Raw genomic sequence first — 72,089 nt, forward strand, 5'->3', positions numbered from 1 at the left:
TATCAATATGCTTACATATTCACCAAATTAAGGCCTCCCCACATCTCTTTTTACACACTACAAGAAATAACACCTGAGGAGACAGATTCTTTTTGCATTGACATGGTGTCATCGCTAAAGAAACACTACTAAACAACAAATTAAAGTTATTAAACTCCTGCTCGAACTGCATCTGGGTTGTATTGACACGTAAATTAATTAGTTACATATCAGTTAGGCCCATTTGTTTTAGCTTGGGTCGGGACAGGTTGTATACATATTATCTATGACTGAATCAATTACTAAGATCTAGAAGCTTAGATTTGATCTATAATGGTAAAAATAGGTAGATGTGCATTTACATGTGTAGGTGAAATGGAAATTAATAGAGAGAATAAGAGTGACAAACTATATATAAACAAACTTTTACAAACTAACGGTCTACCAATGAAAAATAGGAAGAGATTGGTCCATTTTATTTGGCATGTCAGTTTGTAATATTATATATGTAAATTGTTTGTATATATAGCATTCTTTCCTTTTTGTCCGTCCTAACATTCTTTCCTTTTGTAGTGATTGTGCCAAGTATTCAGTATTGAGATTAATTTTCTTGAACGAAGTGGATGTAGTGTACTGCCATTATGTGTTTTCTAGTTTTAGTATTCGATATATGAGAATACGATTTTACAGAAAAAAACAGAAAAAAGAGAGTTGTCTATGATAACTACGCACAAACAAGACTTATATAGGTCTACCTATAGAATGGTTACATGGAGGACCACTTCTCCACCCATGCTTTTCTTATGACTTGGTCAAACAAATCACCTAATTACTAAACAAACGTGTAGAAATTTCTAAAGTATTAACTGACCATTTTATATCTTATGGATACAAAACGGCTAGACTCATTCACTAACTAAGACATTGACTTAACATACTAAGTACACTAATTAAAGATAAACTCATAAAACAACTTAAATTATGTCAAGATTATTCAACAATCACCCCGATAATCTTGACATTAACCCTTGATTCCTTCAAAACAAAGCTGGTCATCATCCATCTCGATCAAGTTGGTCTCTTTTTCCTTCACCTTCCACTTTGTACACTCATTTGCAAAATCGCCCAAATCTCCACCCTTGTCGCACATGGACTTGCTTTTGTCAAACCGACCTCTACCATGTCCACTTCCACGAAATCTAACTTGTACATAGTGCCTACCACTATTCTCTCCATTAGTTATGAAAAGTTGGTTACGATTTTCTCTTTTTTGTTCAAAACCGTCAAGCCTATCTTCATATGCTTTTAGTCTCTCCACGACATCAGCAAGTCGCATATTTTCAATATCACCATATTGTTCGATAGAAAAAACAATTGGTAAATACTTCTTTGTAATTTAATTGAGAAACTTTCTCACGGTTTCTTCTTCATCAACACGCATGCTAGACACTTGAACCTTTCAATTACACTACCCATCTTGCCCTCGAAATCATTGTTTGTCTCACCCTTCTTCATCTCTAGTTTTTCCATTTCACCCTTCATGTATGTAGTCTTGCTGTTTGCACCCCTTCGGTTCCCAAACACCGAGTTTTGATAGATTTCCAAACAGCTTGTGCATTCTTGTATTTAGCAACTTGCAAAAGAACATTTGCAGGATAAGTGTTATAGATTATGGCTTAAATGGTGTAGTTTCTCTTCTCATCTTTATCTTCTCCGGTCACCGTCTTTCAAAGGCGTTTTGCTCTCAACACCGTTTCAACCAAAATCGACCACGAAGTGTAGTTCGTTTCGGTCAGACACTTAAATGGAAAACTTCCTCGTTTATTTTCACGTACAATCAAACTCTTATCACTTTTCGATATTCTTGTTGTTCTTGCTGTCTTTCTCTCTTCTATTGTGCATGCGCTTTTCTTTCTTTCTGTCTGCTGTAACTTGCTCTTACTAACCAATTATTCTTCTTGCTATGTTGCTGTTCTAATTGCTGATTTGCTGCTATTCATGCTCTTAAAGGCAACGAACCATTAGGCTCCGATTCAACGTATAGCATACAACATGCCTTTATATGTATTCTGGTTTTAATTAATGAAAAAGAGAGAGACTTGTTTACGAAAACTACTTTGTGAAGATTTTCAATCAAAAGCAAAAGAAAACCTTATATAGGTATACATACCCATCACATGTGATCCTTAAAAGACTCTAAATAACTTTCAAGTATGCCTTAGGAATAGGTACATGGAGGACACTTCTCCACCCATACCTCTTTTATGACTTGGTTAAAAAAACTATCTAATTACTAAACAAACGTGTAGATAATTCTAATGGACTCACACTCACTGACCATTTTATCTTATGGATATAAAACGCTAGACTCATTCACTTACTAAGACACTGACTTAACAAACTAAATACACTAATTAAAGACAAACTCATAGAACAACTTAAATTATGTCAAAATTATCCGAACACTGGAAACTTTAAGAAGTTATTTGGTTCCATGTTGAATTGCTTTGTCAGCAATTCTAATAAAAATCCAGGTGCCAACATAATATAGGGCTACTGCATATAGGCTGCTTAATGAAATAAAAATTATAACATCCCAAACTTTTCAAGTTTGACTATTTGACTATTCCATTAGTTAACGTCAGGTTCACTAAGTTTATGTACCCTAAATGAGATTATGTAATTAATTGCTTATGCGTTTAAAATCATATGATTAAAGTATGTTAAATGAAAGTAATTAAAGTAAAGTCTTGAAAGTTAAGTGCTCGTTAAGTCGTTAAGTGTTCCGGTGAGAAAGTTAAGCCAAGAAAGTAACGTTTAGAAGTCGATGAGCTTAACTGTAACGTTGGGAGTTGTTGGCCAGGGTTTAATGGGTAATTAGGTATCCCTAATTGTCACAAAATCTGATCTTATATGTGTGCGTATGAGCCCTAGCCGATCCCCCTCCCTCTCCAAGCAAGTTTCCCTAAAGATTTAATCGTTTCGTGCCGTTTCAATCAAGTTTTGTCTAGATTTTGAATCCTCTAAGCCATCTACCGGTATTTGTGGTATTATTACATTGATTTCATGTCCTTTCAATCCCTTGATTCATTTCATAACTAATGTAGATCTTTAGAGGGTTGATTGGAGTCAAAATCATGAGTTTTAATCGATTCGGTAACCTAAAACGATTGGTATTGTGTTGCAAATCAATTGGATGTTAAAGGTTGTTTTCATGGCATCATTAGAGTTTTAAAATGATGAATTTTGAGGGTTAAAAGTCATTCATGGGGTTTGGGATCGTTTGGTTTTGATTGGCTATTGTTTTGGGTGAAAAACTAATGAGGGTTGCTGATAGGTGCGGCGCATCTCTAAAGAGGGTGCGGCACACCTAGTGTTTTGAGGGGATGTAACACCCCAACAAGGCGGAATCATGAGGGTTACATACTGTAACACCCATCATTTAAAAACATGGATTTCCAAAAACTTTCGCCTAACGGCGTCAAAAGAAAGCGGAAGTAAACTTTAAAAGTCCAAACCAACAAAATCTGTTTGGTTTATTCATTAAATGGTGTTACTAGCCATATCATTAAAATAAGTTCAAATGGAAACCCATCGGTTGCCCAACATTAAACAACCGACTACATTATCAATACAAGTCATTTTTATCTAAACATAAAGAAAATGTCTAAAGCGAGAAGCCACTATGGGTAAACTATAGCCAACTTCAAGATCATCTACCCATGCCTCACGTGTTCTCACATCTACCTGCTCCCTAATGTTGGACCCGAGGGACCAACACATTTTAAAAGAGCAAGTGTTAGCTAACGAATTAGCTAAGTAAGATAATACAAAGTTTATAAAACGTTTGTCCATTTAAAACATTATATAAAGGTCGTATTAAATCGTTAAGGCACATATAACATCAAGGCATCACATCATCTACAACATATCATCGCATTAAACATCATCATAATAGGTTGGATCACCCTAGATGTGCCTAGTCATCTTTTACTTCACATATATCATATAAGCATCATCGTATAGTGTGACATAAGTCACTTACATTAGGCATGACATAAGTCACTCATCACATATAAGGTGTAAGTTTGTGTGTAGGCGGTCATAGGACCTAACACGAAACCTCACACCTGACTGGATGGATAAGCTTTTCAGCGGTCCATCAATGTCGTTAAGGAATGACAAGCCAATCCAAGAGTAGTCCGTATGTTCAAAGACATTGGTGGGTAATCACTCCACCCGGAGATACTCAAACCACGTAATTACGTTGCAAGGAGCCACCCAAGCAACCATATACGCACTCACCGGGCAAGTACGGGTTAAGCTTAACACTTTCATATCATATACGGGCTGGTTTTCATCACATATAGTTTAGGTGTCCACGTTACCTAAACATTTCACATATCATCAACATATATCACATTTCAATTCATCTCAAGACATTACATATCATTTCATAGCATATTATTACATCTCATATCATTGCATGACATTTCATAACATATCGTTACATATCATCTTTCATTGCATAACATAGTTCATTTCATTATGTATTTCATAACAACTCTATATCATATCATAACGTCACATATCTATGGGGTAGCATTTCAGGCTTCAATATGCATCAGCATAGCCCATATCACCTCTCGTATAATCCCGAATACCCATAAGCAAACAAGATACCATTTGGGGAAGTTATTATATGAAAACTATGTTTTTGTTGAACCCCAGCGTGTCAAAGTAGTGTATCTTACCTGATGACGAGCACAACGATCAATAAGCAACATTAAAGTGTCTTGTATGTGTTCCCGACTACCTATAATCATTAAATGATCATTAACAATCTAATCACCTTCTTACTTATGATCATAACCAAGCTTTAAATACTTGACCCATGTCAATGCTTGATTCAACAAAGACCCGACCATTAGATTAGAGTTCACTAAACTCGACAAAACTTGACCTTCGCTTACTATATTAACCATCTGAACAATTTTAGGTTTGATTCATCTTTAAAGGAAATTACCATTGGAAAATAGACTCTCCCACGATTTCGTGGATAGCTTATTCGTCAAAAACGGAGTTACGGTTCAAAAGTTATGGTCGTTTAAAAATGTTAACAAAAATGAATCCTTAACGGGAGTTACGAATATTTGTAACGGGAGTTATGAAAATTTGTAACGGGAATTACAGTGGAGGTGTTATTGCAATTACCCAGCTAACGGGAGTTACACAACCGTAACGGCAGTTACGACGACCAGTCGTGAAAAACAACCCCAAAACCTAACCAAACACATCTCAAATGACTTTAACACATCTCCAGGTCTTATGAACATCAAATACACTTAAAATAAGACCAAAATCACTCATTGAAAACACCAATTAATCCTTGAATCATTTACCATCATTATACAACCGATTAATCACCCGAATGACTCGAAATCAATTAACGGATTGCAATTAAACCAACCCAACCCTCACAACCAGATATGGGTGGATAAAAGCTATTAATGACCAGTACCCTAAGATCTTGCAATGATGAATTACCTGAATGGATGATTAATGGATCGAAAACTAGAAGAAATCTCCATCAAATTGCTTCCGAATTACATAGAACTTGAGGAGATGCTCTAGGGTTTGTGTGTGAACTTTCTCAGGAGTTTTGGATCTGATTTTAGGGCATATGGGACGTGACTTAAGTCTCCTATCAGCTGGAGCATGTTTCAAGATTTAACATCTAGGCCCTTGTACTTTCTTATAGCTCGTTTCCTGACCTAATTGCTCGTTTAACACATACGGGAACTCTTAACGACTCACCAATCCTATCGGAAACACTTTTAACTTTATTAATCATCTTTGACATCTTAAGCACATTAATATATACATTATTAAGGCATTGAAGCCTCACACATATAGCACATTGTCCACATATAAACATTAAATTTTCCTAAAGATTTAACGGATACAAGGTGTTGACTTAACGATTCAAGTCAACCGTTAATTAAAAAGTTCGGGATGTTACACAGACCTAGCACAACACAACATGGAAATTAAGTAGAGGCAAGTCTAGATGCATTGAAAGGATTGGAAATCCATACAAGTCATTTAATTTCAAAAACCGAATCATACAAAAATGCATAAGGAGCACGCCCATCAAACGTTTACAAAATAATAGTTCAAAAGATGGTAAATGATCCTAAGCATAACCCATAATCAGGAACTATGAATCGTGGATCCATGAAGTCAAAGTCCAATCCTAGCTCAAACAAGCAATTAATCATCCAATACGTCTTTGGTTAACCTGTTCACCTGAAAAGTGTACTAAAACGTGTCAACATAAAGTTTGCGAGTTCGTAGGTTTAAAGAGTTAAAATCATAGTGTCGGGATAACAACCGTTATTGATATACGAGGATTAATAACGTTCAATAACGTGGGCTCAACAACCCATAACGTGGATATAGAAATACCCATAACATGGATATAGAAATACCCATAACGTGGATTCAACAATCCATAACGCGGATATATAGATACCCATAACGTGTATATATCGATAACCATAACGTGGATTTAACAATCCATAACGTGGATATAGAGATACCCATAACGTGGATTTAACAACCCATAATGAGAACATGTATGCATAATAAACGTTTCAATGCACAACCACATAACGTTATTCATCACATATAAACATTCAATAACACGCAACACAAGCAAACAATTAGGTTACTAATATCTTGTTTCATATCATAATCAATCATATCAACCGACAAGCATTTAACAAACGAGTACACTTTCCACCCCAAATAAAGTAAATGTAGGGGCTACGAAACTCACCTTTGCCTTAAGCGTTTGTAGTAGGTGACTAAGCGGGTAAGCGAGGAGCACAACGATCACGAGCATCAAGTCAACACGAGTACCCTAAACAATAAGGCCTAGCTAGTTTACGTCATGCCATAACCCCTAAGAAAGTTTGAGTGAGTTCCCGTAACCCATAGGCTACCAACAAATCAAGTACGGAAGTTAAACAAAGCAAAAAGGTAGACTTCAGTTAGTGAGCCTCACCAAAAACTTGGTGGGGCGCACCAAAATGACTCTTTGATCAGAACAGCAGGTAGTGGGCCTCACCATGAATTTGGTGGGGAGCACTGGAATTCCACTGATCACAAAAACTAAAGCAGTGGGTAGCACCAGAAGTGAGTGGGCCTCACTAGCCCAGATTTTCTGAAAACGGGTTTTGACATCAAATTCGACCCCAACTCATTTTCAAGCTTCATTAGACGAAACTGAACATAAACAACAATAAGCCACTAAATAATTTCGATTCCTAACATTATTTCTTGTCCAAAATCGATCATGATCCATTTGGCATCAAAACCCTACTTTTGGTGTACCATTCGGTTTACAAGGATTCCATACATGAAGCTATGCATTCGTAATCACAATGAGCATGATTTGGTGTATTCAATCTCCCCAAAAACTGCTTCTTAATCGAAATCTACCCGTTCTAATTCTAATTGACAAAGTTCATGGCACAGTTGACTTTGGAAAGTCGACGCTGACCAAAACAACAAAAACTCTAATTTTTTGGTTATTAATCGATTTGAGATGTTTTAAAACATGTTGTTGTGCTTTGATAACTTAAGGAATGTTAACAAATCCAACCTTCCATCAAAATCGATCCATAATCATAATTTTTATACTTAAATTCATTTTTAACCTAATTTACCATTCAAGAACCCTAATTTTAGTTAAATCGCGTTTTGGAGAATCTTGGTCAGGAGCTGTTTGTTTTAGATTACAAACAAGTTTTGAAACACAACCCACACCAAGAAATCGACCCATTACATCCTATAAGTGGAAAAACCCGGATTTTGACCCGTTTAGTCATTTGAAACCCTAATTCGACCCATATTTAAATTGACTTGGAAAAATGACTCAATAATGATTGTATATGATTAGAAATATGTTTATAAATATGAAATGATGAATTCAAGACAAGTTTATTTACCAAAAACTTCCACCAAAGGGTTAAATCCGAAATTTAGCTATAAATCAAGAATTCTTCCACCAAAAATTTAGTGATATGATGGTTGAATGATGATGAAGATGATTATTCTAGCATTAAATTATCTTGAAAAACATTTAATGAAACAATAAATTTAGTGAGAGAGAGAAGGGAGGCCTTAGATTGAATGTAGTGAAATAAAGGAAAGAAATTGGGTGAATGAGAGATGTCTTGGATTGGGTGTTGGGGTAGGGTTGGGTCATGGGTGGTTCATGGGTCGACCCATGGATCACCCGATTACGTTTCTAGTTTAATTAAACGTCACATTACGTCCTTGAACCGATAAACACGTTCACGTAGCTTCGACTAGCATAATACACGTTTCTAGTTCATAATAAATAAATAAATTATTTAAATTAACTGGAAGAATAAATCATTTAACACGTTCGGGTCAATGGTCCAAAAATCAAATATGCACGTTTAATTCACGTTTATTAAAAGTCAAACGAGTCAAAATTCACGAATGTTACAGGGGATGTGTGGCAAGTGTCATCAGTAGGTGCGGCGCACCTCTCAATAAGTGCGGCACACTCATTGATACCGAGAAGGGTGCGATAGAAGGTGCGTTATAGGGTGCAACACACCTTTATGTTCCTGTTAACTTTCTTTCAGTTGGTGCGGTGCATCATGGTTAGGGGTGCGGTGCACCTAGCCTATTTTGTGCTTAAAATTATTGTTTAATGCTTAGCTCGTTCATGTTTCGTTATAGGTTTGTCGGTAGTACGTTACAAGCACGGTAAAGTGGTACATAACCTATTCTGAGTTGTTCTAAGGTAAGATAACTTATTTTGTCACGCTGGGAATACAATAAACGTGGGATTTATTAATAAATCAATTTCACGAAAATGTAGACATCTCATACATATGTAGGGGTGTGGGAATTAAATGGGGGACAATATGGGTGCTTTAGGAGGTTACCTTTACTATGCTTATTATGTGGGACAGGAACGGGATTCTATATGATATATGAATTCATAGAAAGTAGTATTTCATCACTTAATTACTGTTGTAAAGTTGTAATGTGTGAATGTTGATTATGCAATGGCCATGATGCTTAGTATGACGAATGCCTTGTAGCAAATAGTATTCCTTATCATAGGGATAAAATGTAATGTTACTTGGTATATGTGTTGATTATGTCGATGGTTAGTTGAATGTAATGTTTCTTGGTTCACACGTTGATTATGTCTTTGATGATGTTGTTTGCTATCGAATGACCTATTACATCTAGTTCACTAGACTTAAATAGGAATGTTATGTCACGATGCACGATAGGACCTTAATGGCAAATGATGTTGATGACGAATCAATGATATGCACTGAGATAGTCTAAATGTTGAGTTAATGATGTCTAATGAGATAAAACTAATGACGATATAATGATATAAGATGCAATAGAGATTAACGTGTTGTGTCGATTTGAGATGACATGAGTTGATATATGACGATATGTGTCATTAGGTGATGATATGTGATAATATGTGACAATATGTGATGATTGTGACAAACTAAGACGAACTCGAGTATAAACTGAGACGAAAAGTGTTAAGCTTAACCCATGCTAGTCCCTTGGGCTAGTGCGCTGACTTGATCATGAGGGGGTAGTCATGATATCTCTCGAGTGACCCATATTTGTCGATTGAGTATTCCATCTGGTAAGATCAACCAACCTGTGACGAATGGATACTTAACCATATTCTTGTGACGATTAAGTAGCGTAAGCTACTTAACCTCATGTGACGATCACGTAGTGTAAACTTCTTGACTTTATGTGTAAGTATGATTTAACGATGACATAATAAGTTGATGTGTGACGATTAAGTGGTCTAAGCAACTTAACTTTATGTTACGATCAGGTAACATAAGTTACTTGATTATATGAGTAGATAAGATGTCATGATGCGATGTTAATGATAATAAAGTTGATATGTGACGACTAAGTAGTCATAAATACTTAGCTATTTATGATGCTTTAATGGTGTGACCTACACGACTATACGACATGTATATAGATGATGCAATGCGGTTAATGCTCATAACATAAATAATGATAATAGTTGATGATAAACGAGGCGATTATGTTATAGGCACAATAAAGAATTTGACATCCTTTTAGACGATGCTTGAGACGATAATGATGACTTAGCTTGATATGTACATCATAGGATTTGATATCCCTTATGTTGATTATTATGTAGATGTTTGTGATTCTGACGTGCCTTATATATGATGAGACGAATTTGATGAAATGTTTTAAGTGGTGAACTTTTGTCGAACTAACCTATTATCTTACTCAGCTTTAATTAGCTGACACTTGTTTCGTTGAAATGTATTGTGTTTCCCAGGTTAGTGTTTGAAGATTGGTGAGATGCATGTAAGGCTGGGTAGATGATAAAAGATGCTTAGCTACCTATTAGTGACCTCACCTATTTAGAAGATATTTATGAACCTCTATTATGATTATCGTAATGTCTTGGGTTTTACAAGACAAGACCATATGTTGACTTGTTTGTCATTTTAGTAGCTGATGACATTTGTGGATTTCTTTTATTGTTGCTATGATATGGATTCGTAACACCAGTTTTATTAATTAACAATTCCGGTAGAAACTGTAAACGTTTTGTTAAATGCTTCCGCTTATTTTTACGCCTCAAAGAATCCATTAAAAACATATTTTATAAACAACGGGTGTTACAAAAGTTAGGGCAAATTGTTTTGAAAGTATTTCAAGTTGACCCAAAGAGCTTTATGAGGGTCGGAACAAAAACCTCGTCTTTTATAAGCTAAAACTTGAAAAGAACATATATTATGGGGTTTTCGTTATCTTTTAGACGGAATGTTCCGTCTGTTCAGTCTAAAAGTTAACGAAGGCTCCCAATATATGTTTTTGCCAATTTTTAGCCCATAATTGACGTAGTTTACAATTTATAGAACCAAAAACTTTCGAACAGATGGTTGATTTTATCTGTATATGTGACAATAGACGTAAACATTTACATCAACGTTATCTTACTTATAATATGGTATAACCAATATATCAACTTATGTATACTCTTTAATCTTAGATATTATTTTTTAAACCATTTTGTGTTATGGATACTAACAAAAGTAGTAACTTTTAATCATTTTTTTCTTTTGGTTTGTAATTTAGTTAACTTAACTTGGATATGATATGACATAACGTAAGTTAAGTTCTAAATATATGATCATATAAGAATGCTCGATAATGCAAACAAGAGTTAAATAACCCAAAATCATACTCCATATTAATATCCTAAACTAATTACGTCACATCACATATCTTGTAGGAAGATTATCCAAAAGAAAAACATAAACCATCTCTTCCAAAGTTTTTTTGTTTTATAAATCGCAAACTACGTCCTCTGTGGGCTAAATAAAACTTGGCAAAAACATCTGTTGGGGTTCATCCTTTAACTTTTAACGGAATAGACGAACCATTCTGTCTAACAGATAACGGAGACCTCACAATAGATGTTTTTACGAAGTTTTAGCCCACAAAAAACGCGTTTTTTGTTTCAACCCATAAAGTTATTTAGTACAAGTTGGAGTACCAGACAAATTAATGGGGTAAATATCTTCTTTCACATGGTTCTAACAAATTTTGTAATAGTTAGTTATACAAATCGAGACCGTGCTGCGATGCTTTTTGTAATGTGCCACGTTAGGTGAAAGTTAGGTATTTAACAGAATTTTCCATCATATCCTTGCAGAACATATGGACAAAAACAAATTAGTTGTGACTTTGATAAAATCAAAATTCTATCTAGTTTTAATCAAGGGTTAATCCTTTTTAAACTTTGTGGGCCGCCATGCTATATATAATTTGAAAGGAAGTTGAATATCTTTGCATTGTATATGAAGATAGTTTCATGTGATTTGGATCATAATCTACATATAATTAACAAGCAATTCATTCGTGCCATATATTATAACGATTACAAAATTTCATATCGTATAGGTTCACGTGTAAACTTTAATTAAAGTATTAGATTTGTACACGGTTTCATAAATATAATTAGCATTACAAGACAAGCTACACGTGGGCATACACTAATTTAATAGTCTTGTTTCTCACGTTAGTTTCTTTACTTGATTTCTTACCAAATTGCCATCGAAGATATCAGAAATTTGTAGGCCTAATTGGATGCAAGTTCAGCGGTTTGAAAGGATTCCACATGCGCTTTCACATGTTTTTGTAAGATATTTGTGATTATTTTACGCCAACTTGGGGTTGTATATATAGCAAGGGATAGAAATGTTTTAGTTATCAACCCAAATAAATTTGGTCTTTTTTTTGGCAAACTTTTAGCTAAAGAATGGCTTTCTCTTCATCATTTTCTTCTTCTTCATTATCCACGACTCGTCAAGCCGTTCGATCTATTAGTTTACCAACCCGATCACACCCAAGCACTCTTCAAGTCGAAGAAGAGCTAACCAGCTTCCGAACATGGGAAACATCTTTTTCATGTAGTATTCGTGATGACGAAAAAGTTTTTAGTGGGCTTACAAGTTTGGATAGATTGTACACATGTGTTGACAATCTTCTAGATTTGCCATTGACCCAACAAGCGCTTTTTCGTCGTGAACACGAGAAACTAGTTGACGAATTATGTGATCAGTCTATGAGGCTGTTGGACATCTGTGGCTCGGTTAGAGATGCTGTTTCACTAGTCAAGGAACATGTAAGAGATGTTCAATCAGCTATAAGAAGAGGAAAGGATGATTTCATCGTAGACGGCTCATTTTTAAAAAAATTAATGAAGGACGCCAAAAGAGGTGTCGCGGATTTGAAACTAATCGATCACACATACATTAGTAACGGCTCTAATCTTGATCCCCATATAACTTCAGTGTTTAAAGTATTAAGTGAAGTTAGTGAAGTCAGCATATCTGTATTTGGGATGCTGATGTCTTTTTTGTCCGCAACGACTATTTCAAAGCAAAAATCGGCTACTAAATGGTCCAGAGTCTCAAAGTTTATTCACAAAGCAACAGCAGGAAGCAAAGATAATCAACCACAAATTTGTATTGATGTTTTAGAACATAGTATTGAAAGCATAGAAAATGCTTTGGATTCAATGTTTAGGAGGTTGATCAGAACAAGGTCTGCCCTCTTAAATATAATATCTCAGTAATGAGATTTTTTGCAACACGTATGTGTTGTTATGTTTGTAGAAGCAAGTTTTTGAGTATATATGTAAAGTGTATAGCTATATATAAGTAGAAATGTATATTTTAGTATGTAACCGATATACAAGACAGTTGATATACTGGTATATTTTTTAACTTTTTAGACACTTTCGTAATCAACGGTGTTAATAACCAGCAATTAACTATGAGCAAAACATTGATAATGGCATATATATTGGGATTCTTTAAAGTTGAAATCCTTACATTTGGTAAAGTTTAACCAATACAAAGCCTTTTTAATGTTTTTTTTTTTCTTTCTAAATTTATATTTCATTTCACAATTTATCAAATTACATCATGATAACAGGCCGGCAACAAGCTGCCCCGCCACCCTTTCCTAAATTAGTAAAACCCCTTTCTACCTATAGAGATTCTAACTAATCTCAATTCATAATTCACTCATCTGTTGCATTTTGGACCTTTTCTCTCTGGAACCAGTTAAAAATTCATACGGATTTTTATACGTACATCTCCAATGGTTTGGTTATCTTTGAGGACCATATGTAGGAAAATTTTGTGTGCATAAGAACGGATGGTCATATATAGCTTGCTATTAGAATGGGAAAAACATGCCATGAAGTTAATCTAGAACAAGGATTTGACAGACCTTAATATTCATGATGATGTTGATTTAGTAAGTAACCGAAGCAATGGCTATTAATTATCTTTTAACCACGTTATCTCTGTACTTCTAATTTCTCGCAACTATTTTTTCTCGCATAACTTCCATTTCACCTATTACTCTCTATTGATTTATCTAATTTGAGGTTAGTTCTAATATAACTTTTTGTTAACGCATATGGACTGTTTAATTGGATCAGAAATGTTATTACTTGACATGATAGGATAGGTAATTTCTTGTGGTTGCATTGACCCCTGTTTTTGGTGTTACTAATTTGTTGTTCTAAATTTTTGAACTCATTCACCTATCGATAATATATGGTACTAATCAATTATGAAAGCCGAAATTGCATGCGGAATATAGAAAAAAGAGCGAGGTGTAGTGACAAAACTGACATTTTAAGATGTCATTTCAGGTTAGGCCACAAGGATGGCTTCTAAAAACCAGGAAGAAGAGGTTTGATCTGTGCCCCTAAAGATGAAAGAAGGGGTGAGTGGCTGGCAAACATCACCAAGACACATGAAAAATTAGTAATGCATCTCACTGCTGAATTAATTGATCCTAAACAATTGCCATTTAAGTGTTGTATCCTAACCAGGAAACAGTGCCAGTAATATTATATTGAGCTGCACACGTACGCTTCTTCATCATTATATATATGATAGATTCTTAATTACAATCATCAATGTATTCATGTTCTCATATTTATATATATACACACATGACACATGGCTAGACACCTCTTATTGTCATTACAATCGGGATCCCCATTTCGATAATAAGAAACTTTTATTTGATAAAGCTGGATGCACAAATAGATATACACTAGATGCATGCCCAATGCGGCGATGTACGTGGCAATGGCATCCGCGGTAGTGGCCGCAACAGGTGGTGGGATGACGAATAATGCTAGATGAGGGTGGTGGTGATTGCAGATCGTAGTGGTTAATGTAAATATAATTAATGTAAAAAAGGTAGTATAGTTATTTTTTGGGTGATTTATGTTGTAAACACTTTCATTAGGAGTATTATATTCATATTAGGTGAAGTGTGAACAGTAGATCGGTACCCGCGTAATGCGACTCCTATGACGGCGCCAATGACGGATGTAGATGGTGGTGGTGGTGTCAAATGGTATATGTAGTTGATGTAAATGTGTTTGATTTAAAAGAGGTAGTAGAGATATTTATAATACAAGGGACTCAGTGTAATGTATTATTAAGAGTTTTGACGTGATTCAATTCATTAAGGGTAGTTTGGTCAATTCACATGTTTTATTATTTCTTAACTTTCAATACGGAGGCTATAATAATTTTTTATATAATGATATAGATATAGATATTTAAAGTAGTGAACAAAAGGAGAGAGACATTTTGACGTTATAACTTTTTATAGTTTGAAAAAAAATAAAAAGATAAATGCTTTATAATGTAATATAAATATAAATAAAGTTTTATAGCTACATGTATTTGATCCGTTACCCTTTGACCTTAATTCATGCCATCTAATTATGCCGGATGTATGTCGCCTAATTATACATTAACTAGGAGTGTTCGAATTATCATAATCAGAATTCACCCACAAAAATCCAAAAACCAAATCCAAGATTATCTAGATATTCAAATTTTCAGGTATCCGATTTTTCAGGTTTCTAATATTGGACTTTTAAAGGAAGGAAAATCAGATGTTGGGATATCCAAAATATCAAAAACTATCCGACTTGGGCAGCTGGGCTTGGGCCAAGTTGCTGCTGGGCTTCGTTATTTAGAATATGTATCCATAGACTATACTTTTGTTTAGTTCTCACTACTTTCTTTTGGAGTTTGGGTTATTGGGTAGTTTGTTCAATTCCTTTGCCCGATGTTACAGTAATTTAATACTCCTAAGATTTACGTACCTACCCTGCTTTCTCTTATACAAATGAAGAAACACATGCTAGAATCAGGTGGGCATAGTTAATAAGAATTTACAGCAAGCAAAGCACAGTATTGACAGGCAGGCCACACGGTTGTAGAGGGAGATCCTTATTGTTTAAATCTAGAAAAAATTGGTAGTTTTATATTGAAAATTTAATTGATTAGGTACCCTTACAACAGCTCTAAGAAAACTGATGCAGCCAACACATGAGAGAAACATATATCTTAGTTTTAGAAATAACCAGAGCCAATATTAATGACAATAAATGAGTTGATCTAGAGTACTCAACCTCGATCATTAACGTCAGTCTTTAGCTTAGGGCATCTGTATTTTTTTAACATTTCGTTTGTACGATATTAAATAATGTTGATATAGCCACTTAAATTATAATGGGCTACTCAATAAGTACGAGTATTAATGATGATTTGTTTTTATTGTGCGTTGTTTTGATTGTACCCGGTTTATATTGTGTTAGATATTCGCTTATCAACAAGAATGAACAAAACACAGAATATCCAGATTTATTCAATCAAACCAGAAAATCAATCAATCTAAATTTAAAGAATAAAACTATTTTAGATCACAAAATTCACCACTGCTAATCAAGTGTGAATCACTCAACTTCAGTGTTGAATGTTCTATTACAATCTCAATTGTAATTAAAAAATTACAAGGATAATTTCAAGAGAATCGAACAGATTGATTGAAAGAGAATACAGAGAGAATGAATGAATATTATGAGAATTAATCAATAAAAATGAAAAATAAGGCTTATATAATTTCCAGCCACCGACTCTCTCTTTATATTACACTTCTAATCCCTCATCTTCAGAAAACTTCAATCCAGTCCCTCTTGTTTGTAGAAAACCAACAAGCAACCTTTTTCTCTTATCAAATGTCACCAATAGTCCTGCAAATACTTAACCAATAATAAAAAGAGAATAAAACTACATTATAACTATAATTTTAACATCCCTTTAGTTTTATTCTCAAATAAATCTATAAGTCTCAACTTTGAACACAAAAGATTCTGAGTGAACTTGTCCAACCCTTTCGTAAAGATATCTGCAATTTGATTTGCAAATTCTATTTTCTTTGTTGAACAACTCCAGCAACTTGTTTTTCTCTAACAAAATGTAAGTTAATCTCAAGATGCTTTGTTCTCTCATGAAAAACAGGGTTAGCTGCAATCTTAATTGCAGATTTATTGTCATAGAAGATATCAACAGGAAGAACATTATCAATATGCAAATCCTTAAGAATTTTTAAAACCCAGATAATTTCACAAGTTACAACAGCCACAGCTCTGTACTCAGACTCAGTAGATAACTTAGAAAAAATAGGTTGCTTCTTACTTTTCCAGGAAATGAGAGAATTACATAAAAAAAAAGACAATAATTAGTTACAGATCTTCTGTTTACACCACACTTAGCCCAGTCTGCATCTATATAAGCATTAAAAGTGAAAACTAGAAGTTCTGAAAATAAGAATACCTCTCCCAGGATTACCTTTTAGGTACCTCAAAATTCTGAAAGCCATCTTAAGATGAGAAGTGAGAGGTTTATGCATGAATTGACTTAAGCATTGCACAGAATAATATATATCAAGTCTAGTATGAGTCAAATAAATCAACTTACCAATTAACCTTTGATAATCACTGATATTATCAAGTATAGGATATGTATCAGATTCTACATTGGTAATATTATCATTAGAATCAAGAGGTGTATTCATAGGTTTGCTAGCAAGAAGACCATAGTTTGACAAAAGATCAATTTGATTTAAGCATGACCCTTGTTCAGTATCTAAGACCTCAATACCAAGAAAGTATTTAAGCTTTCCTAAGTCTTTAATCTGAAATTTAGTTTTTAGGAAGGCTTTAAAACTTTCTATTTCATGTTCATTACTTCCAGTAATTATAATATCATCTACATAAACAAGTAATGCAATAAACAAGTCACCATCAGACTTGGTAAAAAAAGAATAATCACTAACACTTTGAACAAATCCATTTTCACACAAAGTAGTGGTAAGCTTTGCTTTCCACTGTCTAGGAGCTTGCTTAAGCCCATACAATGACTTATTTAACTTGCATACTCTAATATCATTTTAAACAAAATATCCTTCAGGAAGTTTCATATAAACAGTCTCATCTAAGTCACCATACTAAAAAGAATTATTAATGTCAAGTTGGTATAAAGCCCAGTTTTTTTGAACTGCTAAAGTAAGCACACATCTTACAGTAACAATCTTCACAACAGGTGAAAAAGTCTCATCAAAATCTATACCTGCCTTTTGACTATAACCCTTAGCCACAAGTCTAGCCTTATATCTTTCTATTTCTTCATTAGACTTATATTTAATTTTATAGACCCACTTACGTCCAATTGGATTTCTATCTTTAGGTAAATCACATAAATCCCAAGTATTGTTTCTATATAAGGCCTCCATCTCTTTATTCATGGCCTCAATACAACAACTATTTTTACTTGCTTGAAAATAAGATTAAGGTTCAAAACTTTTATTTAATTCAGATACAAAACTCAAACTGCAAGTATCAATATTTGAATGATTAACATATCTTTCAAGACCATATTTAACTTTACTATCAACTACATAGTCATTATATTTTCTAGGAAAAACAGAATTTCCATTTGACCTTCTCAAATCTTGATCAACATTAACTTGTTGATCATTTTAAAAAACTTCATTTTGTTGCTCATTTGCAACTAATTCATCATTTATAACATCCTCAATCATGTCCTCGTTATTAATAATGAGGTTTTCCTCAGACCTATTATCATTCTCATCATGAGTTGCAGCATCCAGATTCTCATTCATACTGTTCCTATGAACATTATCAACATGAGAATGGTTGCTGCCATCTCCAATATCAGTAGTCTCTCTCACTTCATCATTGGAAGACTGAGGATGCTCAAATGATTCATAAAAATTCAACTGATCCTCATTACTTACCAATTCAACTTGAGAACCAGAGGTTTTATTTAAAAACTTTGCATTTAAAGGAAATACATTTTCAAAAAACTTAACATCTCTTGCAAAAAATATTTTAATATCTTCAAGAGATAACAATTTATAACCTTTCTTTGTACTTAAATACCTAATTAAAACAGATTTAGTAGATCTACTAGCAAATTTGTCAAACGTATTTAAGTTTTTTGAATAACATAAGCATCCAAAAGATCTAAGGTGAGAGAGATCAGGTTTTTTATTAGAAAACATTTCATAAGGAGACTTTCCATTTAGCACCGTAGAAGGTAATCTGTTAATCAAATAACATGCAGTCAATACACATTCAGTCTACAAATTAAGAGGGAGTCCCCCCTAAAATAAAAGAGATGTAACAACATTGAGAATGTGTCTATGCTTTCTTTCTACAATTCCATTTTGTTGTGGACTATGTACAATAGAAGTGTGATGAATAATACCATTTGTTTCAACAAAGTTATTAAATGAATGATTAACAAATTTTGTTCCATTATCACTTCTCAAAGTTTTAATAGAAGTACCAAATTGATTTTTTAACAAATTGTAGAAAACAATCACATTTTCTAGAACTTCTTCTTTGGTTTTTAAAAGATAAACCCATACTGCTCTTGTAAAGTCATCAACAACAGTCAGGAAGTACCTAAAACCACCTCTTAAAGTGATTCTATATGGACCCCACACATCAAGATGAACAAGTTCACCAATCTTTTTAGAATGATGATCACTTTTATAAAAAATATTTCTGGTTCGTTTAGCATGAAAGCAGTTATCACAAGCAAACTTTGAGTCATGTTTAATTTGAAGTTCAAAATGTAACTTATTCATAACAGATTCTGCAGGATGTCCTAATCTATTATGCCAAGTTAGTTGAGACACATTACAAGTAACAAGCCTATTTATACCTTCAACACATTCATCAATATAATAGAGACCACCACTTTGTTTACCAGTTCCTAGAACTTTCATTGCTTTCAAACCCTGAGTCATTACATAACATAATAGTTCATCAAAAGCAATTAACAATTTACTATGGATTGCAACTTTATGTACAGAAAGCAATTGAACACAATACTCAGGAACAACAAGAACATCAAACAAGGTTAAATAGTCAGTTACTTGAAGATTGCCAATCTTTTTAATATAAGCAGAAGTACCATTTGGATGACCAACCTTAATTTTTAAAGCAGAAATATCTAAAACATCTACTAAATTATCTTCTGAAAAAGTTATATGATGGTTGGCTCCAGAATCAGAAATCCATCCAGATTTGGTAAGTTTTTTAAAGCATTTGTCTATAGTATAACCATTAAAACCACAGTTTTCACAAATAATAGGATTTTTGGAACTATTTTGAAATGCAGTCTTAACATTTGTTATTAAAAGTGTTCCCAGAAGAAACTTTTCTAGTTTGATTAACTGTAGAAAGAAAGGCAGAAGACTGAGATTTTTGAGAAGGAGCAGAAGATAGACCCCTATGTGATTCATCTCTAGATAAGATAGAGTAAGCAGTTTTAAGATCAGGTAAAGGTTTTTTAGTCAAGATAGTACTTCTCACATTAACATACATATCATCTAGTCCCATTAAAAATTGCATAAATTTCATTAACTGAGTATGTTTAGCAAAGTCAGAAGCAGCATGACAAGTACATCTAGGCAGTTGCACCAAAGCATCAAACTGTTTCCAAAGAGCATTTAACTTGTGATAATAATCAGATAATGGCATACCATTTTGACACAAAGAATTAATTTTATGATGCAAGTTAAAGATCACATAACCATCTACTTTGTCATAAGTTTCTTTTAATTCTTTCCAAACAAGACTGGCTTTCCTACTAAAGATTTGCCCTAAATACAATTCTTCATTAATAGAGTTAAGAATCCAAAAAAGCACAACTGCATTACACCTATCCCATTGTTTTCCTAACACTTCATTAGTATTAGACCTCCTACAAGTTCCCTCAACAAAACCTATCTTATTTTTTGCTTCTAAAGCCAGAATCATAGCACAACTCCAGATTTGATAATTTTCAGTTCCTTTTAGCTTTATAGAAACAACAGAAAGAGTAGAAGAATCATTAGGATGCAAATGTAAAGGACTGCTAAGGTTAAGTTTACTACTCTGAGTAACATTACTTTCAGAATCATTATTTAACACATAACCATATTCTTCATAACCATTCAAATTATCGTCATCCATTTTAACACAAACAACAGATTACCAGAAGTAGTTAATCTCAATTAACAATCTCAAACAAATAACAAGAACAAGTAGATAAGCACTTAATCTCAATTAACAATCACAATATTTCAAGAACAATAAAAGAAAATATGTATATATATATATATATGAAAATAAAACTTATCCTCCCAAAGGTGTCAGGGAGAGGATTCCTTGCCTTTCAAAAGGTAGGTCAAGTTTAACACCGATGTTTTGAATGAGAATAAGATAGAAAATGGTTTTATAACAGAAAAATTAATAAAGAAATAAGGGAATAGAAGACAAACAGTGCTATCGGATCAAATAAAGAAAGAACAACTCTATTACTCAATCGATTCACTTAGTCGATGAATAATAGAATCACGAAGAAGAAGCCGAACTATTCAATCGATTCTCTTAGTCGATGAACAATGGAAATCCTAACCCTAATTTCTTCAAATTAGGTTTTTCAATCACAGTTGGATATAAATAACCAGATCTGGTTATTGTTAACAGAGATCACAATAGCCAGATCTAAACACAAAATCCCCAAAATAAGTGAAACCCTAAATCGGAGATCTCAAAACCCTAAGTTTATTATTATAACAAAATTAATTCGATTAATCGATGTAATCTTCTAACGAACCTGGCTCTGATACCATGAACAAAACACAAAATCCCCAGATTTATTCAATCAAACCAGAAAATCAATCAATCTAAATTGAAAGAATAAAACTACTTTAGATCACAAAATTCACCACTGCTAATCAGGTGTGAATCACTCAGCTTCAGTGTTGAATGTTCTATTACAATCTCATTTGTAATTAAAAAGTTCCAAGGATAATTTCGAGAGAATCGAACAGATTGATTGAAAGAGAATACAGAGCGAATGAATGAATATTATGAGAATTAATCAAAAAAATGAAAAATAAGGCTTATATAATTTCCAGACACCGACGCTCTCTTTATATTACACTTTTAATCCCTCATCTTCAGAAAACTTCAATCCAGTCCCTCTTGTTTGTAGAAAACCAACAAGCAACCTTTTCCTCTTATCAAATGTCACTAATAGTCCTGCAAATACTTAACCCATAATAAGAAGAGAATAAAACTACATTATAACTATAACTTTAACAAAGAATTTGATACTTCTGGGTCAGGTTCGGGATGGCTGGTAGGAAACTCAAACTTGAACCCAATAACAAACCAGCTACCCGAACCCGACCTGATCCTACTTATCAGGTACCACATTGTAAATAAAATATTGTCCAAACCTGATCGATATCCGATCCCTAATGATATGCTTGAGGTAAGCGTATCAGCATACCACATAGTAAATAAAATATTGTCCAAACCTTATCGATATCCAAACCCAATAACAAGTAATACGTTAATTTTATATAAATATATTTTGGTTTGGGTCAAGTCAGGGTAAGAATGCCCCCATCCCTGCCCCGAACCCGATAAAAGGCTGAAAATAGACCCATTACCCGATAAGCTGGCCCCAGCCCGACCCGAATTTTCAGTTATCGGGTTTCGCAAATGGGCTCGGAGTTTTTTGCCATCCTAGTGAAGCCTTGATAAGTTCAAAGAACATATTTGACCTCCATACAATAAATATTTTGTTCATAACTGCTGCACTATACAGATTTGCTGAAAATATATCTTCAAATTTATTAATAGTTTTCAATATGGCTATAAAATGATGTTGGGAGAATATTTCAAATGTTGAGAGGAGGAGTATGTACAATGGATCTTTGATCATATAACTAAACCATCTGATCCTCTATTGATGACCATAGATGATGTGATCTTTTTATGTACACCCTTATATCTAGATATTACGGATTGGTAGCTGCCCTAGTTATTGAAGCCAAATCTGTCATCAAGGCTCTCTCCTTTTGTATGCTTCCAACATATATCTTTGAACGAAAAACCCTTGTCCATGAATGAACCCTATGTCATTTTCAAGTGTTTTTGCTAAATAAGCCAGCAACGCTATATTGTATGAGTGTCCTTACCTTTTCGATTCGAGGAGAAAACACACATTTTACAAATCCAAACCTGGGTTGCCAGTTTGGACCAGTTTACATGTGAACATGGTATACCTTCTCATTCTTCCCATGAAGATTGATTTACGACACACATATATTAGTGTAGGCAAAAGGATAGGTGGTTGAGAAGGCTGAAGGCATATGAATGATCAATATTCTTCAGCATGATTGTGTGCACTGATATCATAAGTATGTTATGGTGATTAGTAGGTATTAACTTTTGTAGATTGAACTTGATAATTCGAGACAAAAACATCATTGGCAGTGAAATTAATATAGAAATGCAACCAGTGAAACTGTAAAAACATTGTTTCATATAGTCATATAATGAGACTTCTTAATCTAATTCACAATTTATAGGCTCATCGAAGAACCAATTCAATACACAATTCAATATGGTTAGAAAGCTTAATACGTTATATTAGTTGTTTGAGAAAATTATATTTTTGGTCCCTCAAGTTGGCAGGATTTTCAGTTATTGAGATAATGTGTTTATTGGTTTCCTTTACATGGAGTTCTTTTTTTGGTATATTTTTATTCTCTGTTGTAGTCTTTTCTTTTGTTCTCTTTACTTTTTCTCTGTAGTACGTTCTACTTTGCCCGTTGTTCTTAGATGCTAATTAATACTCTGTAAAACTTACGTACCCTGCCTTTTTGTTGTTGTAGCATATCTTTATACTTCATATCTTCAACAAATTGACACTTTTGTTGTTGGCTCAACCTCATATACAAATCATACAACAATACCTTATACCTACCAATCTCGATTTCAGGATCGACCCAGAAGAACTTCTCACATCTCAATTGTGGATTCTGAAAAAAGGTAAAAACTTTGTAAAATATAAACATTAAAAGAGATAAAAGGCAGAGATTACATACCATTGAGTTACGACAAACTAGAAATCTTCTTGCCGGGTTATTGGAGGTCCACGAAGTACGTAATTTCAGGGGCGGATTACAATCACAATGTGAAGGGGGTGGATATTAGAAGAAGAAGAAGAAGCCATTAGAACTTTTAGGGTTTATGCAATTTGGGGGAGAAAAAACGCAAAAAACAACTATATATAGAGATATTTATTTTTGTTTAATCCACGTGGTTGCCACTGCATTAAAAAATTTATTATCGGTAATATTGGTCATTTGTGTACAAAATTTTTTTTGTTGGTGATACTCATCAGTAAAAAAGTTTAATGGGTAACCGTGTACAAATGGAAAAGTACGTTAGTCTTCCCGTGATTAATTCCTTTTAAATAATGTTGATATAGCCACTTAAATTATAATGTGCTACTTGTTGGGGAAAAAAATGCGTTTTTTCACCATTTTGGACATCAATAAATATATGGTCATGTGACATATATCGAAAACCGTTTAGTGTGTTTTGTAGTCCCTGGCCAAGGCTACGCAACAAACTAAGATGTGTCCAAATTGGGTTAAAAGTGAATAGGATATCGAGTCTCAAAGTGGTGTGTTTGGTACATAAGTTGGAGTTGGAAAACATTTGTCCCACACACTAGTTTATAAGTGGAAGTTTCTAAGCTATGTCAAGATCTTGTGTTGTGTTTTACTCTAGCTCCTACCCGCGCGCAGGGGGGTGCAGAAAATGGGTTTCTGGGTCAAAATTTTCTGAACCAATGCGTGTACGCGCGACCTACGGACACGAATGCAGCTTGAAAAATTGAGGCCCGCGCGGGGCTTTTTTTTGCTGCGACCCGGGAAGTGATCAACATCCGACAGTACGCTACTTTCGGCCAGTCAGAAAAACGAAGTTAGATCACCTCTATCATAGTTAGAAAGAGGGTGTTGCTTTACAGATAAACGTAGATCTCTCATTAGATCCGAAATAGGTAAACCACTTTGATGTGAAAGCGGGGGTGTGACTTCGATGCGAGGTCTTCTAGAAAATATAGGAGGTATAGTTCTAGGTGTTTAAGAGAATTGTGTCAAACACAAGCCCAGTTATATTTTGTTTTGTTATGTTTCTTTGTTTTGCAGGAACTATTCATGTTGCCAATTTTATTTACATATGTTTTTCTTTTCTATTCTTGTTTAATTGCTTCATCATTATCTATCGTTTTGTAATATATATTTAAGGAATTACATATTATCATTATACTGTGATTCCAACACTTATTATTGATGGTTTGTTTTCATTGTGCGTTGTTTTGATTGTACCCGGTTTATATTTTGTTAGATATTCGCTTATCAACAAGAATTTGATATTCGCTTACCATAGACAATGTGATCTTTTTATGTACATCCTTATATCTAGATATTACGGATTGGTAGCTGCCCTAGTTATTGAAGCCAAATCTGCCATCAAGGCTCTCTCCCTTTGTATGCTTCCAACATATATCTTTGAACGAAAAACCCTTGTCCATGAATGAACCCTATGTCATTTTCAAGTGTTTTTGCTAAATAAGCCAGCAACGGTCTATTGTATGAGTGTCCTTACCTTTTCGATTCGAGGAGAAAACACACATTTTACAAATCCAAACCTGGGTTGCCAGTTTGGACCAGTTTACATGTGAACATGGTATACCTTCTCATTCTTCCCATGAAGATTGATTTACGACACACATATATTTGTGTAGGCAAAAGGATAGGTGGTTGAGAAGGCTGAAGGCATATGAATGATCAAGATTCTTCAGCATGATTGTGTCATTGTGTGCACTCATATCACAAGTATGTTATTGTGATTAGTAGGTATTAACTTTTGCATATTGAACTTGATAATTCGAGACAAAAACATCATTGGCAGTGAAATTTATATAGAAATGCAACCAGTGAAACTGTAAAAGCATTGTTTCATATAGTCATATAAAGAGATTTATTTATATAATTCACAATTTATAGGCTCATCGAAGAACCAATTCAATACACAGTTCAATATGGTTAGAAAGCTTAATACGTTATATTAGTCGTTTGAGAAAATTACATTTTTGGTCTCTCAAGTTGGCAGGATTTTCAGTTATTTAGATAATGTGTTTATTGGTTTCCCTTACATGGAGTTCTCTTTTTTGGTATATTTTTATTCTCTGTTGTAGTCGTTTTTTTTTGTTCTCTTTACTTTTTCTTTGTAGTACGTTCTACTTTGCCCGTTGTTCTTAGATGCTAATTAATACTCTGTAAAACTTACGTACCCTGCCTTCGATTAATAAAAGGAAGAAGCACATGTAAAAATCAAGTGGGCATAGTTAATAAGGATATACAGCAAGCAAAGCACGGTTTTGACAGGCAGGCCACACGGTTGTAGAGAGAGATCCTTATATCATTTCTCAGTTCGAGAAAAAATCCGTTGTATTATATTGAGGATGTGACTCATAGGCACCCTGACAACAACTCCAAGTAAACTGATGCAGCCAACGCATGAGAGAAACACATGTTACTACTTGAAATAACCAAAGCCAATATTAATGACCATAAACGATGTGACTCATAGGCCCTGTTGTACTCATATACTTGCATAGGTAGAAAGGATAGGTGCTTGTGAAGGCATATGCATGATGAAAATGTTTCAGCATGATTGCTTTTTAAGAAACTGCAGGTCTATATATGTTATCAGATGTAATTAGTTTCACTATTAAGTATGTATTGTGATTAATCAGATGACATGGCATACTCGGTAGGTATTAATTTTCGCAGACTGAACTTGATAGTTTATGACAGTAAAACATGATTAGCAATGAAATTAATATGGAAAGGCAACAACTAAAAGCATTTGGTTCATATAGTCACATAGAGAAATTTGTTTATCTAACTCAAAATTTGTACGCTCAAATATACACGGGTGCAATTCCACACTTTCATTACAAAAATCTGAAGCATGAATGCTTATAGCAAGCACATACATATAAAGATAGTATTTAGATAACTATCACATTTAACATATAACATTAACGAGATAGAACATTCAGTAGAGAGGCTCTTGTTTTGATCAAACTCCTAAACATGCAGTCCAAACCATTTTCCATTTCTTGAAAAAGGCACACCATGTCGTCATTTGATATTTCAAGATTCCCGTTTCTTTCCATTGTTGCTTTCTGAATCAGTTTTTGGACAAGTGACCACCTTGTTGGTTTCGGCTTTTCAACTGATCCGGACAAGAACAATAACAGCGATCTGTATACAGACGATCTCACGACTCCAACATCTCTTACAACTTTAATAGCTGATAAAAGGTGTTGATCTAGATCTAACGGTTTCATGTCCCCAATCTTTTCATCTATTTGCTTCAAAGATGCAATCGCTTTTTTGGCATCTTTCTTCAGGTTCTTGATGAATGAAGTGGTTAAGCTTACCTCTCCTTTTCTCCTTCTCAAGGCCGACTGAACATTTCTGGCATTTTCTTTGACTTGTGAGACCAAATCTCTCGTGGACCCACATATATCCATAAGACTTATGGATTTATCCAACAACTCATTGACCAACTCTGTATATTGGCTTTGAGTAAGGGCTTTTTGGGTCAGTGGCAAACTGAGAACACTGTCTACACATTCATAAAGTACTTGCAGCCTCGTTAACGCACTGCAGATTGTAGCTGCAGTAGGAACAGACGACACGGATGCCTCCCATTGTTTGAATTTTTGGATCTCTTCTTGAGCCTGAAGAACTATAGGATGTGATCTTGTTGGCAAACTAGTTGACCGGGTATGATGATTATCGTCGGCTGAAGAAGAAGTAGAAGCCATTTTTGTTTCTTATGGTATTGTCAAAAACAGAAAGGTTTGTGATAGTATATACATATCCAATTGCTTATATATATACATGCCAAGTGGAGATGGAGAGAATCACTCACACAATGTGAAGCCCACATGTGGCTTTCATTAAGAAAGAGTTGACCCTGCTTCCCACCTAGGCAACATCAGCTCCTAATTTTGTTTTATCTGTTACTAATCCAATAGATGCTATTCTCTCATGGCCATGTCTCACTTCTGCATTACAAATGTTGTTTTTAGTGAAATTATCTATTGCCAAAATATTGGTTTGGAAGGATTTGCAAAATCAACTGCAGAACATAATAGCTGTCTAATCATTGTGATGACCCAACTTTCAAATCTAAACAAAACGATGGATATTGGCGAAAAAGCATCTCTTGAAACATTAAATTTGAAAATGTGCTGTGCTGTATTTCTATATCATGTTTATATCAAAATGTGCTCTTATGACCCACAGAATCAAAGTTAAATCGGATTTATAATACAATAATTAGCATGGTATTATGTCAATAAAAATGTTGTCTTTAAACCCCTCTCGTTCATATGCATGATTAGTGACTAATATTTACCCAAATTACCCAATCCAACAAATATTAGTACTTTAGATCAAGTGGCTTTTTTATTTTTATTTATAGTAAAAGGAGGTTGTAAATGTTTAATAACAGAGACATACTGACAAACCATGTGGACATACAGATTAACAGGAGTTATTTAAGTTTTTTTTTTTTTAAAGGTGAATTTCGCTTGAGAACTTCGTGTCGCGATTCGACAACGGGAGGTCTAGCATACGTTGTCTTAACCGGCTCCATGTTAGAGAGCTCCCTCGAAGTAGAAATGCCTATTTCAAATATCCGATGGGGGGAAAACCCCTTACTAATCCGCTCAAAGGCACGACGATCAATAGGGGTAAACCCTGCCCCCTCAGACTTGAACCTGGGTATACCCAAGCCAAGCCTTCATAGGAAGACTTCCTATGTACTTCCCAAGTCTTGAACCCAAAACCTCTTGCTTGTAAGGCAAGTGCTCAACCACTTGAGCTAACTAAGAAGTCCAGGAGTTATTTAAGTAGTAAGAATTAATATATACATGGCGCCCAATGGTGGATTAACGTTTTTTTCTAGAAGTAATGACATGGTCTTGACAGGTAGGCGACACGGTTAGGAAGAGAAATTGATCCTCATTTCTCTCGAAACCTAGAGGAGATATTTGTGGCATCAAAGATGCCATGTTGGGGTGGCAGGGGAACAACTTAAAGAAAAGACCTGCATTCATAGCCTGAAAACAAAGCATCTCACTTCTTTATCTATAATCGATGATGGCAATAATTAAAACCCCGGTATTGTTTAGTTAGGAAGCGACGCCAGCTAATTTTGAAAAGGTCACATGTCCTCACTATCATCATCCTTGCTTTAGTTAAATGCCATTATGCCATAGACATAAAAATAATAAACATTAAACAGCTACAGCTACTACTGTCATGATATAAACATGTTGAACAAAAAATATTCAACTCCTGTCAAGTGGTTGGACCCTAACCTGTGGAGATAGAGGTCAACGGTTTGATTCTCATGTCAGGCAGATCATGCTTTTATAGGAGTCCCTTTTCTTGTATCAGCAAGCCATCACTCATTAATACAATGCCAACACTAGTTGATTCCAAATTAAGAGCAATATATCGTTGGTAAGTTTAGAATCAGCCTCTCTACCTTAATTAGGTAGGGGTAAGGTTGTTTACATCTCAACCTTCCCCATATAGAAGACGCTATTATGACCCAAGACCAGTAAACAACCACTATTAGGACCTTAATCAGTTTTACTTTTTTTTGCTCACTTTGAAATTAGTTAGTGGTGATCTCAAGTAACATGAAATCGGCACCAGCTAAACAAGTGCATAGCTGTTGTACATGCAGGATTATTATTCAATAGCTAGTTGAAGTTTTGATATGCCCGGATTGTGAATGCTCAGAACCTTACTATAACCTATGTTTTTGTAAATCTTTTCTTTAAGGCTAATTTCCGCACAGAGCCACACAAAGATGGTGACCTTCTATGTATAACTTATGATGTTTTAAATCCAAAATCATGAAGACAATATATATGCTTTTTTCACTGGAAGAAGGTACTGTTTTATGTATACTCAACAATTTGCTTTATGTATACAAATTGGCCTTTGGCCTAGCAGCAGGGTTCAATCTTCATTGTATATTTATGGGCTTATGGCGATTAATTTAGTTCATAGTTTTAAGATAATGCTAATTGCGATTAAGAAAATGGAAAATATGGAAATCTGATAGAAGGTGAATGGATTCCCGGATCTTGGACAGAACAGCTTAGCTGTACTCCTGATAAAATAATGGCTCATTTTATGTATTATCAAATGTTTAATTTATCTTTAACTGATTATTAGAATCTCCATTGACGTGCCACACGTGCATAATAATTGCAGAAATCGCATCATTTTCCTTTAGAAGACAAAGGTGTGGCGAAACGATGTCATTAATGACGTGGCCCCATTTGTCTTTGTAGGTGAAAGACATAGGTCGCTTTTGGTTCACAAAATTTGATGGAATCTGATGGAATTGGAATTGAATTTCATTCCTTAGTGTGTTTAGTTGGTTAAAGATGGAGAAATCACATTCCATTAGAATGTTAACATTCTCTCATTTGATGGAATCTATATTCCTTAGAGAAGGGGGAAGGAATCTCATTCCGTCCCTCACTTAAATTGAGTTTACTCTTACAAGTGTAAATCGATTTATATCAAAAATGAGAGTCAACTGGTTAGGACTCTTCTTTTAATATTATGGTTATATTACGGTAGGTATTTCATCTCGCTTGATGTGCGGCTAGTTAAAAATATTATCTTATACATTAGTAAATAGGTATTCTATAAGTTTAGGGAAATGATCCAAACACAACACAATTTTATCATACACAACAATATATGCATTAAAAGGTTGTACAGTACAACTGTCTGATGCATGTATTGTTGTGTATGGCAAAATTGTGTTGTGTAGGGATCACCTCCCATAAGTTTATTATGTAGAGATTGATTATGTTATAGTTCATGGTTAAATTTTAGTCACTTTTTGACTTTTCCGACATATCAATATCACATTCACTTTACCTAATGTAGTTATTACACACTCCTTTTGAGAACATTTACCCTACGATATTTTGATATCATCATTAACACCATTTGTGTATCCATAAGTTGCGTAAAAATAAACAAATTAAATGTAAATCGATAATGTAGCATGCTATCTATTCATCAAACTTAATAATATGTACAAAGAAAAAAACTAAACATGACAACAATATAGTCATATAAAATATACATAAATACAATACGAACAAGTAAAAAACCAATAAGATAAATAAGAGAAAATCATATAGTTTACTATTTTGGATGAATGGGGAATTAAGTCGCTCTTTGATCTGCAGAATAAGGCCTACGAGCTCTCTCTTTTCTTTTATGGCAGAGATCTCTCCACACCAAGGAACCAAATCACAATGGATCGAACAACTGGAAATGATAACAAAATGCATAGGTCATTAGAAGGAGTTCCAATAAGCGGATAAATATAGTATACCACCTTACTTCTTTCGTCTATGAGGAATAAATAAAATTAAAGAACCCGCGGTAAAAAACCAATAAGATAAATAAGAGAAAATCATATAGTTTTTTATTTCAGTTATGCTAAAGAGATGAAATAAATACCTTATGTAATGACTGAAAAAAATAATCATAAACACAACTAAGACCCATTATATATTCATTATATATTTATGGATTAAAATATTAGCATATGAGGGAGATTTCACCCAATTTAGGTGCATAATTATAACAGCACCACCTTCACTTTTCCCATATATATATATATATATATATAACATCATCTAACACGATTGTATATACCTTCAAGTGATAAAAACAGATGTTCAGAAATTGCAACATACAGAATCAAAAGGGTTACTGCTGGATGCTGCAGACTTAAAAAGAATTTGACAAATCAAACATAAATTCTTGCAACACCTTATCATACCCAAAGCAAACATAATGTGAAAAATTCCTTCACCAGCAAATACCAAACCCCAATTCTATGCAAATAGCAATCAAACCCCAAAGCATAACAATGAACATACTATAATCGAACCAATACCAAGTCTGTATTTTAAACAACAGTCTCAAATTATTAACAGACCTACCTTTAAACACAGGAACAGACCAAGTACCAATAAAAAAGCACCATAAAGCCATCATCGTACACCCCCTTGTATCTCCATCATTATCAAACCAATTGACACAAGTAACACTTAACTTTTCCAGATTTCTACAGCAATTAACCAAAATGCTCTCAAACCAGATTAACTCTTGCCTATGTTCAAGTGCTCAACATCTCCCATTGTCAATGATATCCAACCTGCAACAACTGTTCCAGACCTTGCTTCTATAAAGCATGAACCAGAAAATCCACCATACAAAATCCACCATCTGCATAAACACAAATAAAAGGAACCATTACGAGTACCCACATCTGGTTCTAAATATATTTTCTCCCTTTTATTACCAACCCCACCCAAACCCCAAATGAACCCAACAAAAGTTTAGAATGTAATGAATATGTTTTCATGTCTATTGTATGTAATATACGTGACATTATACGTGCCATCTAAGGGGGTGTTTGTTATTGTGATTACAAAAAAGATTTTGCGTTTTCAAAATAGATTATGCGTTTTCAAAACTGCGTTTTGAAAAAGCAGATAGGTACATGCTTCTTCAAAATTGCGTTTTCATAGCAGATAATCACTTTTTCACACAAATACTTTTTTAGATTATTTGCGTTTTACGAATGTAATAATCAGATAATCACTTCAAAACGCATTCCCAAACACCCTCTAAATCCCACTTGACATCTAACATGTCATCAACCTATTATAATGAGGAGGTTAATAGACAAATGAGTTGTTAGTTAAAATAAATACATCTTTTATTTATTTTATGCTACTTCTAAGTTTTCTAAATAACACATGTCGATCACAATGTTTTAAATTACAATTTAATTTTGGATTTTGCTAAACAAAGCCCGAAGGGCTTTCGTTAAGATGCATTAATTAGTTGTACACTTACCATAAAAATCAGGGGGTGAGCTTTTAATATGGAAATGTACAATCTTTTTATACACGTTAAGTGAAGCCCTAAGGGCTTTGCTTAGCATTTTCCTTTAAATTTTTATAATTTAAATTTTACACTTTCTAACAATAAATTTTCTAATAAATATAATATGAATAAATTACACCATAAATTAAAATCTTTTAACAATCAAATTCATTTATTAATGTTACGAGGTCTTAAAACCCGTCTGTTGGACGGCGGGGATGAAGGAAAGTTGTTTCATGATTAAATTGGTTCGTTTTATCAAAGAATTAACTTATTCATATATAGTAGATGGTTACTTTGTGTACTGACGGGGGTATTAGAATGAAATACACTAAAGACAGTTATAATTGACGACAAACATGTATGAGCAATGGAGATGGTATAAGCTTTGGAATATAAAGAGAGTAGGTGGTTCAGTGTGACCATGTTCATACATTTTATTTTGCTATAATTTATATGGTTGTAGAGGATGTTTTAATAACTAATGAATTGAAGCTTGAGTATCTATCATAATTGATGGTGCACTACAAATGTATAGGTATATGCGGGCTTGAGTATCTATCATAATTGATGGTGCACAATAGTGTTCGGGTTGCTAATTTTTTTGGCGATTTATTTATGTGATGGTTCAAAAAAGGACCAAATTATGATTCTGATGGAGGACCTGTAGATGAGAAATTGTAACGATGGGTAGTATGTAAACCATCTATATATATTTGATGTCCATGAACAAACCAAGAAAACCAGGTAACCAAAATTGACGTTCATTTATAACTTTTATAAAGTGATACAAAGTAATGTTCACATAGGATTATACCAGAATCCTTCAAATGGCACTCGAACACTGTTATGGCTTGTCCTTTCTTCTTACTGCCGTAGGACATCATGCTTGTTTCTAAATCAATGTTTAGCAGGATTTGACAGGGACAGTTCGTTTCAACCCCTTTTCAACATTTCCCAGGTGTGCAAGTGTAATTGAACCAGCCCTTTCTAGTTCTTACATTGGTGATTTCAATCGAGCCGTGAAAAGCACCAGCCTGCATATACAACATGAATTAACAAAGGAACACTTATGGAGACATAATAACAATTAAATTTTCATAACACGTAAACACCTCTTTTTTACTTTTTGGTGCGACCCTATTCAAAGCTTGAAGAGTTGTTACGGTAGGACGAGCCAGCAATAGAGGCACACTAGTATCTATGATTTCGGAACCACTACAGTCAACAATTATATCACAAACATACAGACCCACATATATCATTGAAGCCAGATGAGATGAAACTATATACTTACCTTATGGCAGTTTTGAATGACTTTATTACAGGAATCTCCTTATCATCAATCAACATTGTAACAGAAGAACTCGAAAGACAGAGGTTACCTACAACACATATAGTGAAAGTTAAAAACATATTCACACATTCAAAGACTGTTTATAACAACCAATATACTACCGAGATACTCCTTTCCACTCATGGATGTAAGAAGGATCACATAAACACTCGGATGCATTGTTTTCTTCCGAATCATGGAGTCTCCCAGCCCACCCCATAGAGTAACCCTAAGTTGTTGTCCCCTGTATTTTAGATAACTCCAAGTTAGGCATTCGCTAACATGGATTGTATTACCAACAATTATTGTACTAAAACGAAGGTACCGCTCATTAGTCAAATTAAATTCAACAGTTTGGCTGCCAGTAAATTTTTCGGAGGGCGCGTTAACAATAGTCACATATCCTAGCACGACTAAACATTTAAACATAAAATGAATCAGATTCATAATATTTTATCTAACTTCTTCCCCTAACAAAAAATATGTATCAAGCAATTCAATATAACAACAAATAAAGCATTAGATTCTTGATGTGCTACCCATCTTTTTTCCCCGAACCAAACATTAAGCAACTCAACATAACAGCATTGGGAAAAAGGTTTACAAAATGCATCATATTCATAATGGTCTATCCAACTTTTTAACCGAAAAATTATTACTGGTTTCCTTATTATCATTTACATATAGGCAGAAACTTATATATGACGCACATAAAAAGCTACATACCAACAAAAAATATGTTGTCCGTGAGTATTATCTGCTCAAATGACACCAGCTAAAAAGGATAGCGGTTATACTTCTCAGTATCATCAGTTGTCTTGCTTACAATTGTTGAACACTGAAGCTAAATCATGTATGTAGCATCTTTCATAATCTAAAAACTTTCAGGATTCGGAGCAACAGAGAAATCCTTAAGGATGTATACACTTTCTTTTTCCAGAGTCTGCTTAAATCGAAAGGCATTCCCAGCTTTTACAAAACAATGAAGCACATTCCCTCTACCATTAAACAAATACAACTGAGTAAGTAAACCACAGGGAAATAGTATACCATTCAAAATTGATATAAACAAAATTTCCTCATTAAAAACCTTGGCCCGGTTGAACTTTCATCAATCTGGTCTAAGAAAATGAAATCACCGTCTTTCGTTTGTTTTGATGCAGCTTCACGACCCTTTCTTATTTTAGTTGTTATATGTCAAAGCAAAAAGTGATTGAAAAAAAAGAATGCAAAGTGATGATAAACGAAGACTGGTTTGATCTTATATAGCACATCCACCAAGCCCAAGAGCCCATCAAAATTCTAAAACCGTTGCCATTATATATCATCAATCATCAATCATCCTACCAATGAGTATTTACACGTCTCTTGGCAAGCCAAAACCGATTTTTGAGAATTAACTCTATATTAACATTCTATATTAATTAACTCTGAATAAATAAATAAATAAAAGTATATAATAATAAAGAATAATACCTGACGATTATATAAGGGATATATATATATATATATATCAATATATATAGATAAACTCTTGATAATCCAAAACCTATATATAGATAAACTCTTAAGTTGCATTCTTGAGTTTTTTTTTCAAAGGAAAAGAAAGGAAAAGATAAGAAAAATCACCTTTTTGCATTTTTGAGTTTTTTTTTCCAAAAGAAAAGAAAGTGAAGGGAAGGAAAAATCAAGATTTTTTCCCCCAAAAGTTTTCTGGCCATTTTGGCCTGATTTGGAAGGAAACTCGTGGAAGTGGTGGTTGCAGGTGGTAGTTGCAGGTTTCCGGTGGTGGTTGCGTTGTAGGGGGTGGTTGTAGGCGGTGGTTGCAGGTTTCCGGTGGTGGTTGCGTGGAAGGGGTGGTTGCAGCAGGTGGTGGTTGCAAGTGGAAAAGGTGGTTTCCGGCGGTGGTTGGAGGTTTCCGGCGGTGGTTGCAAGTTTCCGGCGGTGGTTGCAAGTTTCCGGCGATTGTTCCGATTATTTTTCTTTCACTTTCCTTTCAAACTCAAGAATGGCTTTTAGAAATCTAATCTTCTATCCTTTCTTCCCCTATCCAATCTTCTCCTTTATTTTCTTTTAAAAAAAACTCAAGAATACACTCTTAGGTAATCCAAAATCTCCATCCCTACACTACATTAAACCAACCTTCAAGAAACAATTCATTCATTAAATTATACCAATCATTGAATTTACTTATTAAGAAGAGGATTAAGAAAAAAGAGATTTAGTTTTAGGTTTGATTTCATAAACTCACTTTGTATATAATATATAGATATGGATATTAAACATAAAAATATATAAATAACCTCTTGGTATTTCAAAACCAGCTTTTGTATTAACTTTTCATCTCTATATTAACTTCAAAACATTAAACAACATTAAAACCTCCAACAATTAACACACATAATCAATAGGGAATAAGAAATTCAATTCATAAACCTACTATTAAATATTTATGCTACATATAATTGTAACCTATGCTATTAAACTTATACTAATACTTATGAATAGAGATTATTTAAGATTTAAAGTTGTTTCAAAACTTAACTTTTATATTATATAAGGATTTTGTAATTTATGAAAGTTTTCTTATTAATAAAAAGATATATGTATTACGGTATTTTTTATACTATTAAACACCTTTATAAAACGATGACGAAACACTATGAAAATCATTGAACAATATTAAAAAAATATTTAATTCTGCTGCATTAAATATGTGGTCAAGCATTCGATAGTAAAGTAATTTACTCCTTGATCGTGAGATGATCTCAATAAGACGTTTAACATTATAGTAAGATGCATGTCCACCTTCAGCGATCGCGGTTTTGCTTCATCTCTTTCTAATCTCGCCAGGATTCATCATCTTATTAATCCCACTTACAATTTGCTCTGCCTTAAGCATCATCCCGTTTCGATATCAACTTTAATCTCTGCGGCCAAAGAAGTGAAAGGCAATAAGTTATTGCTCGCTTAATTAAATGGGCCAAGGTGCTATTAGAACCCCACATCATATACTCTCCATTATCGAGTTTCGGCCACAATGTGAGACAAACCCTGCTCAAGAAGGATGGGACAACACCGTCATTTTTGAACTGGAGGCCATGGCAGAGGTGTGCCCGCCTTTCCGGATTCGTAGATTTCCTTTTTGTATCATGAAATAAGTACTATCACAAGTGTAACTACGAGTTCTGGAAAAGCAAAGCTCGTTTAATGCCATTTTTGTATATGATCAGTTGGATATTTTGTGACAATAAATAACTAAAATCATACCATGCCACCATATATAAGATAGTACGTACAGCAGCATATATAAGGTACCACCAGACTAAAAGAGATGATTATGAGTTTATGACGGCCATATATAAGATAGTACGTACAGCAGCATATATAAGGTACCACCAGACTAAAAGAGATGATTATGAGTTTATGACGGCCATCAGTTTGAGCTTTACAGAAAACACATGTTCTTTTACTTGTAAAAGAGTGGTCATTATGGCTCCATAGATAATTAGGGAGTGCACATCCCAACTAACAACAAAAATCTAAAACACTTCGATTCTATCAACTTTGCAATACGAGACATATGGAATAATAACAAAAACAAAAGCAATTTCTCATCTTATCGGTCTTCCAAGCCCACGTTTGCAGCCAAAAATTTCATAAACTGTAAACCAGACTGAGCCCAACATTGCATAACAGAGCTCATTACCTGATTACCAATTCTGAAACTTTTCAACTGCAAGTGAATTGAATAAAGAACAAGTGATACAATTCCACACATGCAGCTATCCAAACATTACACAATAAATCCTTGTACCAAAGATACCAACTCAAGATTACCAGTTGACACAAACAAACTATATAACAAATACAAACTGCTCACCTGCAATTCTGTATGACACAAACAAACAATATAACATAAACATCATCCCATGTATTATCTCAAAATTACCAGTTGAGTAGTCTAGACTTAACCATCCTATACTAGCATTTACCATCATCACTACATCCTACAAATCTAACCAGCTCAGTCATTGTACACCATAAAAACCAAAAACTAGTAATCCTCCGACCTAAATTATGGAGCATTTGTGATATCATCGTAAAGGGTTTCAGAGATAAGGGTACCCGAATTCACTAAATGTACCATTTCCTTAAGGGAAAAATTCATAAAAAGGTAACCTATTTATATGAATTTCCTATTAAAGGTAATCTATTTTGTTTTCGTCTATTTAAAGGATCATATTTTCAAAAAATTCCTAATAAAGGGTATCTCGTTAGTTTTTGACAGACTGAGCTCGTTAAGTGCCACGTCATCGATGCCATGTCATCAATTTTGCTGACGTGGCACTTGACTTTGACGTGGCACTTGATTTGACTTGACTTTTACCGGTCAAAGTCAAGTACCAAGTCAGCAAAACTGATGACGTGGCATCAATGATGTGGCACTTCACGAGTTTCGTCTGTCAAAAACTAACGAGATACCCTTTATTAGGAATTTTTTGAAAATAGGATCCTTTAAATAGACGAAAACAAAATAGGTTACCTTTAATAGGAAATTCGTGTAAATAGGTTACCTTTGTATGGATTTATAAAAAAAAACGGAAAAAAAAAAAAATTATCCCTTGCCAAAACTCAATAGGATCCAACACAGTGAGTTTGATAACAAATACATCCCTTTCAAGAATGCATATATACATAATACATATATACATATGATCACCTTCTTGAACTTTGTTAGCAAACTGTTTGGTTGTACTTGTGTATGATCGACGTCCAGGACATGAACCCCAATGACAAATAATTAATAGGCCCCAACAATTCAATATACCTGAATGCAAATTTCAATTTAAAACACAATATAAGAAACTGTAAGGATTTAAAAAATAACAGGTAATCTGTCTCTTCTGATTGTGATAAATAACCAATTGGATCGTGTCTCTCGAGTGAAAGAGATCCTGGCTAGAATAGAAATTCCACCAACTTAGTTTAGAAATAATCAAGCGTGAACAGATATTCAACAATAGGAAAACTTCTGAGTACTTGTGCAATTCAGACATATCATACGAACAGATAATTAAACAACAACATAAACAATGTTTCTAATACATTCATGCTCGCGAATTGAAATAGTGTCTAAAGTAATATATTAGAAATTGATCGATACTTTTGTTAAACCGAGTCGTTCAGCAGACAGCTAATTATGGTGTTACCTCTTGTGGTGTTATTAGTTTGATCATCATTCATTAACCATCCAATAAGTGTTGCTTCTTTTCAATCTGTGATGAAGATTTGGAGACATCATTATAGGCCCACTTAGCGGCTGTTACCCAAACGAGACTGTCAACATATTGAACAACTGTGACTAAGTTGGTAAATGGTTGCGCATCCTTAAAATCTCTAAATGTGGATGCTTCTGGGTCGTACAATGATAGATGAATACCATGTGCAAACAGAAACTGATTGTTTGAAGTAAATCCAATTGGATAAATATCATGACCCTTATATTTTGAAATTACATGGCATTTCACCCACGAAGTAACCACCCCATAATTTTCCATCACCCACACCTCGCAACCACCATTGCGAAGGCCTGACATAACACAAAGCTTTTTGGACAAAACTCCCACCTCCATCGCCCTACTGTAATTTTGTACACTATCTGGGAGTACTATTTCACTAAAAGTTTCATCACCCAAATCAAAGGCCACTATTGTTACTTTCTTCCGTTCAGCTCCATAATTAACCCTACAAAGGTAATGAAGACGACCATCATATCCATCTACAACAAACTCATTCATATTAAGAATCGTTTCAACATGGGATGGAAACCTTTCGGTAATTGATTCCCAAGAACCCTTTAACACACTGAACACCTCCACGGGAAACCAGTTGTAAGCTATATTATCGTCTACACTGCTATTATATGTAAGCTTGATAACTTTATAGTCATTCGTTTTGGGATCAAACCCAAACCGGTGATTGAAAGTTATATCATCCTCGTCACTGTCAAACGTATATGGTGGGAGAGCTATTAAGGACGAGAGAGAAGGGTTCCAAATCTTGAAAACTCCATTACTAAAAAGGCATATTAAACCATTAACGGCGCCAACAAAATGGCCATAAGCTGAGGAGCTATTCATATGGACATTGACCGAATTCGTGAGTTGGAGGTCCGGTGTGGTGTGTGTGGTGAATGGTGTAATCTCTGAAATATACGAGTTTTGGAATACCATAAGAATTTCATCATTGGTATCCTTGGAATGATCGAGATGAGATTTGATAAAGGAGGGATGAGACAAGCGAGAATTCCAGGTTTTAGAAAGGGATCTCATTTGAGCAAGTTGTTTGGCTGCTAATCGAATAAATATGTTGCTTAACAAGACATCGTCAGGGATGATATTTGTTCCTCGTACTAGTAAAGGCTTTTTTCGTGGATGCCACAAGGTGGATGCCGATAAACTACTCATAAATAGTTGTTTCTGGATATTCGTTCTCGAATGAAATTCGATGGATCTGCTGGCAGAAAACTTAACGTCAAATCAGCTAACTTAGCTCTCCCTAGCTTAAATTCTTCCTACCTTTTTTTTTTTTTTTAATCTTTTTGTCTAATTAACTAATTTAATTAGCCAAACCCATAAAACAAACAATCTGGACAAATAAATTAACATGAACTAATCAAATGATGTTATGCTTTTGCAATACTTACTTGTTTGCGCCGAACGAATGAAAAAGGCAGCCGAGAAGATTTTATTTCGCCTTCGGAAGTATTATTATCTTATTCCCTTATTACTATTGTGTTTCACCCAAACACAAAAGCCGATTCCTATGGCAGCAGCCACAAACAGCTTTAAGAAAAGAAAGACATTTCGCCTATTTGAAATCGAAAATCTTGAAACGGTTTTACAATTGCTTTTCTTGAAGATCAATTAATTACAGCCGCGCTATTGGCTCTATATATAGATCCCCATATTCCTAAATAATGAATCAAGATTGGTCCCTATATTTTGTATATTTTAGCAACTGGCCATCACATGTAGGGAAGTTTCAACTTTTCACAAAACATTTAAGGACCCCGATTGCTAATGAAATCAAAAAGCCCCTATTGTTAAAATGAAGAAGCCACAAGGACTAATCTTTCAATACATATCATTTTTTTATTTTTTATCTTTTATTATGAGTAAATTACATTTTTTGTCCCTGAATTTAACACATTTTGCACTTTTCGTCCTTAAAGTGAAAAAATAGCACTTTTCGTCCTCAAACTGGCACTTTTTTCACTTTTCGTCCCCGCGATAACGGCTGTTAGTTTTTCTCCGTTAAAGTTGAAATGTTTGTTAGTTTTTATGTTCACTTTTCATCCTTTCCATTTTTTTTCACTTTATTTTCATTTTGATAATTTCATAACTGTACAATGGTGTATATACCGTATTTAAAAGAAGACCAAGAGACATATTACATTTTTTTTATATTTATACTTACTAAAATATATTTATCGTAATTTAGATAACACAATATACTTAACAAAAACATTATAGTATATTTATGGGTTGGTTTGATGATTTGTAAAGTTCAATAATCAAAAATGTTAAATAGTTTACATATATATATTTAATTAGATATGATCATAATAAATATAATACTCCATATTTATTAATCGTGTTAATTGTATTTTTATTTAATGTTTTGTTCGACTTGTTCATAGAGTTTCGTGCTTTCATTGTAAATGTTGACTCTAATCATTCAATAGTTTCTTGTAAGATTCGTGTATTACTCTTTTACGATTTCTACATCGCTGGGCAGTTATGAAATTATCAAAATGAAAATAAAGTAAAAAAAATGGAAAGGACGAAAAGTGAACAAAAAAACTAACGAACGTTGCAACTTTAATGGAGAAAAACTAACAACCGTTATCGCGGGGACGAAAAGTGAAAAAAGTGTCTAGTTCAGGGATGAAAAGTGCTATTTTTGCACTTTAAGGACAAAAAGTGCAAAACGAGTCAAGTTGAAGGACAAAAAATATAATTTTCTCTTTACTTATATATATTTACTAAGAAGAAAGCTTGGATAAAGCATGTCTTATCTATCTTATGTAAAACATGTTATTTCGGGGGGATTATGTATAATTTAGGGAGCTATTTACGTTTATCAAATTCAAAGATTTAATTTATAAATTTTTTAATATGACAGTACCTAAGATAGGTAAAGTTATGCATTATAGTTCATTTTCTCATATACTAGAGTTAAATAACTTAATTAACCCCTTATAAATAACTTTGCATTTGTCATAACTAAAATTAATAATTAGAAAATATGATCGTAAAAAAAACTTAGTTATTAGTTATATTAATAATTATAGAAAAATAATTATTAATTTATAATTTTTGGAATCTATTACTAATTTATACTTTTTACTTTTTCATAAAAGAATAAATCTTTATTAAAAATATCAAATATATATTTAATAATTAATAATATTTATTAAACCAACTACATAAATGTTTAATATATTATATGAAGAACTAAAATACCACATATAACATTTATATTATTCAAAGGTGTTTGGTTAATTGGTTTAGTAAATATATAATCTCTTATTTTTTTTAACCTTAAATAATACTCGTAATAAAAGTACATATATGATATATCAATTAATTTAATATTATACAAAGTATATCTCCATTATTAATTTTTTGAGTATACATGAAACTATCAATTAAAAATCTGGCGCACTAACAATTATATGTTGCAATCAATTAAATTAAACAAAAAAAAATCTAACGGCTTAAATTGCATGATTGGTCCCTGTGGTTTTTTCTAATTTAGCAATGGGGGGCTTTTTTCGAGTTTACTAATAATGGGGGTCCCTTTTGTTTTATGAAATGACGATATTGCCCCTGCACGTGATGGACATGTGAAGATTTAACGACACCCGCTAACGGTTCTGTTAAAAAAGACCAATCTTGCGGGAAAAAAAAAATCAAAATAAGGACCCCATTGCAATAATAATCAAAAAGGGACTTTCATTGCAAAATGGAAAAAAACAAAGGCTCTCTTTTCTATGTCAAATTCCGTCTTACCAAACAAGACTGACTTCTTACCAACCCGCGAATATTGCCAATTACTGAATACAGAAACATATACTATTGTAATTTTAACTGTAATTACACGTGTCTTTATATATTTTTTCCAATACAAATTAGGCTTATCGAAATAAATCTTCCTTGTGGATTACTCAACAAATCATGTTTCATCCTTGTGGTTCTATAACTTCATTGGCGGTTCTTTATAGGAGGATAATGTTCGTGTTTCGTCCTTTGAATTGACGACTGCCATCTCTTATCCATTAACACCCCCACGTGCTTCCCACGTGATGACAATTTTGGTACTTTCCAAGACATACATTATCATCTTTATTTAGGCGAATTATATACCTTTGCAAGTGACTAATCTTCAACACCCACTTTAAGAATCATCAAAAAAACACAAATCTTCATACTCAAATTAAAAAAATAAAATAAAAATAAGTGTTGCAGATTAGTCACTCAAACTTTAAGGTTTGTTATTAAAAATAACAATTTATCTAGATGAGCTATACACCTTTGCAAGTGACTAACTTTTAACACCCACTTCAAACCTTAAAGGCGAAGTGGTGTTAAAGATTTAAGTACGAAGGTTTGAAAAAAAGTAGGGGAATTGTATACCTTTGCATGTGACTAATCTTCAACACTCACTAACTCGAATAAATTAAAAAACACAAACCTTAAGGGTGAAACTTGTACCGCACCGTTATGTATAACTCACTAACACGGATTAAGTTTTTTTTTTTTTTTTTTTTTTTTTTGAAATGAGTTAATTAAAAAAAGAATGAAATAAAACAAAAATAAAAAAAGACAAAAATAAAAAATAAAAAAATGAAGATTCTCCATTTCTTTAAGAACCTTCATTCAGAATCTAGAAATTTATAAAGCTAAAAAAATAAAAAAGCTAGGTTTTTACATATCTATTTAACTAGATTATTTTCCGCGTAATACGCAGGATGAAAGTATTAAGTTTTCTTTATAACTTAATGATACTATTATTTAAAAAAAATATTTCGTATAAGAAATTATTAATAGGATATGTATGTTAATTATATTTTGTACAAAATGTTTGTAAAATAATGGTATTAAGTTTAATGTAGATTTTAGTTTTTGAAAGTTTTTATATATCAATGATAAGTTAAATTTGTTAAATTATCATAGTTCAACAAATATAAATAAAAAAATGTTGAAAAATATGGGTATTTAGTTTTAAAATCATTTACTTTTTAATTATTGTAAGCACCATATAGTTGTTATTTATCTTTTTATACATTTTGTTATTCCGTTTACAATATGTATATTGTTATTGTTATTTAGTTGTCCTATTTAAATTGATATAAATTTGGTTCAAAAATTTTATCGTGTAAAAAACGTATAATGCGGCAACGCGTAGTACATTAACTAGTTTAAAAGTGAAACCCAATATTATTAAGGCCTTTTTACGTGAGAAATGATATATCTTTTAAATAAATAGCTTAATAATTTTTTTAAACTTTAAAACATAACAAATCTAATCTAATCTTCTTTTAGTTCTACCAAGTGTTATAATGTCATAGTTAAAAAAAAAAAAATTAAGAGTATTATTTGGGAGGATTTATGTTTTTTACTTTTTACATCCTTAAAATCACAAGTAGTTGACTTGTACGCGTGTAAGATTTGATAAGCAGTTTAGTTTGAGTTGTGTTTCAAAACACATGCATATCTACTATGTGGCTAGATCTCAAACAAACCCTATACGGGGACTCATAAACTAAACTAAATAATATTTGGGTGAAAGGAGTACATAATTTTTACCCAATTATACCCAATTAATCCTCTAATCAAAACTCTCCATTTTAAAACTACTCAATTCTATCAAATTCTTACCTAAATAACTTGCAATACATACTCAATTCTTACCCAATTTCATTTTCTTTTTCATTTAATTTTAATACATATAATTAAAATCATATAAACATAAAACATAATTTATTTAACTTAAAACCACAATACATAAATAAAACTAAAATACATAATTTCATTCAGAAACGCCCTGAATGACGTTATTCACATCTGAGAGGTGTTTGGAGTTGTAATCTAGGTGAGTTTGGATAGTCATTTTACAATCACGAAGGTCAATTTTAGTGATTTTGGTTGAAAGGAAGTTGTGGAGTAAATGAAAAGGGATTGGTTTCCTGGAATGTAATTAGCTTTGACCGAATGTCTATAGTAGGAAAAAACTAAAGTTATGTGTATTGTATGTAAGCAACTTGAAAAAATGTTTATTGTATGTAAGAAAACATACGTGGCAACCATATACATGTGCCACTTGTCAGATTTTAATTGGTTGAAACGAAATTCTCACATACAATAAACATTATTTCAAAGTTGTTTACATACAATACACACAACTTTAGTTATTTCATACTATAGACATTCATTCAAAGTTTCTTACATTCGAGGAAACTAATCCCAAATGAAAATTAGGTGAAAATAAAAGTTATGGTGTAAAAATTGGAAGAAGAATTTTTATGAATGAAAAATGGATTAAAATTTTTTTAAAAAAAAAAAAATCCAGATCTAGCGGTTTTGGGGGACCCACTGGCTTCTAACGTTCCAAAATCCTTACCCAACATCGGTTTCACTACTCGATGGTGTAGCCGATCGGGCCTTAACCGAGCCTTACCCGAACACCCTTGATGGTGTAGCCAATCGGGTACGGCATACCGGATGAGTACCCGACTGGAACTCCCTCTTGCCTTAGTGGCCTCCCTTTTTCTGCTTTCTTTCATTATTTTTCTCTCTCTCTCATCTCTTGATAAGGCGTTATAGACAGGTATTATGGATTATAGATATAGATTATTTAAAATTGATTTACTTGGTTGAGTTGAATCAATTTGAATCTGATGATGTGTAATTGATTTTTATAATTTGTTCTCCTAGATGTTCTTAAAAACTAATACTGGCTATGCTTTGGATTCATGGTGTTTTGGCTTTATTTTCTTTCTAGGTTGGGACACAAAGATCTTGTGTTTTTTGAGAACAGCCCTGACACAAAGAAACCAAAGTCCTCACATCACACACAATTCATGTTGTATGTTTTTATTATGTTCATCAAATTATTGTTTATTTTTAGCCAGGTTCAGATTCAAGCCGTTATATTCCTACCGAACTAAATTTATCTATAGTTCAGTTTATTTTTTATTTTTATTTTTTGCAAGATTTATGAGAGCAGATTGATTGCTAGAAAATGGTGATCATAACTCAAGATTTTGTGAAGAAATTCCAAACCTTAGTGACATCAAGTATTTTTTTTTTATATATAAATCATCTATATAATTTTCTTATATAAAGCCCATGATTGATTTTATTATATGTGATTTATGGTAAAATTTGTTTTTGCAGTTGATTAGCCAGTCAAGATTTAATTTCAGGTTCTATTTTTGATTATTTGCAGATTCTCTTTATAAAGTTCAATCATTTTTCTTGCTCTAAGCCTTTAAAGTCAATCAGAAGTCACCAATTCACTATTTTGATTAAAGTCCTAAACCTTATTGTGTATGTTTGGGAAATTAGGTGTTTAAATAAATTCCCCAATTATGCTCCGCTCAAATTTTATAATCACTAGGGGGAGAAGCCCGTCATATGAATGTCTTTGATAATTGTACAATCTGTCACGTTGTTGATTTGTTTGGGTGTTGAATTACATGTTTAACTTTCGATATAAAATAGACGGGTATAGATGTATACTAGTTCCGGTTGAGTAACGGGTTTGGTAATTGGACTTGGCGTTGGTAATTGGACTTTCGTAATGGGTTTGTATTCCATTCATTTAACATTAAACAGGTTCATTTGTTATATTCAATTTCACTATGTATTCGTGGTTTTCATTGATAAAAACTTTTTTGTAAATATTTTAATATATGGTAATAAAAAAATGGACTTTATAAGAGGATCAAAATCTTGATCAGTACATTAATTATTCAAACATTAATTATCCTTATTTTTATTATAGCATCGTTATATAGTTATGTATTATTCTATATATTTTAATTTTAATTATATTCTTAAACATAATATAATAGTTAAGCATTATTTGTCCTTGAGTTTTAGCTCAATGGTTGAATGACCATACACCTTTGCATGAGGTCTTGTGTTCAAGCCTTAAGGAGATAATATAAATTAAATCCCTTTATGAGGGCTTGACTTGGGTATTCCTAGCTTCAAGTCTGAGGGGGCAGGGTTTACCCCTATCAGTCATCGTGCCTACGCGCGGATTAGTAAGGGGTTTCCCCCATCGGGTATCTGAAATAGGCATTTCTACGTCAAGGGAGCTCTCTAGCGCGGACCCGGTTAAGACAATGTATGCTAGACCTTCCGCTGTCGAATCGCAACGCAAATTTTCTAGCGAAATTCACCTATCAAAAAAAGTTAAGCATTAGGTACCCTATTATATCCTTACACATGATATATATAAAATATTAAATAGTTAACCATTAATTACCGTTATTAAATTGTTGCAAAATTGTTACATGTCATTCAACTTGCTTGGCGAATTTTCTACCGCTACTTTACCAGTATCAGATATCACAGTTCCAAGTATCTTGCTTGGCAGCCCAATTTCAACATTGGCCTCCACTTCAATGGTAGTCTTGGCAGGAATAGCCGCAACTTTACCAGCATCAGTGATCTCAGTTCCAACAAGGGCATTCCAACAAGGGCAGACTGCTGCTGGCTAGATATTGGTATCTTACTTGGCCCCGCTCTTTCAATGGAAGTCTTGGCAGGAACAACTTCCGCCACTTTGACAGTTTCGGTACTTGCAGTTCTAACAGGGGCAGGAGTCTTGATTATATGACTTATTAGTTGCCCAAATAAATGAACCTCAAAGTGGCTGAAAATGGGGGCGTTGTTCCTACTGGGGTTCGTTTATTTGGGCAGGCAATAGGGCATGTAATCAAGACGCCTCCCCCTGTTGGAACTAGAAGTACTGGGCAGTCGAAGTGGCGGAAGTTGTTCCCCCAAGACTTCCATTGAAAGAGCGGGACCAAGCGAGATACCTGTGGTCACTGATGCAGGTCATGTATATTCCCAATCCAGTTCAACAGGCATTATATTTTTATTGGCGCTCAATCCCAATCTAACCCTATTCCCAATTTAGATCAAGAAGCATATGTATTTATAATGTCCTGGAAGTTTAAAAATAATTCATCATGTTATCGATTTTATGTGCGCCCAAACCCGATCTAACCCTATTCCAATCTAACAAAATAGGCGGGAAACTTAACCTACCATATAATGTCTTCATTTGTCCACTTACGGACGCCATTTTCGAACAATTCACATACCAAAATTACGTTATTCTTGGCGCTTAATCCCAATTCCCAATCTACCCCTATTTCATCACCAATTATAAATAAAACATATGTTAAAGAAAAATAGGGTTGAAATTTAAACTTACCATTTGATATCATGTGGTTTGTGACGGACTCCATTGTTGGCACAAAAACTTTAAACTGGGGTTGTGGCTAGGGGTTTGAAGCTGTAGCTTGTAAATGGGCCTGGGGCTGCTTTCTTAACAAAACCCGGATAACATTACCTGTATTGATAGTATCTATAAACTATAATCATAACCCATTTGCTTATATTGATAATCATACGTAACATACATGTAATACTAATATTAATAAAGGAAACGAATTTCTGCAGCTAGTATCTTTTTCCTGCAATCCTTCTCACTGAAGTTTTTCTTTCTACAGTTGCATCCATTGTTTTCTGAAAGCTCATAACCAACAGTGGTTTCTTGTTTTCTTTCATGCTACTTAATGAATACCTCTGTGTAGTCGTCGCCATTTCCTCTCCCCTTTACCATCTGTGTTTCCATCTTTCTTGTACTCCTCATATTTTCTGACTTCCCCTGTTGCTTTCACCAACGGTGGGTCTTTTTGTCAAACAAAAGTACGAACACTATAGATGAATCTGTAGTTGCAATAAGAACAGAGCAAACCAGCAACAGGTAATCAGGGATGAAGTGTACCATACTAATGAAACAGATTACAACGAAAACATAGACCGACCAAAGGTGATGCTATGACCAAGTCGACAGTAATCCAGTATCAACAACCCAAAGTAGCCGACTCACAAGTGCGTCCACATGTGTTTTATGACGTGAACCATTACCAACTAAGTCATAAGACAACAACAGAACCATCAAGCTAATTAACTACCCTAGAATTTACATCACCCTACCTAGTTCAGGCTAGCCCATTTGTCAGGTTCATTTTATATAGACTCGTGTAGAAGAGGCAGTAACCTGGTATGGTTCAAGGTTAAGAAGAAAAATCAAATATGTATACCATACCAGTCTTTTGAGCAATTAAGTACAAAAACAAAAATATCACTATATAAAGATTGAAACCAACAAAATTACTTTCCCATTATTAAAACAAATGTATGAACGTAATCACGGAAGGGAATCGAAAACAAAGAACCAGTAGATGATGCCTTGCCGTCTTAATTACCAACGATAAATTATTGATGGATGAAAAGCAACCACAGTCGAAGTATATAAAAATTGCCTAGATTTGACGACCATGTTATGCTTAGGATTTGGAGAATTTCAATTTGTTTGGATGTGATGCGTAATCTGCACGATAATGTAAACATCCTTTTCAAACACCAAAGCTTCAAACATACCATAGAAATATAAAATTACCAAACATCCTAAATTCTTAATAGTATACAGTATATATTAATATATGTCATTCACCAATGAAGCAATAAACAAATTAATCAAACAAATTGCTCCAAAGCAAGCGTCTGGAAATTTTTAAATCACGAATCAATAAAGGCTAATTTCTTAGCAAAAGAATTAAAAAAAGAATGAACCCTAAAAATCAAAAATCTAAAAAACCTTAATTGAGAATACCTGAAATGGATTGAGAAAGACTATCTATACTACTATATAAAAATTATACGTTTATGTCGAAAAGTTTACAATTTTAGGACATGCGAAATTACAATTTTACCCTTAATTAATTAACTTACACAATCATTCCATAATCTTTTAAAAGATATATTCACTATTCCTAATTTCAAATATCTTTGTATCAATTTCCTACACCACTTAACGCTGACGCCATCACCATACGTCTACGCCACCACCATACGTCGACGCCACCATACCGCAACTAATGTCATCGCCGCCGCATTTGCGCGGGTACCATGCTCGTATCCCTTAACATTCACCAACTCGAATAATTTTTTTTTTTTTTAAAATAAACTAAAATCCGGATAAAGATGACTCATACTTATTTTCAGTATCATTAAGATAATGGGGGGCTTAGTATAGTAAAAAATCAAATTTTTGTGATTTCATTGATGATGATGATATTGGGAATTCTTGAATTTTATTTCATTTTCATATATTAGTGGAATAAATTGGGCGTTTAAACTGTTTGAATGATATGTTTGACGGAATGCTAGTTGAAGAAAGGGTGTATGCTGCCACTTGGCATTTTTTAAGGAAGTTTATTATTGGGATCCTCTTTTATTAATAAGACAAGAAGATTTTTTTGAGAACTGAAAGAGTAAGAGGGGGACTTTATTAATGTGAGCAGGAGATCAACATAATAGCTAGATTTACAATATATGTGACTTTCTATTTGCTATACAATTAAATCTTATGTAAACAAAGAGAACCCATACGTCTCAATTTCACTTCTATTTCGATAAACGAATTATTTGTTTGCTCAAAATAATTGACTTAACATTCTAATTTTGATTCAAAGGAAAGCGTTGAAATAACTCACTAACACCTTTTAATCTAATATATAAGGCTGTCGGGTTAGGCGTAAAACACTAACATACTAATTTTTTAAACCATAAAATTCAATAAACAAAAATAATAAAATATTAGTATATAAGGGGTTTTACACCTAAGCTTAGATGCCGGATAATCTTAAATTCCTTTTCCCTATATATAGTGAAATAATCAAGTGAGAACCGTGAGATCTACTAAAAACCCATCTCCAAGGGCAGAGCCTTTTAGATCTAAAGGGATATGCCCGTACCGTATCCAATAACTGTCATCTCTTGGATCGTCACTAATCAAATCCATATTATTCTCATATGCGTCTTGTGACAACCCCTTTAGATCGAATAAGGGCAAAGCTCGTACCATATCCATCTGTTTTGAACACAACTCATATAGTTTTTTTTAAAAAATTATTTTTTGGATTGAGGTTTTATCAAAAACAAAAATAATTAAAATTAAAAAACCACACCAAAAAAGGGAAAGAGGAAGGAGAAATAGTGGTTTTCGCCGTTCTCACTTTCGTTTTAGTTCCCACATTAATCTTATCTTACATATATATGTAATATGTACACACACACACATATATATATAGGGGATGGAAACATAAGCCTGTTAGCTATTTAAGCTTCGGTGTGGAACACTCACACATTGTTTTTTTAATTCATAAAATTCATGGAGGCGCAAGCATTTAGTCATTAATAAAAAAAATATTAAAAAAAATTTATGTGAGGGGTTCCACACCTAAGCTTAGGTACCGGACAACCTTATATTCCATATATATATATATATATATATATAGTGAAAAGTTATTTTGAGAACCCTTTTTTTTGCGAGAACCTTTGAGAATTTTTCAAATCAAGTCCAACCGATGATTATTCTTTACATGAAAATTGTTTTTGATTGTTTTCTGAATAACTTATGTGTAATTTTGAAGTTTATAATTGTGTGGAGGCATGGATTATCATCCGTTATACAATTATGTTGAGATTTGGATTCTTGATCACATGTGCACGAATATTGCTATGATTACATGTGATCGACTTGCATACATGTGATCATAGCAATATTCGTACACATGTGATCAAAATCTAAATCTCCACATAATTGTATAACGGATAATAATCCATGCTCCACACAATTATAAACTTCAAAATTATACATAAGTTATTCAGAAACCAATCAAAAAACAATTTTCATGTAAAGAACAATCATCAGTTAGACTTGATTTAAAAAGCTCTCAAAGGTTCTTGCAAAAAAAAGGGTTCTCAAAATAACTTTACCATATATATATATATATATATATATGGGAAATATTAGCTACTTGGTAATGTAGCCTATTAACTACGTTAGATTAACAAAATGACTTATGTACCGTTAATTTTATCAATCTCCCAATTTACGGTTGATCGGTTACTCCAAAACAAAATGAAACATTTTTAAATTTTGCAAGTGAATTGCTTGTTTTTCTAATCTTTTTGCATTTCTCAAATTTGGTGAATTATATTTAGCACAACCAATAAAATACAATATTGCATTGAAACTTTACTCAAAAGTTGAAAATCCATATCCAAAAACTAAGACCCAACAAACTTTATGATTATTCTATGTTGCAAACTGTAAACAAATATATAGACCACACATTTGACAGGAAACAATAATGCAAACAATACTATAGTAATAGCGTAATACTACGAAAATACTAATTCTTGAATGTCCTTCCATGACATGTGACACCAACTTGATCCAATCTAACACTTGTACCAAAAAGCCAGCAACTTGGAGTGTGAACAATTGAGCTAACAGCAGCAGCAAATAACAACCCAACATCAGCAATCGAACTAAAAACTGCAGCACCAAGATAGAACAAAACCTAACTCCACCAATTCATTCTCATGCCAACTCAATGATAGCCTCTTCTTGTGCATCATCCATATGAATAATATATAAAGTCTTGATAAAAACATATAAAAAATGAGCTTACAAGTATGTATTACAAAACATGATCATACCTTTTTTCTTTGACACCTGCGTCTATTATGACCTCTTCCTTTACAATAACCGCATGTTCTCTTCTTTTTCGAGTCCATAGAAATTTCCAAACTCCCTTTTATTCTTGTAGCAACCTTTGGACGACCTTTTGTCTTGACAGCTAGATCAAGAACCGGAATTTCTTGTGTTATGTCCTTTTGTGTCATAAAAGGGACATTAGAATCAGAATTAGTCATCGACTCGACTCTAGTTTTTTTTCTTTGATTTTTGTCTTCCAAAAGGCCATCAAGGATGAACTCGACTTTCTTAATTTGGGTGGGAGAATCTCGTCTATCTTCTATTAACTTGTTAAATTTTGCTCGAATTGACCATAAAGTTAATAAAGTACTTTCCCCAGTAGCATTACTATCACCATATCTCCGTCGTGGTTCAAAATTTTCAACCTTATATGTTACTTTCATTGTCCATCTTGGCAATATGTACTGGTCTGGGATGACTCTTAATGACTTCTTCCTCATTATGTATAGAATATGCTTGCATAAGATTCCATAAGTCTCAAATTTTGCACACGAACAACTTGCAGAAAAATCCGAAGTTACTCAATACTCAACAATCCTCCAATATTCCTTATTCATTTTCAAAAGGCCAACCCGATATTTTACCGTAGATGAATCTTTGTTTAATGTTTCATGACCACAATCTTCTTCCACTCACTTTTAAAGATATCATAAATATTTCTTGTGTAAGTGTGAGATGCCATGACTTCAATTGGATGATCACCATGTAATGTAGGCTTTGAATTCACAGTTCTATGATCTTGATCTTCTTCGGCACTTCTTCGTGAGCTTAATGCTTTGTAATATTATCGTACAAAATCATTTGACATCGTTTTGGAGTTCACAAAAACATCAAAAAACGAATGCATACTTTCACAACGAGCACTACTTGTCATGCCCGCGAAAAAAGCATCTTTCAAATATGTTTTAACCAAATAATGACGCAAGCAATACATGTTTTCTAACCAAGACTCATCCCCAATCTCATATTTATCCTTTAATTCCTCCCATTTTGATTCATATATTTTGACTTTTGAGCCATCGATTAAAAGTTTCTTCAAAATCATCATATCGAGATCGTAATGGTTGAAGATGTTTTAAAATATGCTTTCGAATATGCCAGGCACAAAAGCGACTTCTCGTTTCAGGAAAAACCTTGGCAATTGCTTTACCCATTGCTATATCTTGGTCGGTAATGATAGAAACAGGTGGACAATCATGCATGCATTTTGGAAACTCCTTAAACAACCATATGAACGATGTTTCAGTCTCATTTTCCAGCAACGCGGCTCCAAACAGAATAGATTGACCATGATGATTCACCCCAACAAAGGGGGTAAATGGTAAATTAAATTTGTTAGTTTTGTAAGTTGTGTCAAAAACAACGACATCGCCAAATTGACAAAAAAACCATCTTGATCTCCCATCAGCCCAAAACACATTTCGTAGTATACCATCTGTACCCAATTCCATTGCAATGATCTAGTTCTGCCTTTTCTTGGAAGTGCATAATGATTCCATGGCACTCTTTTCCTAAATTAATTTTCCTTTGGTTGGCGACAATATTAGAACATTGAACTCGAGTAAGCCTATCTTTTTCACTACCTCTTAATGCATTCACAACTTTAGTGATATCAGAAGGTTTAATACCCGAATTCGATAATAGAGTTACAGCATCTTTACATTCTTTAGAGTGATGAAAAATGCTGTGAAATCGTTGCCTTAGTACTTGTGATGGTGGATCAAGTGGGTGATTATGCTCATCATAAAACTTCTTTACAACCCATTCCCCTTGCTTTGAAATACTCACCTGTATCATGGCCATACACCTAGTTCGACTGATACAACGACATTGAACATCATCTCGGAGCTGTCGTATCATTCATATTTTTATAACCTTGTTTGTTACATACAAATATACAGAAACTCTCAAACCATTATGCTTGTTCTCAAGAACTCTCAAATGACCATTTGAGTGTTCTTACTTTGAACAAGCAAATCTTTTGCTTGTTCCTAAGAACCCTCAAATAACACTTAGGATATGGTGAGTAAATGTCTTTACTGCTGTCAAGACATAGAACCGACATTGTACTCTAAGTTAATGTCTTTACTGCTGTCAAGACGCAGAACTGACATTAACTCAACTAATGCTTTAACTGCTGTAAATATACGCAGAACTAGCATTAGCCTTCGACAACATTTCAACTGTTGTAAATACGCAGAAACACAATTATCTTAACTTCCCTTTGGAAGAACATTAAGTTAATATCTCAACTACTATTAATACGCAAAAACAATATTAACTTAATGACTCTTTACTTGTTATGTCTAAAATCTGCAAAATATAAATAATAAACTAACATATAAGCATAATTGGATCCCAATTGGCTCAACAAAAATGCCAAGGTAATATTAAAGACAAACAGTAATTACAAGATAATTACAAGACTTGAACTTATAAATGAATATACTTGACATATCTAGAATGCTCATGTCACTGAGAATCATGCACTAACAGTCTCCCCCTTGACATCAGCATCTAGATATGGCCTTCAAGTCTTTCGTTTATCATCCTAAGTGGTGGCTAAACAACCCTCTTCAGGAACTTCAGAAATTCTTCACGCTCTTCTGCTCTTCTTTCTCCTTTCGACCTGAGCTTTCTTCTCAAAATTTGAGTTGGACTCTATCGGTGAATCTGTGCTTCTGCCTGCAGCAAGTCTTCGAGCTTTTTCTTGATCCGCCCTAGATCCAGGATCCTTTGGCTTGATCATGTTGGCCATTGCATTTTGATATTCTACGTCATCGTGTCCGAACTTCAGAAAAATCTCGTTCTTCAGATTCAAGGTGCCAGAAGAATCAGATGATATCACATCATCTCCAGAAAGAATCGAAACATTCTAGCGACCAACTCGTACATCTCTAGTTGGTCGTTCCCGGACACCAACTCCAACATCTCCAGTTGGTGTGGGGCCAGCATCAGCAGGTGCTTTCCCTTTTTCTTCAGCTGTGGGGGCTCGAGAGGTCTAACACCAAGCTGGCTTTGCTCTCCCTGAGATATAGCAGTCCTCGTGCCGCTCTGAAAGTGTTATCCATTTTAACTATTGACGAGTAGTATTAAAGTTTAATGCCCTTAATCACTTTCTAAACCCTTGAAACTCTTAGTTTCATCGGCTCTGAAAGTGTTATCCACTTTAAACAATGACATATACGTTGAATGATAAAACTATTTTATTCTTAGTGAAATAGAAACCATTTGTTTACATATTTCGCTAAAATGTTATATAGTTTATCAAAACAACATGTCGAAATTAAAACTTTTATTAGTTTTTAATAAGTGAGATCATTTTTCTCAAAATCTTTTTAAACATGTTTAAGTTTTAATAAACGACAACATAAGGTACATGTCCTTTCTAATTTGACCAATTAAAACTTTCCCGATTTGAAAATTTCATAAGTCCTAGAATCGACAATTTCCTTATACACACATATGGTGACAATACACACATATGGTGTCGGGTTTGACTAGTCAATGCGAGTGGTGTTTCATATTTTACTTTTCAAAAATTTTAATTTCAAAAATTTTTCTAAGTCATGAAACATGTATATGCCCTAAAATAGGCATATGGTGACAAAACACGCATAATGGTTTATTTGGCACAAGAACTCGCAAAAGGGTGTTGACTGGTCAAATGCGTGTTTCTTTTGTGATGACGTCATCACAAACACGCAAATTCCGAATGTGTTTGAATTTGAAGATCTGGGTTCACAAGAACACGCAGATAAAGAACACGCATATGGTTCAAGAACACGCATATGGCGGTTCATCTTCTTCAAACACGATCCAGTGTTTTGAACATCAAAACTCATGAAATTGGTATCAATAGATTCCTATATGCCCGATTTACAAGTTTTAATGTTCCATTTCCTTATCCATTTCGTGTTCATAGACCTTTTTAGTGATTTTATACCCAAAAATAAAACCCTAAATATTCTTCCATTTAAACTCGAAATATGAACTTAGAAATCTTGTTAATCATATACCTTTATTCAGGAAGTGTTAATGGAAGTGTTTTTAGTTACAAAAACACGTAAAGATCAAGTATAGTGAATCGAAGGTAAACAGTGCTTCAGGTATCAAGAACACGCAAATGTGGAAGTTTTTGGATAAAACACGCATATGATGATAAATAAATGCGTGAACCTAACCTTTTATATCCAAAAGAACGTGCAAACCTTAGTGCCACTGAAACACGTATATCCGGCCCACTTGGCCAAACACGCATACCCGACCCACTTGGCCAAACACGCATATAGGTCCAATTAAATGAAACGCGCATATTGAAGCCTATTAGGCACAAACACGCATATGAATCCAATGTAAAATACGCAAAGTTAATCCCACTTGACTACAATATGCATTATTAGCCCGTTTTGCTTAAACATGCATATGAGTCCACTTGGCATAATCCCACTTGACTGCAATATGCATTATTAGCCCATTTTTCTAAAGACACACATATGAGCCCACTTGGTATACTTTGCATATCAACACAACCTGTTTTTCTTCAATTCAAGGAACCTTGACTTATAAAAAGTCAACTTTCACAAACTTGATTAACACATTTAAAATTCACAATGAATTTTACCGAACCCGATATGATTAACGAAAAGAATTATTTAGAGAACATGATTGAAGAGATATAAACCACCTTTTCATATCAATATTATCATATTTTCCTCAATAAAGAAATTCTTCATAATTGTCGCCACTTAATCATCTTGCAAAGTAAAAACATTAAATTACGACCCACTATGTCAATAATTAATGAAATTTAATGCACCATCTTTAAGTGTTGACAATGACAGCCATTGGACACACACAATGCTGTGATATAAATTCAAATACAACAAAAATAATCACCCTCAGATAATATCTCCGTCATCATTTTTATCATTGTTTGAATTTAGCTGAGTTGTTGATATGTAATTATACTCTGCTTCCTTTTTAAGCTTGAGGTTTCTCCATTCCGGACTGGATAGACTCAATTTTCATATACTTTGGAGATTTTTTATCTTGTTGGCTGACACACATCCAAATAAGATAAATAAAACTGCAACCACATCAGCGAACTCATGAGATCTATGCAACTAATGCACCCATCACAATAATACATAATTGAATTCCAAAAATATATAAACAGATTTAACTGATAACATACATCAGATTCTCACACTTAAGAGTAGAATCTAAGCACTTTATCAAGTTATTTCATACAATAAGCATATTCAATTCAACTATTATTAATAAATTGCAAATCAAAATATCTGTCAAATACATCAATTAAATGATTCCGTTTGACCTATTTTGACTGAAACCTTAAGCATCAAAACTTAACTTTCCGTGCAATTTCAAAACAAGACCCAATTTAAGGTGTACTTAACACACTCAAATTCATGCCTTTTACTTTACACTTCTTCCTTGTCACAATACACATTTTTCTTTGTGTTCACAAGAACACAATTAAGTCTCTCTGAAACCCGAAAAACCCTAATTATTGTCTCTCGTGCAATAGAGCCCTTTTATTGAGCAAGAACCTTACGGAGCACAAAGTTACAAAATCAATCACAGGGACTTGTCGAACAAAGTCACTCTAACCAATCTTGTAATAGTCATGCTTAATACTGTCCTTGCGATATGCCTTACGGAGCATAAGACTTAGAAAATCAATCACAGTAATTTTAGAATCAAAATTACTCTAATCAATCTTAGAATAGTTATGCTTAGTCCAGCATATGCAATATACCCTACTGAGCATGAAATTTAAAAGTCAATCACAGTAGTCTTTCGGAGTAAAGGTACTCTAATCAACCTTAGAATAAACATGCTTAGTCAGATACATGCAATAGGTTCTAGAAGAAGCAATTACTACTGAATAGATCGGATATAGCAAATGAGTAAACTTAAATGCCATATTGAACAGTCATTTCTCTTGTATTAAGACTCCCCCTTAAACCATTATTCTATTTTGTGTTGCATTTTCTGAATAAGCTGGTTCTTGAGAGATTAAAGACTAAGGGTTTCTCATTCCAGTTAACTGGACTAGAAACTCAAAACGTGATCGATCAAAGGCCTTAGTGTAACCATCATATGTACTTCATCATTGCATATTCATCATTGGATAACATCAATCATTAGCTTAATAATTATGTCATCACAAATGATTTATTAACAAGCATAAAATAAAGTAACACTTTATATACACTCATTTTTCTCAAAGTTGTTCCTTTATAAACAATTATAAATCAACACTCATGAGACTTGCACTATGATTTACAGAGATCAAAACTAATAAAGAAGTACGATAACCCACTATGTTATCTAAAGAAAGTGTGCCCAAAACTAAGTCACCGATAGCCAATAAATATGATCTTCTTTTACTGTGTTCTCTGCACGAATGAAGGGAATTAGTTTTCTTCATCAAGAACCCAGACCTTCTTTGTCCGGATTCTCTCTGAATCATCACGATATGCAAATTCTCCCCAGCCTCCTTTACCCAAAACCTGATTTAAGTGGTTTGAATCATCTTCATGACCTTTCTTGTGGGAGGCATTAGATGATTCACCAACATGATAGCTCTGAGGAGTTGATCTGAAATCGTTTCTACTTCTTCCATCAAATCGATCATAATATGTTCTATAATATTCTGTAGACTTAGCAGATTATTTAACTCCATATGAGTTTGAAGGATATCTACTTTTGGTCTTCTCAGATCTGTTACTTGAAGAAGCACAATTTGGAGAAACCGATTTCTTGTCAACAACCTTTGATTTTTGAGTAGATAAGGAATGCACAGGAAGTTTTTGAGAAGAACCAACAAGATTTCTAGTTGATCTCTTGTATTGTTCATTCATCATATCTTTTCCCTCCATTTTTTAAGAACAAATACTCAAATTTCTCTCATTTAACCTGGATAAGTTGTCTGAAGATTGATCATCATTGCTTGTAGATGCATCAATGCTTGATCCCTTTCTTGGGCATTTACTTGCAGAGTGACCTTTTTCACGACATATAAAGCCGGAAATTTTCTTGTTGTTTCACTTCCTTTTAAATTTCTTGAGATTTTTTTCAGTAATGGGAATTCCATACTCTGTCATATCTTCTATGCACGAAAATCTTTCCAAAACTTCTTTCATTGTTTTCACGGGCTTCAATGGAGTAGACTTTGAGTGTCTCAAAGAGCCGGATTTACGGGATATGGCTCTCATAATGATAGCTGAAGTTAAGGACACGGGACAACATCATGTGCAACCTGAGCTGGGTTATTCAGAGAGCTTTCTAACCTTCTATGCTTTAAATAGTTTAGAATGCGTTGAATTGGTTAAAATTAGGGCTAGTAGTAATTTTATGCATTATTGTTTATTCTTTAAACTAGCCACCGACCCGTTAGCTCCCGACCCTTTAGAATGGACGGACATAAGCCTTAACATGAAATACTTGAAGGTCACATGTCATAAAGGTATTCTTGAAATGATATATTTTTAAAATGAGATTTGGAAAGAAAATAAATAGTTTTTACATCTTGAAAATGAATTTGGTTGAGGTAATGGAAATGGTTTGGGTAATGACTAAGATTAGATTCACATTTTACTCACCGTATTCGCGTAAACCGCCCGACACTCTAAGTTTGGGGGCGTTTAAGACCCCGCCATGGTAAATTTGGGGAATGAGTCCGGCTGAAGACTAGGTAAATTTAGTGCTTCTTGGGAGGAAACCCATGTATGTGTTTAATTTTCCTTCCATTAGGATAATTGTTTAGTAATAATATTGCTTCTTGTTCTATTTCGATTGAACAAGCAAGTAATCGTGTTTTCAATTTTGTTTGTCTTTTCCGTTTTGATATTTTGATTTAGATGTGCAGACGACTGGTTAATCATGAGCTTTATAGATCATTGCAAGTGGTAAGGAGGAGAACATCAAGGAACAAGGTTCCACGATCTCAAAGAGGTGTGGTGACGGTTTGTACAGGAATCTGGATTCCACCAGATTGGTTCACTGGACTTCACTCCGGTCAAGATCTTTCCACTGAATAACATTCTCACTGAAGTCGAAGACTGAAGTCTGAAGAAAGAAGTCTGACAAATAGTGGAGCTCACTGGCAGACTTACCAGATCTTTTGACTAGAGTCCTTGACAGTGTTCTAGACCTTACAAATCTGAACACTGATTACGATGAATTGACTTTATGCCTTTACATGCCTTTACCCAGACAATCCACCTGTCCTTTGTTAAAAGCCTTACACGCATGTAAAGGTGGTTGGTTAATTAGAAGACAAGTCATCAAGTGACTTTATTCTTGTACTTTAACCAATGCATTTAAGGAATTAAAGTAGTTTCCTTAAATGCATGTAACCATATTTGTACGGCAAAAATAATATTATATTTATTCTTTTTGCCTATAAATACCAAGTCACTTCCCACGTCCAAATTACACATACTTTTGCAATTTGGTGCCTTTGCTCAAATACTCTCAATCTAAACAGTTATACTTCACAACTTTAAGTATTTCGATCAAAAGATTTTATTTAGCAAATATTAGATCACTTGTAATTTATAAGGTTGTTTAGATACTTACTTTGTAATATTTTAATTCCGCAACAACCTTGTATTTTATTTAACATCAATAAATAAAATACACTTGAAAATTACATTGTATCTCACCAAAAACTTTACTTGCTTATCTTTATATTGCTTAAGTTACGAATTACTTTATATATATTCTTGCATTTATATTTATTGTAATACTAGTCCAATCTAGTGCTTACTTGACTTGTCGCATTTATATTCATTGTAATACTAGTCCAATCTAGTGCTTACTTCACTTATTGTATTCAACACTTGTGGGTTAAACCATCAAGTGAGGGACTTCACAACTTTTTCAGCCAGTGACCAGGGCACGGAACCGGGAGACAGAGAACTACAACTTTGATTTTGAGCTCCAGGTCTCACCAGCGCCGCTGGATGCACAAGTTCATTACCAGCGTCGATGGAACCTTTGCCAGCCCGCTAAGAGCTCCAACAGCAGTTCGAACTTTAATTTAAGCCTTGTAAACACATTTCTAACCCCTCTCAATCACCCAACACTTATTAAGGGTCTCTCAAACCTCCGTTAACACATGGAGATCACAAAAGAAAAAAAAACAAAAAAAAAATCAGAAAAACCCAAAAATCTAAAAATCCAAAAAAATTTTAAAAAAAATCAAAAAATACCAAAAATACCAAAAAAGAAAAGGAGATGGAGGAACTTCAATGGATTGCTATCAATGGAGTTGACTCGAGATTTGAAGATCATCATTCACAGCGACTCTACGTTTGCCATCTCCAACTGCATTGTAACATCCCGAACTTTTCGTGTTTGACTATTTGACCTTCCGTTAGTTAACATTAGGTTAGTTAAGTAAATGTGCCTTATATGTGATTATATGATTAAATGCTTATGTATTTAATATGAATGTAAATGTGATGTTTAATGAAAGTAATCAAAATGACGTTAAGTAATTAAGTGCTTGTTAGTGTGTTAAGATTCCCGATAGAAAGATAAGCTAAGAAAGTTAAGTTTAGAAGTTGAGGGACCCTAAGTGTAAGTTTAAGAAGTGATGGCCAGGGGGTTAAAGGATAATTAGGCTTCCCTAATTGCCAGACTTCAGGTTTTGTGCGTGTGTGAAGCCCTAGTCGATCCTCTCTTCCCTCCTAGAGCAATTTACCTTTAAAACCCTCCGTTCCTTGGTGTTTGATTGAAGTTCTATCAAGATCTTTCATCCTTGTGATCATATACATGTAATATAGATGATTTCCATTTGATTTTTGATGATACGAGTCAATCAATTAGATTCAAATCTGGTCTTAGGGTTTGGGTTGGTTTAATTGCAATCCGTTAATTGATTTCGAGTCATTCGGATGATTAATAGGTTGGATAATGATGGTAAATGATTCAAGGATTAATTGGTGTTTTCAATGAGTGATTTTGGTCTTATTTTAAGTGTATTTGATGTTCATAAGACCTAAATATGTGTTAAAGTCGTTTGGGATGTGTTTGGAAAGGTTTTGGGGTTGTTTTTCACGACTAGTCATTGTGACTCCCGTTACGGTTGTGTAACTCCCGTTAGCTGGGTAGCTGCGATAACACCTCTACTGTAACTCCCGTTACAAATTTTCATAACTCCTGTTAGGCTCGTAACTCTCGTTACAACTATTCGTAACTCCCGTTAGGGACTGATTTTTGTTAACATTTTTAAACGACCATAACTTTTGAACCGTAACTCCGTTTTTGACGAATAAGCTATCCACGGAATCGTGGGAGAGTCTATTTTCCAATGGTAATTTCCTTTAATTTTGAATCAAAACTAAAAGTGTTTAGATGGTGAATATAGTGAGTGAAGGTCAAGTTTTGTCGAGTTTAGTGAACTCTAATCTAATGGTCTGATCTTTGTTGAATCAAGCATTGACATGGGTCAAGTATATAAAGTTTGGTTATGATCATAAGTAAGAAGGTGATTAGATTGTTAATAATCATTTAATGATTATAGGTAGTCGGGAACACATACAAGACACTTTAAAGTTGCTTATTGATCGTTGTGCTCGTCATCAGGTAAGATACACAACTTTGACACGTTGAGGGTTCAACAAAAACATGGTTTTCATATATTAACTTCCCTGATGGTAACTTGTTTGCTTATGGGTATTCGGGATTATACGGGAGTGTTATGGGCTATGAATATGCATATTGAAGCCTGAAATGCTACCCCAAAGATATATGACGTTATGATATGATATGAAATGCTTTTAGTTGTTATGATATACGATATGTAATGAACTATGGTATGCTATGAAGTACTATGTAATGTCTTGAGATGAAGTGAGATGTGATTATATGTTGATGATATATGAAATGTGCATGAGTGTGTGGCTTGTTCATCTAGTTCACTAGACGTCGTAAGTTGCCATGACACGTGCACATTTAAGGGCCCAAACATTAATGTGAATTGATGTGATGTGATATGTGCTAATGCTCGAGCTATTTTTACAGAGATGAAAGTGTTAAGCTTCACCCGTACATGCCTTTGCCAGGGTTGTGCGTTTGATGTGGTTGCTTGGGTGGCTCCTTGCAACGAGGTACAACGTGATGAGTAATACGGGAGGTCTTACCAACCCCACTTGTATTGAACATACGGATTACTCTGGGATTGGCTTGCCATTCCTTAACGACGTTGATGTACAGCCGTAAGGTTTGTCCATCTAGTCGGGTGTGACTTATGTCACACTTATAAAGACGTATATGATATATGTGATGAGTGATATATGTCACACTATACAATGATGTTTATATGTTATATGTGAGGTAAGAATGACTAGGCGCATCTAGGGCGATCCATCCTATTATGATAGTGTTTGATGTGATGATATGTTATGTGAGATATAATGTATGATGTGATTTGTACCTTAACGATTCAAATGACTTTTCTATAAAGTTTTAAATGGGCAAATGCTTTATAAACCAGGTGTTATCTTACTTAGCTAATTAATTAGCTAACACTTGTTTCTTGAAATGTGTTGCTCCCTCAGGTTTAGCAAACTTGAGCTAGATGATGAATAAAGTGCAAGGCATGGGTAGATTGCAATGAAGATGGCTTTAGTTTACCCGTAGTAGCTTCTCATTTTAGACAATTGCTTTTGACTAGACATTAATGACGTGTAATTATTTGGTTATCGGTTGTTTAATGTTGGGCAACCGATGGATTTCCAACTGACCTTATTTTGATGATATGGCTAGTAACACTATTTAATGAATAAACCAAACAGATTTCTTCGGTTTGGACTTTTAAAGTTTAATTCCGCTTTCTTTTAACGCCGTTAGGCAAAAGTTTTTGGAAATTAATGTTTTTAAATGATGGGTGCTACAAGTTAGTATCAGAGAAATGGTTTAAGTGAACCAAGGACTATAGGTATGCCATAAGAATTGGACTTAAACCGATAAGGAATAAAGTAGGCTTAAGTAGGTATGCTTAGCCTTTGAAATGAAATGGGTTAGGACGGGTTGGGATGAGTGAGAGTGTAAGATTAAGGCTATATGATGATTGTTTATTGATGTGTGAATATGTTTTAGCCTTTATTCTTCTGTTTCTCGCTTCTCCGTTGCTAAATTATCCTTTGCTATGATAGATGGTTCCTGAGGTAATGTGCCATTTCCCTAATTGAATTTGATAAATGTGAGTTGTAACTTATGTGTGAGTATCTGGGTGAGTGGAAGTGAGGAAATTAGGTTAACTGGTATTCCATCAATGTTGTCTAGCCCATGGGGATAGTGACAAGGAGCGCAAAGGAAATGAGAAGTTGTATATGTGCTGAAATCCACGTGACTGGAGCTGATAGAAAGAAGAGGGATACACAAATGTGGGAACGAATGCGCGTGTGAAAGGATACAATTGAAATTACGGTCCGAACATAGTTGCAAGCGTATCACGACGCGAGCGTGTTTGTATGGCCATGCTTGCGTTGACCGGTGCACAAAGTAATGAAGTTGGAGAGATTTTTTATGTATTATACCCCTGTTTGTCAAGGGTAAACACCGTGTTACAACTGTAGTGATTTTGATGCTTCAAGTTTGTGGAAATGTGTGAAAATCGGTGGAAAGTGATCGCCGGATTAAATGCTTATGATGATGATGATGTACATGAAGTTGAATGAGGTGATTGGTAGTGAATGTTGTCGAGTCTACTAGTGTAAAAGACATGGATTTGAAGTTTGAAAAGTAGTGTTGATGCTAGATACTTGAAGGTTTATAAGTAGGTGACGCATAGAATGGGTTACCGGGCACACGTATGAAAAGATATAGTTACAATTCCAGTCGCGAACGTAATTGTAAATGTATCACGACATGTGTGTGTTTGTGAGACTGTGTCTGTGTTGATCTGAATGAAGTGAAGATGAGAATGATGAGATCACTGAATGGTATCATATTTAACCACGCGAAGGGTGGACACGTATAAAAGGACTGAAGAATAATGAAGCTGAAACAAGTAAAGAACTTGACATTAAGGTTGATTGAACCCTTTAACCATGAAGCTCTTCAATTCTATGAACACTATGATATGATGTGAAGCTACATTCGAGCTGTGTAGTGTTAAAGTTGTGCTTGGGTCTAAGGAAAACGTTTAGGTTCGTTTGATATTATTTTTCCTGGTCATAGGTAATATGTGGCGCACAAAGGCTATATGTGGCGCATATATGCCCAGTTTTGAAAATGGTCTTCTGAAGGAAGCCGGATATGCGGCGCATGAACCATCCATGCGGCACATATTCTGATATATGTTGGATTTATGACTCATTTAATCTTGATTTCGCTACGGGATGATATATGACGGTTGAGTCGAGTATCTTAAGGGGGGGGGGGGGTAATTGCAACATCACAAACTTTTTGTGTAACTGTTGACTTGAGTAGTTAAGTCAACACTTTGCTACCGTTAAGACTCTAAACGAGTTAATGCTTATGTGGGTTTAATATGCTATATGTGAGAGGCTTTAACGCCCTAAAGATATATATGCGTTATTTGTTTAAGATGCCAAGATGTGTTTAATATGTTGATAGAATTTTCGGTGGACGATTTAAGCCAGTTATGTGACGTATAGAAGTTTAGGGACCATTCTTGCCGTTCCTCGAACTTCAAAACATGATTAGGAATAATTAGGTCAGATTATTATTCCCTAGTTCAGATTATTCTTTCCTCATAGGAACCCTAAACCGCTTTTCTTTCTGGAGTGATTCTCGTGCAATTTCTTACGTTTTCGGATGGATTAATGATCAATAGGTGCTTATATTCGATCCGTTTATCATCCTCCAAGGTATAGAATGAAATATTTGCAGAATATAAGTCATATCCATCCATATATTTCGCCCATGCCTGGACTTGTTGAGTATTGATTAATAAGAAACGTTTTTGTTGTTAGATTGACGATTTTGGGTCATTCGGTGATTATTATTGCAATCAATATGTATCTTGAGTATTCCTACAGGTAGGAAGTCGTTCTTATAGACATCCTAATGTTCAAATAGAACCAAAATAGGGTTCACAATTGGTCTTGAGGTTTGATATGTATTCGATCCCATTTGTGAGTCGATTTAGGCCATTCGGGTGTCAAATCGATTGTAAAATGAGCATAATGAATAGATGAATCAATTGATTATTTCATAATGATAACTAAGTCATATTTGATGTGTATGAATTGTAGAGGTCGTGGTGGCTTGACATGGAGGTTTAATGGTGGAAATTGTTTGCAAAACAAAGAGTTTATTGGGTCTGAAAATTCAGTCGTATTGCAAAAATCATATCTTCTTTATAGGAACGACATAGGAGATGAATCTTACATTTCTGGAAACCTCTATGTGTCCCCTAAATTCTATATGAACAAAGTTTCCTGTGATTTTGCCTAGAGATATATGAAAAATGTCGAATTCCCGAAATGGTCAGGTTTCGGACGAATTCTGCAGACTTGCCTCACAAATTTCATAACTTACTCATTAGAGCTCTTTAAGAGTCAAACCTTGCATTTTTGAAAAGGACTTTGAATTTTCTACATTTGTTAAGAACTGGGTTTTGTCTCATTTGGTCATCTTATGACCCAAAAGTTGTACTTGAGCAGACTTATGAACCATGGTGACATGCTTATTTGGATGCCGCCTAAAACGTGATACGAACTATTATGACACGAGGTGTAGTAAACCTTATATGTTGATGTGTGATAGGTTTAGAAGCCTAGACTAGATACCGGAAGTTTTATTAGTATGTAAATATATAATGATCCTTAAACGGAAGTGAAAAGTCACCTTATCATGGACTAAAAGACAAAGTTGCGTTGGAAGCTAAAAGTAATGATATGAGCCATTAGTAAACTAGTTGTTCAAGAATTTTTATCTCTTGGTGAACTATGGCACCATTTCATTGGACATGAAAGAAAAGATGTGTGTTAAAGAAGTTCTCTTAAGTGTGAAAGCTAATCGTTGAATGCTTTAAATCGAGACGACCGTTATGTAAACACTTTTCAGATATGTTTTCGAAAAGTATGAAGGGATTGGTGAACTCAAATGGTTTCTATAACCCTTAGATTGATGGGAACGAGAAAGGATGATTTAGAAACTTGGGAAAGTCATATGATCGTGCCATAGTACGTTGAGATTTTCATGTACCATTGTTGAGTTCACATATAATGGCAACTATGATGTAGGTGTGAATGTCACTTCAAGATATGACCTGTTATTGAAAGGAAAGTTGTAGACCCATACGACATGAAATAGGAGCTCATAAAGTTAGAATTGTTGAACGAGTGTTTGATTAGCTTAAAATTGACTAAAGGTTTTATGGTGAGCAAAGAAAACTTATATTGAACAAGTGAGTATAATGGTTTAACCATAAGACCCTATGGAAGGATATGTTATGCATTGAAAGTTATGGAGAGTCGACCCTTTGCTCAAATGAATTATGTGAGTTTTATGGTAGCAAGTTAATAAGGAATACTTGTGTGAGGGGCTTAAACGCCAAACGAATAGCCTTCGCCGAATGTAATGTGTGTACTATATATCAAGGTTGAAGAAATTAGGTGGTTACTTGGTTTGATTTAAAGATTGAACCAAAGGAATGACAAAACAGTCGAAATATAAAGTGAAAGTAGAAAAGACTATGTAAGACGCTAAATGAGTTTGACTATGCTATGTTAAAGTACAACTGAAGGAAATCCTGAAATGATATGATAAAGTAAGGGATATAGATAAGTCATTTATTTATGAGCGGCGAAAATGATTCTGAGGACAAAATCCTCTTAAGGGGGAGGTAATTGTAACATCCCGAACTTTTTGTGTTTGACTATTTGACCTTCTGTTAGTTAACGTTAGGTTCGTTAAGTAAATGTGCCTTATATGTGATTATATGATTAAATGCTTATGTATTTAATATGAATAAGTAAATGTGATGTTTAATGAAAGTAATCAAAGTGATGTTAAGTAATTAAGTGCTTGTTAGTGTGTCAAGACTGCCGGTAGAAAAATAAGCTAAGAAAGTTAAGTTAAGAAGTTGAGGGGCCCTAAGTGTAAGTTTAAAAAGTGATGACCAGGGGATTAAAGGATAATTAGGCTTCCATAATTGCCAAACTCCAGGTTTGGTGCGTGTGTGAAGCCCTAGTCGATTCTCTCTTCCCTCCTAGAGCAATTTACCTTCAAAACCCTCCGTTCCTTGGTGTTTGATTGAAATTCTATCAAGATCTTTCATCCTTGTGATCATATACAGGTAATATAGATGATTTCCCTTTGATTTTTGATGATATGAGTCAATCAATTAGATTCAAATCTAGCCTTAGGGTTTGGGTTGGTTTAATTGCAATCCGTTAATTGATTTCGAGTCATTCGGGTGATTAATCGGTTGTATAATGATGGTAAATGATTCAAGGATTAATTGGTGTTTTCAATGAGTGATTTTGGTCTTATTTTAAGTGTATTTGATGTTAATAAGACCTGAAGATGTGTTAAATTCGTTTGGGATGTGTTTGGTTAGGTTTTGGGGTTGTTTTTACGACTGGTCGTCGTAACTCCCGTTACGGTTGTGTAACTCCCGTTAGCTGGGTAACTACGATAACACCTCCATTGTAACTCCCTTTACAAATTTTCATTACTCCCGTTAGGCTCGTAATTCCCGTTACAAATATTCATAACTCCTGTTAGCGACTGATTGAGTTAACATTTTTAAACGACCATAACTTTTGAACCGTAACTCCGTTTTTGACGAATAAGCTATCCACGGAATCATGGGAAAGTCTATTTTCCTATGCTAAAATCCTTTAAAGATTAATCAAAACTAAAAGTGTTCAGATGGTTAATATAGTGAGCGAAGGTCAAGTTTTGTCGAGTTTAGTGAACTCTAATCTAATGGTCGGATCTTTGTTGAATCAAGCATTGACATGGGTCAAGTATTTAAAGCTTGGTTATGATCATAAGTAAGAAGGTGATTAGATTGTTAATAATCATTTAATGATTATAGGTAGCCGGGAACACATACAAGACACTTTAAAGTTGCTTATTGATCGTTGTGCTCGTCATCAGGTAACTTGTTTTTCATATATTAACTTCCCTAATGGTAACTTGTTTGCTTATGGGTATTCGGGATTATACGGGAAGTGATATGGGCTATGTATATGCATATTGAAGCCTGAAATGCTACCCCAAAGATATGTGACGTTATGATATGATATGAAATGCTTTTAGTTGTTATGATATACGATATGTAATGAACTATGTTATGCAATGAAAGATGATATGTAATGATATGCTATGAAGTACTATGTAATGTCTTGAGATGAAGTAAGATGTGATTATATGTTGATGATATATGAAATGTGCATGATTGTGTGGCTTGTTCATCTAGCTCACTAGACTTCATAAGTTGCCATGACACGTGCACGTTTAAGGGCCCAAACGTTAATGTGAATTGATGTGATGTGATATTTGCTAATGCTTGAGCTATTTTACACAGATGAAAGTGTTAAGCTTAACCTATACATGCCTTTGCCAGGGTTGTGCGTTTGATGTGGTGGTTTGGGTGGCTCCTTGCAACGAGGTACAACGTGATGAGTAATATGGGAGGTCTTACCAACCGCCACTTGTCCTGAACACACGGATTACTCCAGGATTGGCTTGCCATTCTTTAACGACGTTGATGTACAACCGTAAGGTTTGTCCATCTAGTCAGGTGTGACTTATGTCACACTTATAAAGACGTATATGATATATGTGATGAGTGACTTATGTCACGCCTAAAGTAAGTGACTTATGTCACACTATACGATGATGCTTATATGTTATATGTGAAGTAAAAATGACTAGGCACGTCTAGGGTGATCCATCCTATTATGATGATGTTTGATGTGATGATATGTTATGTGAGATGTAATGTATGATGTGATTTATACCTTAACGATTCAAATAACTTTTCTATAAAGTTTTAAATGCACAAATGCTTTATAAACCAGGTGTTATCTTACTTAGCTAATTCATTAGCTAACACTTGTTTCTTGAAATTTGTTGCTCCCTCAGGTTTAGCAAGCTTGAGCTAGATGATGAATAAAGTGCAAGGCATGGGTAGATTGCCATGAAGATGGCTTTAGTTTACCCGTAGTAGCTTCTCATTTTAGACAATTGCTTTTGACTAGACATTAATGACGTGTAATTATTTGGATATCGGTTGTTTAATGTTGGACAACCGATGGGTTTCCAATTGAGCTTATTTTGATGATATGGCTAGTAACACCATTTAATGAATAAACCAAACAAATTTTGTCGGTTTGGACTTTTAAAGTTTAATTTCGCTTTCTTTTAACGCCGTTAGGCAAAAGTTTTTGGAAATCAATGTTTTTAAACGATGGGTGTTAACCCGAGAATTTTCGTAACTCTTATCTTTTTATGTTTGTTTTTCCTATTCCCCTTAGTTTTTAATGTGTAGTACAACGAGGGCGTTGTAAAATTTAAGTGTAGGGGAATGGAATAGGAAAAACCCGTTCTTTAATGTGTTCAAATAAGTTTTCTACTCAATTTATGCAAAACTTAAATTTTTTCTTGTGTTGGAAAATCATTTTGAGAATATGAGTTTTGCAAGTCGACAAAAAATGACGATAATTAAGCAATATTATCTTTGGTAGATAAACGATTAGTTAGGACTAATAGTTCAACTATAGATTTGTGGTTGTTCATGCTTCCAACTGGACTAGAGTTTTGACTAAAACTGTATGCATTTATGTTTACCATAGCACATTTAACCGGACTTTAGTATGCCTAGTAATTAGAGCTATCTAGTCATTAG

At 34.0% G+C, this 72,089-nt stretch overlaps 4 protein-coding genes across 4 annotated transcripts; 1 reads left to right on the forward strand and 3 right to left on the reverse strand.

The window, feature by feature from the left end:
- The first annotated feature begins 12,388 nt into the window (after positions 1–12,388).
- LOC122610232 lies at positions 12,389–13,207 on the forward strand. Its single transcript, XM_043783226.1, has one exon. It carries the CDS (start codon positions 12,389–12,391, stop codon positions 13,205–13,207), a length of 819 nt encoding a protein of 272 aa, XP_043639161.1.
- Positions 13,208–18,498: 5,291 nt separating this feature from the next.
- LOC122610233 lies at positions 18,499–21,007 on the reverse strand. Its single transcript, XM_043783227.1, has 4 exons — positions 20,179–21,007; positions 19,861–20,102; positions 19,451–19,788; positions 18,499–19,084 (listed from the first exon to the last, which is right to left on the reverse strand). Exons 1-4 carry the CDS (start codon positions 21,005–21,007, stop codon positions 18,499–18,501), a joined length of 1,995 nt encoding a protein of 664 aa, XP_043639162.1.
- Positions 21,008–26,954: 5,947 nt separating this feature from the next.
- On the reverse strand, positions 26,955–27,749 carry LOC122610234. The gene has a single exon (XM_043783228.1). It carries the CDS (start codon positions 27,747–27,749, stop codon positions 26,955–26,957), a length of 795 nt encoding a protein of 264 aa, XP_043639163.1.
- An 11,646-nt stretch (positions 27,750–39,395) lies between these two features.
- On the reverse strand, positions 39,396–40,780 carry LOC122580589 (F-box protein CPR1-like). The gene has a single exon (XM_043752857.1). The coding sequence runs from the start codon at positions 40,741–40,743 to the stop codon at positions 39,520–39,522; it is 1,224 nt and encodes a 407-aa protein (XP_043608792.1). The 5' UTR covers positions 40,744–40,780; the 3' UTR covers positions 39,396–39,519.
- Positions 40,781–72,089: the final 31,309 nt, after the last annotated feature.

This window comes from Erigeron canadensis, chromosome 8 (assembly GCF_010389155.1).
Source record: "Erigeron canadensis isolate Cc75 chromosome 8, C_canadensis_v1, whole genome shotgun sequence".
Classification (NCBI taxonomy): Eukaryota; Viridiplantae; Streptophyta; class Magnoliopsida; order Asterales; family Asteraceae; genus Erigeron; species Erigeron canadensis.

What these genes read in the sequence shown, in the direction of transcription:
- LOC122610233 (XM_043783227.1), bottom strand. Translation starts at nt 21,007, where the DNA reads ATGGATGACGATAATTTGAATGGTTATGAAGAATATGGTTATGTGTTA. An exon ending in ATTGTGTTCAATTGCTTTCT is followed by an intron (nt 19,789 to 19,860) that starts GTACATAAAGTT and finishes GTAATGACTCAG; the next exon opens with GGTTTGAAAGCAATGAAAGT. An exon ending in ACTTTAAGAGGTGGTTTTAG is followed by an intron (nt 19,085 to 19,450) that starts GTACTTCCTGAC and finishes TTTGATTAACAG; the next exon opens with ATTACCTTCTACGGTGCTAA.
- LOC122610232 (XM_043783226.1), top strand. Translation starts at nt 12,389, where the DNA reads ATGGCTTTCTCTTCATCATTTTCTTCTTCTTCATTATCCACGACTCGT.
- LOC122610234 (XM_043783228.1), bottom strand. Translation starts at nt 27,749, where the DNA reads ATGGCTTCTACTTCTTCTTCAGCCGACGATAATCATCATACCCGGTCA.
- LOC122580589 (XM_043752857.1), bottom strand. Translation starts at nt 40,743, where the DNA reads ATGAGTAGTTTATCGGCATCCACCTTGTGGCATCCACGAAAAAAGCCT.